Source organism: Glycine soja, chromosome 6 (genome assembly GCF_004193775.1).
Source record: "Glycine soja cultivar W05 chromosome 6, ASM419377v2, whole genome shotgun sequence".
In the NCBI taxonomy this organism is placed as follows: Eukaryota; Viridiplantae; Streptophyta; class Magnoliopsida; order Fabales; family Fabaceae; genus Glycine; species Glycine soja.
The window spans coordinates 40,579,226-40,651,314 of record NC_041007.1 but is presented as its reverse complement, the minus strand read 5'-3'; the positions used below and the strand labels follow the sequence as shown (position 1 = coordinate 40,651,314).

The 72,089-nt window shown below is 35.3% G+C and overlaps 2 protein-coding genes and 1 pseudogene across 4 annotated transcripts; 2 read left to right on the top strand and 1 right to left on the bottom strand.

The window, feature by feature from the left end:
- Nucleotides 1–115: 115 nt before the first annotated feature.
- LOC114416949 (G-type lectin S-receptor-like serine/threonine-protein kinase At4g27290) lies at nt 116–4,096 on the bottom strand. Its single transcript, XM_028381999.1, has 7 exons — nt 2,424–4,096; nt 1,957–2,067; nt 1,685–1,845; nt 1,389–1,599; nt 1,036–1,273; nt 802–952; nt 116–719 (listed from the first exon to the last, which is right to left on the bottom strand). The coding sequence occupies exons 1-7, from the start codon at nt 3,688–3,690 to the stop codon at nt 411–413; spliced, it is 2,448 nt and encodes an 815-aa protein (XP_028237800.1). The 5' UTR covers nt 3,691–4,096; the 3' UTR covers nt 116–410.
- A 16,699-nt stretch (nt 4,097–20,795) lies between these two features.
- On the top strand, nt 20,796–26,229 carry LOC114416944 (probable disease resistance protein At4g27220). Of its 3 annotated transcripts, none has more exons than XM_028381990.1 (6): nt 20,796–20,937; nt 21,047–23,853; nt 24,217–24,489; nt 24,587–25,367; nt 25,483–25,609; nt 25,751–26,229. In XM_028381990.1, exons 2-5 carry the CDS (start codon nt 21,076–21,078, stop codon nt 25,509–25,511), a joined length of 3,861 nt encoding a protein of 1,286 aa, XP_028237791.1. In that variant the 5' UTR covers nt 20,796–20,937; nt 21,047–21,075; the 3' UTR covers nt 25,512–25,609; nt 25,751–26,229. The 3 variants fall into 3 exon arrangements, with proteins under 3 accessions (XP_028237791.1, XP_028237790.1, XP_028237793.1); XM_028381989.1 differs by having other exon boundaries at nt 25,743–26,229; XM_028381992.1 differs by having other exon boundaries at nt 25,717–26,229.
- Nucleotides 26,230–34,113: 7,884 nt separating this feature from the next.
- LOC114416251 lies at nt 34,114–62,567 on the top strand (annotated as a pseudogene).
- The last annotated feature ends 9,522 nt before the right edge of the window (nt 62,568–72,089 follow it).

Genomic DNA, 72,089 nt, shown 5'->3' with positions numbered 1-72,089 from the left:
ACGTAGAGTCTTCACACAATTAAAGAATTTCTATGCTTTAAGAGTTTATCAATAGGTATACTTTTAATATGTCATCTGTTTATAATATAATTTAAATACAAAAATAGCTAGATCATTTTATTCTGCAATGTGTGTTTTTGAATACTTTTTTCTTACAGATTTGACAATCATGTACATAAATCACAGTCTCAATAGCATGTGACATAAAGCTTTTAACTTTTTTCTCTTTTTTGTAATGTGTGGTAGAAGTTGAGAGGGATCTAAATTGTTTCATGTCAAGGATTCTAATTTTTTTGCTTTTCTGCTTAACACAGGAGCTCAAATAGCAATTTCACTAATTATGTATGTTCAAATAACTGATATATCTCACATTGGAAGGTGACGCCTTAACATTTTCTTGCTTGCATTTTCTACCTTGCATCTAAAATTGTGATGGAAAGTTCATTAACTGAGTGCAGTTTTTGGTTTGCTGATGAAGAATTTGCATCAGATGTAACATCTATTTCAGTATAAAAGCCTGGAACCTTTGGCTTTGGCAATGATGTATCACTATTCAGCATTAAAACCACTGATGACATGTCTGGCCTATCTTCTGGTCTTTGTTGCACACACAATAGGCCTACCTGTATGCATCGTATTACTTCAAAGGGCGCACATTGTTCTCCTAACAATTCATCAAGTAGTTCCAGCACCCTCTCTTCAGTCCATAATCTCCATGCCTAATATAGTGAGAATTAAATTATTACAAGTGAAATCACTCAATTATTCTAATTAGCTACATAATCAGATCAGTGTGCTTACATGTCCAAGAAGATTATTGTAGTGCTCTGGGTCTGAAAATTCTCGGTTTTTCTTCCCACTTACAATCTCTAGTACTATCACACCATAACTAAAGACATCTGATTTCAGTGAGAAATGCCCTCGTGCAGCATACTCGGGAGGTATGTAACCACTGAAAATAAAATTTTCAAAGGAAAAAATTAAAACTTGACAGCACAATATGGAAGAATCATAATCATATAGAAACTAACTCACTATGTTCCAGCCACCCTATTTGTGTTTGCCTCAACTTGATCTCCTATAAATGATCGAGCCAAGCCAAAGTCTGATATTTTGGGATGCAAATTTGCATCTAGTAAAACATTGCTTGTTTTTAGATCTCTGTGAATAATCCTCAGCCTAGAGTCTTGATGAAGATATAGAAGTCCTCGAGCAATGCCATTAATAATGTTGAAACGCTTTGGCCAATCTAGGAACTTCCTTTTGGTTTCATCTAGTCAAATACACACACATTTAGCACAGCAGTTGCAGTCTCCATAATTTCCTAAACTATAAATAAGAAATAAAAAGATTGTAAGATGTTTAGAATAAATCATAAGGGCTCAAACCAAAAACAAAGTAGTCCAAGCTGTGGTTGGGCATGAACTCATAAATCAACATTTTTTCATCTCCGTCAATGCAGCAACCAAGAAGCTTTACAAGATTACGGTGCTGAAGTTTGGAAATCAACGCCACTTCGTTTTTGAACTCATCCAACCCTTGTTCAGACTTCTTTGAGAGCCTTTTCACAGCTAACTCTTTCCCGTCTATTAGTGTGCCCTGAAAAATAATCTTCTGCTATAGTTAGAAACTTTGAATATTCTTGAGGAAAATAGAAGTTCTAGATATAATTTTTCTTTATCACCTTGTATACTGGTCCAAATCCACCTTCTCCAAGCTTGTTTCTAGTTGAAAAGTTTTCAGTTGCATTAGCTAGGACTGACAAATCAAAAGTTGGCAAATCAATGTCTTCCTTCCTCAGTAGTCTATTTTGGTAATGTTTGTTGTAAATTTTTCTTGCAGCCCCTGATTGGTTAGAAAATAAAATTATACAAACATGGACAGGTAATATGCACTTTTTTTTGTGTGCTTAATTTCCTGGATTAGATGCTAAATTCTATCTTAAATTATACTTACCTTGATTTTTAATTATAAATATGCATACACATGAGATGATTAATCCGAAAATAGTCACACCAACAGTGATTCCTACTATCTTTCTCTTGACATTTCCATGGCCAGCATGATCTAAAAGAAACACAGTATGATCAGTCACCAACTCTAAAATAAACATCTCTATTGACTGAAGATGATAGGGAGAAAAATAAATAACCCACATTAATAACAACTTTCCATGCAGTTAGAAAAATCTTGCAAACCACATATATATCTTCGATTCAATAATTGTCTCCACTTGAGTATGCATTTCAATCATCAATAATAGAATGTTTGTTTAACACATCTTTGAATGTTCTCATGGCCTTACCCCAATCCACCCTTTTCTCTTGGAATAATGCAACATAGAACAAGAAATCAAACGAGAAAAGAGAGAAAAGAAACCAAAGGCAAAAATTAAAATCAAAATAAAAAAACTGATCGAGTACCTAATTCTGAAGCAGACACTCTGATATAAAAGTCTTGTCCCCATTCAGAGAAGCTCCTCAAGTCAACTAGATTATTAAGCCAAAGAAGACATCCGCTTCCTCCATCACGAACATCTAAATTTGCATATGCTGTACAAGAACAGTTTTTAAGACATGACTTGCGACATTCATCAAGGTTCATGGTTGCATTAAACCATGACGAAGAAGTATCTGGCAATTTCATGTGTGTGTACTTGAAGAAGCCATCTGTATCACTGTTTTCGCAATTAGATTTATTCATTGGAACACAGCCATTGACCCAAATTGATATATTCCACTGATCAGGAGACTTAGGAACATAACCTCTCAGGCATTCACAAGTTGGATGGTTACCATCATAATTGCATAAAGAATTTGCACCACAAAATGCATAAGTCTCGCATTGATCTTGGTCGCCAATTGAGGCCACTTGCCGGGTTCTCAGTTGACTTGTCCAAAACAAACTCTGCCCTGTGCCTGAAGGACTCAGTTTATACAGAAAGAAGGCTGATTTATCGAGAAGCTCAAACTCATAATACACCTCTTTTTCATTGAACACAAATTTTGGTAATGTATCATGACTTGGAACCGGATTTGCAACTAGAGAGAAGCCATTAAATGGCCCTGCTCTAGATTTTATATCAGGTCCCTTAAACACAATTAGTTGAGGATAGCCTCTAAGATCCATTTTCAAAGCATATTCTCCCTCAGCAGGATCATCGTCGCTTGTCCAAGATGATACATATCTTTCTACACCAGTCTCTAAGTTCCATCCAATTTTCATTTCTGGCATGGATATATCACACGGATGATCAAAACTCTGCCACAATACACCGTTCTCGTTAGTTTGCTCCCCATTTTTCACTACAAAATTTCCCGAATCCAAGAGACGAGCAATTGGATCATTCTCTGTTTTGCTTGATATGTTGGATGATGACCAAATGGTGCTGTTTGTAGCATTGAGAAGCACAAGAATCCCATTTTCATTGAGTTTGAGAACTCCTGATTTATTGTCAAGAGGTGTATTTCGGTTAGCCACCCACACCACTGTGAAAGGGGATACATTTCTGAACCATATACCCAAGTATCGTCTTGCTGAATTTCCAGGGATGAAGAAACCAAGTTCAGTAATTCCACCTGCTGAAACCAAAGTCTCGCCGTCTCGAATGGATTGACTCACTGCTAAACTGTCTAGTGAAGTGGAAGTTGAGGTCATGTAGGAGAATAAGCAGAACCAAATAAATAACATTGTGATCAGCTAAATTTTTAGCCTTTCCCACTACTAGTACAAAGTTAAGGAAGATTAGTTTCTTCAGCGAGAGTAAGCGCTTATGCAGAGGAAGAGGATGATCATCACTTAAAATGAAAGGAACTCAACATGTTGATGTGAAAGTGGGGTGTCACAGGAAGCAGCAATGGAATGTTACAATGGTAGATGGTTCCTACGTGGATTAATACCAAGAAAACGCTCATTGGTGTCAGAGGAAGACCATTGACAGAGTTCATCGTAGAATTCCGGCATAAAATAAGAAAAATAGATGGAGTCAACGTGTGTATTCCAATCTACTGAATTCAATGTGTGGATGAGTGATTCACTATGGAATTTTAAGTAATTGATGATATCCCCAAGTAAGCCTCAACTCCAAATATTTAATGGCTTTTGAACTTTGCACCTTAGAAAATATCTTAAATTTTGGTATGAAAGAAATTTTAATGTTTGAATTTCATGAATAATACTCAGAATGCTGATGAAGGCAGTGAAGTTCTCAAGTAATACTCACAATAATGTTGAATTGTTCAACAACTTGCGTACTTCCATCCGGTTGTACAAGCTCAAAATTAAATATAAAAGCCAAATTCAAACATTCAATATGACTACATTCATAAATTATTTCTTTTTTTGTGAAATGAACAAGATTATGTTGAATCAGATTTCCTTTTACGTCAGTGGTGAGCCAACCTCGGTGAGTCAAAGGCTGACCGATTAGTAAGTAAGACCTGGCAAATTCTACAAGATTTTTAACTTTGAATGAGAGTGATATGTTAAGCCTTTTTTACTAATATATGTGGTCTTTTTGGAAAAATATGTGATATTTTTTCATTTAGCAATATTTTTTTATTAATGGACCTAATGTTCAAGTCTTGGTTGTTTTATCATTGGTTTAGTCCTGGGTGAGTCGCCTATTTTATAAATAATCTACGCTTGTTTTAGTTTTTTGTTTTCGTGCATGAATTTTTTTTTCATTTTTTGTCCTTTTTTTTCATTTTCTATCATTTCAATTTTATTTTTGTTCATTTATTATTCTTCTAATGTCATAATGAGTAGCATGATTGTTGGTGTGGCATGCAATGATCTCATCTTTCACTGATGTGGCATCGTGATAATGTCATCCTTGGCGTTTTATAACGGACCTTGACGATTGAGACCAAAATTAAAATGTTGGAAAAGGTTAAGGACTAAAATTAAAAAATAAATAATTAGAGATAAAAATGAAAAGGCCCTAAACTAAGGTCTAAATCATATTTAATTTTATATAAAATCTATATAAAGAATATATATATATATATATATATATATTTGGATTATGCTAGATAGAATAAATGTTAGATTATTACTATAAATATTGTTTGAACGTAAAGACAAAAAAAATGCATATTTAATTACATTACATAGTTTAAAGTAGGGGTGTTCAAAATCAAATAAAATTGAGAGTACGTAAAACTGAAAATCAACCTAAAAAATAAAAAATTAAAAAAAAACCCAATAGTTATTTATTTGGTTTGATTTTTGTATTTTTCAAACCACGTAGTTCGGTTCGGTTCGCGGTTTGACAAGTGTGACACCTTCTACTTGGATATATATATTTATATAATAAAATACATAAAAATGTGAAATTATATAAAATAGATTTTGTTTTCTAAGAATAAAAGAGTTCACGTGAATAAAAGATTCACATTCACGATAATCATCAAATTAAAAACTTATCAAATAAGGATATAAAAACTTCTCCGGCCCAAAACAAGGCTGTTCATTTTTTTTTTACAAAAGAAAAATAAATTAAGCAGCGGAGCAACATAAAGTAACATGTTCAAAATATTATGCAAATAATATAGAAACTTATGTCCCAATGTCACATCTGATCAGAGCGTTATGTCTCAGTGTCCTCTAGCACAAACTTCTTTAAAGTCATCCACCTAACCATCTGCTCCCATGAAGACAAGGTTCGAGATCATCACAGAATCCAAACACAAACAACACATAGGGAGTGAGTTATCACATTCATAAATAGGAAGAGATAAACGAAAGCACATATACATAATATAAGTATAACAAGCTCAACTTAACAAAATTCACATCATTTTACCACTCATTGTGTAACATCACTTATCCCAAGAATTTAATCACAAAATCACATTCCACACCTTCACATTAATCACATGTTCAGAACAACACATCTCAAGTACAACACAACATCTCACACTCACACAACTCATCACCCATCATCACGTAACAAGTCACAATGATCATTACACAGGCGTTATGTTATAGATACACTAAGACTCAATTTTATATGCAATGTGGTACCATGTCAGTGAAAAACTTCATCGGACGCCTAGGAGTACATGACAAGATAGACTACACACCGGTAAGTCTAGTCACTCTCACTAGGTAAAATCATAGGGAGACCAGTTGGGGTCACGCTGTTTGCGAGAATGCTCAAACCATGTGGGATCGACACTGACTTAAAGGAGTACTCAAACCGGTTGTATTTACCCCCAAGGCCAAGACTCCGAAGAGTCTATCAAGGCCTCTCCATCTTGATTCAGGTTCAACCCAGAAAACATTTTAGCATGTGACTCCTCAATTGTTCTCAAAATACTCATCGCGTCTCAAAGAGATTGAACTTGTTGGGTTCCCACAGTGGATTTCATTACAATACTTGTGCATTAACTCGTCGCCCTTAAAGGGTCTTACAGTCGTGTGATTGTATGGTTCACAGCTCAAAACTCAATGCACACAACATCTCAATACATGTGCGATCTCACAATTTGACACATACTCAACTTGTCACTTACACACAATTCATCACACTTTCATAATCCCAAGACATCATGTTATCACGTTTTATGCATCATATAGATATCACATAGTAAGAATATTAATATGTTATATCCATATGACTAATCATCTCATTAAAATAGACATTTAAAATCATATATGTGCCATTGGAGTTTGAACTATGCAATACACACAACTACTCAATTATTTTCAAAAATCATTTTAATTAACTCGTTGAGTTCCCTCGGCATATCCCATCATAATACTCATCGCGCATTAACTCGTTGCCCTTAAAGGGTCTTACAGTTATGTAATTATACAACTCATAGCTCACTGTTACAATGTGGGACATGATGGGACGACAAAATAAAATTAGATAAATTGTTTCCCAAAAAAAGGAAAACTTAGGGAGTCACCACCAACGTTTATTTAAGGAAAACATCGGGAAAACCAAAAAGATAAGGAATGGTCTACGATTTGAGAAAAAAAAGATTTGGGAGTCGTTTACGTACAAGGAAGGTGTTAGCACATCATGCGCTCGTCATAAAGATAGTAGCCTTTAATCGACTAAGCTAAAAATAAAGTGACTTTTTAATTATTATCTTCCCTTGAAAACTTCAATTATGTTTGTTATATTTTTGTTTATTTATGAAAAAACAATTTTTTTTTAGAAAAAAGAAGAATTTTTTTGGTTTTTTAAGTAGACAAGGGGTGTGCCCTTGCTCTTAGGTATCCCCAGGTACAATGAGAAAATTAGACTTACATAGTTCTTTGTAGAAAAAGAGTTTGTGTGTTGGGTTGATTTTACTTTATTTTATTTTTTATTTGTGAAAGATTTTTGTTTTAGGGTAAACTTTGTGAAGTCAAGCAAGTCGGAGACCTAGCATGACATTTTTAACACCTTATTTTTTGTAAAATAAATTAAAAAATATTTTATTTAAAAATAAATAGAGTTTTAGGAAAACAATTAGGTTTTTGTAATTACATAAATAAGAAGAAATATTTTATTAATTAAAATAAAATAATGTTTTTAAGGTAAATAAAATAAATATATATTCTTACAAAATAAAAATGATATTTCATTTATTCATTTGATATAGAGTAAAATAGAGTTCCTTTTTATAAAATAATAAAATAAAATAAAAATGGAGTAGATAATAGGCTGGGAGTATTCTAGCTATAAATAGAGACATTTTACATTTATGACACGTCTTTACCCTCTCTTACTCTCAACCTCGTTTTTCCTTCTTCTTCTCTCAAAACCCTCTTTTTTTCCTGGATCTATCCTAGTAAAACTATGATTCTGAACTCATTATTTGTTTGATCATCGTGAAATTATAACAACAGGTTTGGGACTAATGTTTTCACATTTCCACCGTTGGAATTTGTGAAATAATGTCTATGGAGGGAGAAATGTCCCTCACACGCAAACGGTAAAATTGAGGTTTCAATCCCTTCTCCTTTCCCCTAACACTTGAAAACCCTAGCAGAACAACTAGAGGAAAAACTTAAGGAATCTTAGGGAACCTCTAGAGGTGTCGTTATCGCTGTCGAACTACACACGTGAGTCCACTTAGATGTAATGGATGAATTTATCGCAATTGGGGTTAAAATGAACATGTGTAGGGATCCTTAGAGAATCAAATGGGGTTTATTTTGGGATGTTTACTATATTTTATTTCTTCCTTTACAATTATAATTATGAGATTGTTGTGTTTGAAAGACTATTTGATGCCCTGGTGCGAATTAGTTGATAAAATTGAGTGTTGTTGATTTTTTTTTGTGTTTTTGAGCCTACGATTTTGGTTCCTTTGATTTTGATATGATTATGTGAAATTATTTGAAGGGTTTTACTCTCCATGTTGTGAGAAGCATTTTTGTATAATTTATTTGTGTTTTGGACAAGATTTACTAGATTAGCTTGATAAATTGTTATATTGGGATCATGAAACTGTGCTTGAGATTGTGTGTAAGTGATAAATTGAATATGTGATGAATAGTGAGATACATGTGTATTGAGATATTGTATGTATTGAGTTGTGAGCTATAAACAGTGCAATCACACAACTGTAAGATCCTTTAAGGGCGACGAGTATTATGATAGGATGCACAGTGGGAACCCAACGAGTTGAATCACTTTGAGGCGTGACGAGTTAAGATGATTTTGAAAACAACTGAGTAATTGTGTGTATTGCATAGTTCATAGGTAAAGTCTGTGTTTGTGCCATGTATATATTAATATTGTGTGCTGTGTATATGATTCATGAGTGTGATAACATGTTGTTTTGAGATTGAGATTGAGTGTATATGATAAATTGAGTATGTGTTGAATCGTAAGATACATGTGTACTGAGATATTGTGCGTATTGAGTTGTGAGCTATGAACCGTACAATCATATAACTGTAAGACTCTTTAAGGGTGATGAGTTAATGCACGACATGTATTGTAATGAGATCCACTGTGGGAACCTAATGAATTTAATCACTTTGAGGTGTGACAAGTTAAAATTATTTTAAGAACGGTTGAGGAGTCATGTGTTTTGTACAATTTATAGGTAGAGTCTGTGTGCTAAAATGTTTTCTGGGTTGGACCTGAATCAGGAAGGAGAGGCCCTGATGAACTCTTTAGAGTCTAGGCCTTGGGGGTAAATACGTCTGGTTTAAGTGCTTCTTTAAGTCTGTGTCGATCCCACATGGTTGGACCATTCTCACAAAATAGGGTGATCATGACTAGTCTCCCTATGATTTTACCTAGTGAGAGTGACCTGACTTACTAGTGTGTGGTCTATCTTGTCATGTACTCTTGGGCACTCGACGAGGTTTTTCACTAACATGGTACCACATTGCATATAGGATTGAGTCTTAGTATATTTGTTGCATAACACTTGTGTATTGATCAACATTGATTGGTTGAATGATATTATATTTTGATGCTTGAGTATGTGAATGATGTGAAAATGTGTGAGACGTGTAGTGTTTAGATGTGATGTTACATGATAAGTGATGGAATGTCGTGAGCTGTGTTTAAGTAAGTTGTATTTCATTTATATGATATGTATATCTATGTTGTCTCGTTTCTCTCTATTAGTTAGGAATGTAATAACTTACTCCTTGTGTGCTATTTCTGTTTGGACCCTATAATGATCTCAAACTTTGTGTTCGAGGGAGCAGATAGTTAGGTGAACGACTATGTAGAAACTCATGCTAAAGGATGCTAGAAGACAATGTTATGATAGAATGTGACATTGAGACATGAGTTTCTATATTAATTGCATGAAGTTCTAGGCATGTTATTTTTATCATTTTGTTTTACATGCTGAGTCTTTAGTTCATTTTTTGGAGTTTTGGACAACCTTGTTTTGAGCTAGATATTTTTTAATAAGTTTTATTTGGTAATAGTGAAGCGAATGTGACCCTTTTACCCACATGAATTTATTAACATGATTTGAATAAAATTGGTTTAATTAAATTCTACATTTTTATATGTTTTTCCTATTTATATGTATGTTGGGGTAGCAGATGTCACAACATTCACAAAATTTACTCACACTTTATTTAAACACCACCAAGCAAGTCGAAGACCCAGCATGAAGTGTGCAAAACGTGAAAAAAGAGAATTGAGTGATTATTTATTTGAGGAATTTTCTTCATACACGGCTAACTTCTCCTTTGTTGTTGTGTCTGTTTGGTTGAGATACATTGTTACAGTGGTTTGTTGGTAAATGGTAGTTGTCGTGGTGGTTGGTGTTGCGGTGTAACGACAAAGGTACATTTATTTTCTCTACAACTTCAATCTTTATTCATACAGATTTGTGACTGTATAAAACTTACGGATTTGTAATTTGTATAAAACTTATTAGCAATACGTATGTTTCTTATGGATTAGCAATCCATAAGTTTCATACGGATTGGCAATCCGTAAGAATCATACGGATTGCCAATCCGTGTAACCTAATTTTTTTTAAAAAAAAATGTTTTTATTTTTTTATAGATTTAGTTGTATTTTTTATAATATGTTTAATTACTTATAGTTTCATAATTTGTATCTTTTAGTCCTTGAAAGTAATATTTGTAGTCTCTATAATTTACATTTTAATTCTATTTTATTCGTTTTATTTTAAAAGTGGTTTTTTTAATCCTTATAATTTATATTTTAATTATCTTTTGGTTCTTATAGTTTAAAAGAAGTCTTTTTAATCCTATAATTTATATTTTGATTCCCTTTTAGTCCTATTAATGAAAATATGATTAATATTATGAATTACAATTAACTTAAAAAATATTAACAAGTAATTCGTAAGTAATTTATCATAACATAATTTGTAATAAAAAAGAGTTGATATTTTTTATAGTAAGGACTGGATGAGTAATTGAACCTTTATAATATTTATGTAAATATTATTACGTTAACTACTTTATGCAAGTAAAATAATAATACAATTGTGTCATATATTAGTTTATCCAAGTCTAAATTTTAATATATATATATATATATATATATATATGCATATCAATTTCAATGTATTATATTATTAAATATAGTAAAAAAATAATAAAATTGTGTGATAGTACATGTTAAAAAACATATTTATTGATATATCGACATATTTATGTAGTGTAGAAGACATAAAAGAAATTTAACATGGAAGTTTTTAAAAATAAATAGATTTGTTTATAAATGATTAGAATTATGTATTGTGTCATTAGGAGTCGTTAGTTTATCATTGAATTTTTTTGAATGCTTTGTTAAGATGGACGAAGATTAGTGGATATATGACAACATAATGTCTCAAGAAGTTAAAATGAATGTTGAAAATGGAGAGGAACCTGGTGTATTTCAAAATATTGATTATTCTTATGCCTTCAATGCTTCTCAGGTATTTATATAATTTTGTATTTTGTTAAAGTAAGTAAATGAATGTCCCTTGAAGACTAAACATGTATTATCCCTTTTGTAGGTGTTTGTTACCCGTCATGATGTTTTGCATTGGGCTCGTTTTGTTGCATATGATATTGGTTTTGTGGCAGTGATTATGAGGTCATACACATATACGATAAATAAAGGAAGGATCTCATGTTTTAATTGGTTGTGAATGGAGTGAAAAATATAGGGCATACAAGAAAAATTTAGTATGAATAGTTAGTGATAGTGGAAAATTTGGGTGTCCTTTTAAGCTATGAGTGAAACCAGTGGTTGGAGGTGAAGGACAGATGGTGAAATTAATATATGGGAGTCATAAGTTGGACATTGGTCGACTGACTAAGGATGAGAAGATTATTATTGGTTATATGACAAAGTCAATGGTCAAACCAAAAAATATTCTTCTAACATTGAAGAAGCACAATGCAACCAGTTCTACAACAATGAAATAAGTGTACAATGCAAGATGGTCAACATCTTATTATATCCCTCCTTCATGTGTCCCAACTATCTTCATGTGTCATGTGTCTTGTGTATTCTATGCAAGATGATCAACAACTCTACTTGTTCAATCCCAACTATCTTCATGTGTCCCGTGTATCCCTCCTTCATCTTGATCGAACATAAACATTTTGTTGCTCGGTGACACCCCTGGCTAATCTTAGGTAGTGCTTGGTCAGAGTGTATGCTTCAATTCCAGCAGTGATCATCCTCATGTTGATAATGTGTTCCAAACTTTCTGCTATCCTTTGGCAGGCGTCCTACAATATTGATGACAAAGTAAAAATAAATTTTGGAAGCTTCAAACAAAAAATCACTAATAGTGAATTGAAATAATATTATGCCATTGTATGTCGAGGCATGTCTACATCAGCAACTGTAGGTGCAGGCGGTTCTGGCATAGTTGTTGCGTTGACTGGCTGTTGAGGAGGATCAGGAACAATAAATGTATCATCATGCACCATGGGTGGATGTCTAGGAGGCTTCCTAGGCTGTGTCAGACTCATGAAGGGGTGAGATATCCTATAGAACAACTCCATATAGTTTGTTGCACACTGTCCAAGAGCACTACAAATCTATCCAATCAGTGCAAGGTATTCTAAAAACTAGGGCCGCCTATCGTCAATCTCCTCAATAGATAAGGATGAAGCGACAAGGTATGGAGGAATGGTCTGCACATAACCAAACTATCGCACTACCCTCTTTGGTTGGTGTCTGACAACACATGAACCCCATCTAATATGTCCAGAAAATAAAGAATCCAGCATACAACATATGGCGTCAATCTATCCAAGCGCTTACGATACGTCGACACTAATAATGCCTTCCCAGACTTCCATCAAGAAGCATGTGGTTTCCTCTCATGATAATCCTCATCAGCAACAATGGAAGCAATTGTAGGGAAATGCTCGTAGATCCAACACTACACATATTTAAAAAAAACAAATAAAAATTATAATCAATAGTAAATATAAATTATAAAATTAATAACTAGAGGTAAAATAAATCATAATTACTTGCAATAGAGTAATATGTCCTACAAGATGTTTTGTCGTATGCTTTGACACATCATTCAAATTGTCATACATGTGGACCAGTGCAGCCGCTCCCCATGAATAGTTTCCAGATTGGCTGAGGTCACGAAATGCATCCAAGAATACCACACTGATGTATTGTTAGCAAATAGTGTGCAACTTACTAGATGCAATAAATATGCTCGAGCTATTACGATTCACTGTCTTCAATCACATTTGCTACGACAAATGTCTCGCAGCCAGACTAGGTGAACATGTGCCCCTATGCATTGAAATGTCTCATCTTTTGCTTCTTTTGTACTCACGTCAAGCAACTCAACTAACAACTCCACGACTTGGTCTACATCAAGAGCATCAAAGGTAAGGAAGGCACCTGTAATATGTTGATGTAACAAGGATGCCACATCATCAAGGGTTATAGTCACCTCTCCTACCGATAGATAAAAACTATTAGTTTCCTTGTGCCACCTCTCCACAAGAGTAGATAAAAGTCCCCTATCACCAGTGTTAAACGAACATGTAATTAAAGAACTTAATCCTATAGTAGTAACTATGCCTTCAATCTCAGGTGCATGTCTTCCAAATTTTTCTACCTTCCTCCCATGAGAGGCCAACTTTAACTCAATGCGTTCCTGCAAAAAAAATAAAATTAATCAGTTCAAGTAAAATGATAAATAGTTATTCAAATATTATATAATTCAACAAATAATTACCTCTCCTATCCAAACTCTAGCTACCACATGATCAACATATGACATCAACATTGATGTATCATGGGGTTCGACTGGAAAAACCTTTGTATCAGCACCGGCATGATTCGTAACTCGCTCCTAAGGCTGCTCATGAACCTCGTTAGATGGATCATCACATGGTCAACATCCTCAGCAACAACTATAACTGCCTATTGTCTACATGCAGATGTTGTCGGCCTTCAATGCTGAGGGGCTTCTTCTGCATCACCACTAACCTATCTCCTTAAGGCTCTTCCTAAAACTCTTCTAAAGCCCAACATAATCTTCTAGTTCTAACAATAATCTTAAACAGGAATATTAATTAATCTCATCGTTCAAATAATAGTTGACTTTCATATATCTGGTACAAAAATTTTGTCATTATATTAATCAAAAATTAACTAACAAATTCACTAATAAATCATCTAAAACCCTATTCTATTATACAATTTAGTATATTTTAACAAAGGTAATAACAACATTTAAATTAACATTAAATGATTAATGTAACATACTAAAATATATCATGAAAATCAAACTACAATTTAATTTAAAAAAATTATAAATTACTACTTAATAATTCACAAATACATAATTTATTATTTTTAAATAACTATTTTGATACTTTTATATATTCATAAATCAATATAAAAATTATATTTTTTAATTTTTATACTTCACATCACTAATTCTAGTAAACTAAAATATATCACCAAAATCTAAGTACAATTTTCATTTTTTATTTCTAATAAATGACTACTTCATTATTTTACAAATAATTATTTTAGTAATTTTAAATATTTATAAATAAATGAATAAATTCTATACTTTTATACTTCCAAAAACTATTTATATAAATATTTAATATTATTTTTGCAATAATACTGATACGAGTATATCAATAAAAAAAACATTTGTCATATACAATATTACGTTTTTCTTGTTTAACTAAATTCTACAATATATTGTTATAAAAAATTGGAATTTTTGTAATTTCATAATTTTATAAATAACTATTTTAAATATAAAAATTAATTAAATCAGTTATTTTGAAAATAATTAAATAAAAATAAAATTTATACATTGATTTTTAAATAAATAAAATTTGTAAATAAATTATTTATTAAACAAATTAATTATTAAAAAGAACTTAAATAAAATAATATAATTAATTAAATAAATACATTTTAAAAATAAACAACAATAGTTATTTATAAAATAATACAAATAAAAAAATTATAAATTTATTTTTAAATAAATTAATTAATTCAAACAATAAAATAAAAAAATTGTACAAATTTGGAATCCGTATAATCCAAATGGATTGCGAATACGTACGGATTTTACAGATTACCAATCCTAAGGATGCTACAGATTCCCATTTTCTATCAACATTGAGAAAATAAACTCAGACAATGGGACTCATGACAACGACGATAACGGGAGGCAAGGATAGGTGGAGTGACATAAAGGGAGGGATGAACGGAGGGGATTGGTGCGCGATGCAGCCGGAGGAAAAATGAAGATTGAAACAGCAGCACATGCACGTGATGGGACACCTCCACAAAGGGTGGCACACCTCCCCAATGACGACAGCGCGACGGAGGTACTATGGCTATAGCGCGCGAGGCTTCACTGGAAAACGAAAAAAGAAGGAAAAAAATAGGAAAAGAAGAAAAGGATGATGGAATGCAAAAAAAAAAATCATGAAAAAAAAATAAAGCACCAAGAAAAAATGATGATATCAATATGTATAGATCTCACCAACGACCATGAAGCTCACCGGCAAGACAAACAACAAAGCTACAAACTTAAAAAAGAAGAAGAAGAAGGGACAAAAGAGGGAAGAACATGAAAGGGAGTGAGGGAATGATGGGATTACCTAAAGACCCCTCTCTCTTCTCTAGCAAAGCTTGCCAAATGGCGCTTCCAAATTGCTCCATTTTCCCTTCTTGGGATTTGTGTCCCCTTTGTGCCATTAATGCACAGTCTCCCTTTCCTTTATATGCACGGTTATTGTTCTTGCTTTTTGACCTAATGGGCTCTCAAATAGGTCATAATGTATTTTTTATTTTTTGCCATTTCTCCCTTTTTTTGTCTACTTTCTCTCTCTTTTTTTTTGTTTTTTATTCTTCTCCTTTTTTGTTGTTCTTTTTATTTTTTAATGTTATTTTTTTTCTTTATTTTTTATTCTTTATATATATATTATTTTTTTGGGACCTCGAACAGAATTAGAGTCTAACACTCACAACTTGATAATTACTAATTGTGAGTATATTTCGAGGTTAAATTATATACAAATTTGTAATTTTTCTCTCATAATTTTCTTTTTTGAGCAAATAATTGTTAAATTAACATCATTTAAGTTTTTGTGTAAATAATATTAAAAGTGATGAATTTATGATGCTTAGTGAGTAAAACAAAGTCTAGGAAAGCGAGCTAATTAAGGCAAGCAGAGCTAATTCAGGAAAGTATGGCTAATTAAGGAAAGAAGACTAATTGAGGAAAGTAAAGGCGAGCTTAGTGCAAGAAGCTTGTTAATCTACACCTATAAAATAAGAAGAGAGAAGAAGAAAAAGACATGAAAATTCCATGAGAATACAATTCCAACGTAACTTGTATCTTACAATTCAACATATGCTCAATTTATCACGTACACCTAATCTCAATCACAATGTTATAATCCCAACGCAACATGCTATCACACCTCATCAATCATATAAGCATCACACAATATTAATATTTACAGGAAACAAAACATGCATGTATTAAATCGAACTATATTATTTTCAATTAAAAAGAGTTGATAAATAATTAAACTAAAAATCCTTTGAAACTATTTATCGTTGAATCTTAATATATTAATTTCTTCAATTTAATTTTACTATTTGAACTATTAATTCCTATTTTATTTTAACAATTCATATGCACATATATGTGTTATTATTATCAACACGTAATAAGCTTATGAGGCCAAAACATGACAAATAGTTTTTCCAACAATCTAATTCTCACGCTAAACTAGTAAATCTTGTTCAAAAACACAAACGAATTATACAGAAATGTTTCTCACAACATGGAGGGTAAAACCCTTCAAACAATTTCACATAATCATATCAAAATCAAAGGATTCAAAATCATAGGTTCAAAAATACGAAAACACCAAAAACACTCAATTTTATCAACCAATTCACATTAGGACATCAATTGGTCAGTCAAACATAACAGTCACGTGCTCATAATCATAAAGGTAGAATTATAATACAACAAACATCCCAAAACAAATCTCAATTTGATCATCTAAGGATTCCTACAGATGTTCATTCTAACCTCAATTGCAACAAACTCATCCCTTACCTCTAAGTGGGCTCATGTGTGTAGTCCAGCAATAATATTAGCGTCTCTAGTGGTTTCCTAAGATTCATCAAACTTTTTCTCTGGTTGTTCTCTTAGGATTTCAAAGAATGAGAAGAGATTTGAGACTCAATTTCACTGTCTCCATGCAAGGGACATTCTCTCCCAAACAACATTATTTCGTAAATCCTGACGGTGGAAATGTGGAAAAATAAGTTCCAAAGGTTGTGTCCAAATTTCAGGATGATCCAATGGTTAAGGAGTTTAGTGTCATAGTTTTACTGAGAAATGTATGGGTGTATATAGGAAGAAGAGAGAATTTTGGGTGAGAAAGAAAAGAAAACGAATTTGGGAGGAAGGAGGAGTGTAGAAACATACCGTAAATGTAAAATTTAATCTAAGATATCTCTATTTATAGTTAGGACACTATGAGCCTATTATTTACTATATTTTTTTAATTTTATTATTTTATAAAAATAAACTCTATTTTACTTTCTATCAAATGAATAAATAAAACATCTTTTTTATTTTCTAAAAATGCATTTATTTTATTTACCATAAAACCATTATTTTAATTAATAAAACTATTTCTCCTTATTTATTTACAAAAACCTTATTATTTTTTTAAAACTCTATTTATTTTTAAATAAAATCTTTTTAAATTTATTTTATGAAAAATGGAGTGTTACAACACGTGAAAAATCAAATCAAACCAAATTGCATCATGAACACCCATATAAACTATTGTTACAATTGGTGTTTTGTTGTTAGATATCTACTTTCTAAATTTTCATTGTTGGAAGCAAGTATTATGAATGTTTTTTTATTGTTTTTTTTAAACTTCATTTTTAAACTTTCATTTTTTAAATTTTTAATTTGAATGATTATTATTCAACTTTAAAACAATTACTATTTTATAAGTTTAATTATTGTCCATTTATATAGTTGATTGTTGAACTAAATATTATTCAAGTTTTATCCAATTAATAACAAAATTTTTAAACATTTTTTAATACTTACTAATAAAACTTTCAAACAGTAAAAATCAAATAACAAAAGATTGATTTGATTTGGATTCGAATTTTATAAATAATTTAAACCAAATCAAATTACCCTACACTTAATTTTCTTATTTGATTGAGACTAATTTTAAATCAAAATTTCACGCACCGCGAAAACCTTAATTTAATAAAATCACATTTAAAGTTAACACATCAATTAATAAAATAATATTTGTTTATACATAACAAATAAATATTTTAACATATTTTTAAACATTCTTAATCTAAACAATTAACTTTTTCATGGACATCCTGCGGGTCCATATCTAGTTAATAACTAATTATTAAATTCTAACATATAATATTATTTTGATATTCATAACAATATATAATAACTAATAATTATTATTTAATATCATTTAATATTCATATGTTTTATTCATTTAACTCATAATTGTTAAATTCTAACATATAATATTATTTTGATATTCATAACAATATATAATAACTAATAATTATTATTTAATATCATTTAATATTCATATGTTTTATTCATTTAACTCATAATTATTTAACAACTTTTGTATTTAGTTGTAAAACAAGAATTTTTCTAATAATTTAATGATGATCAAATAAAATAATTTATAATAATTAGTATTTTTGTAATATTAAAATATAGATTATGAATTAATCGTATGTTGTCAGTTAATCAGTTCTACCTGTAACTTTCTAATCGAGTGTCTCCAACCAAATTGATGACCGCATAGGTTTTTATAACAATGGTCAGAAGCCAGACTTAAAATAGAATGCAAGTGAAATGATAAAAATTACTGGAAAATTATAACACGCGGGGCTTCTATATTCTTAATTGACAATAGGAAATGATAAAAAGGGCTTATATTATATATTTAATGGTTAACAGTAATAAAAAAAGTTACCGAAAATTTATTAAAGATTTATTTTAATATATTTTTAATTTTTATAAAGTTATCATTCAAAAAATAAAGTATTTATAAATTTAAAATGAATATTTTAAAATTTTCATGTTTAAATTCTTATTGTACCATGTTTTCATTTTCTGCTCCGATATAGATTATTTTTTCATTATAATATCTAAATTAATTTAAAATTAGATAAAAAAGAATATGGTTGACAAAAATATTTTTTTTAAGAGAGAAATAATTGTTATTACTACTATTATTATTATAAATTTTTAAAACAACATATAAATAAAATAAAAAATTTCTGAAAATCCTCACAAAAACAAAGGGAAGGAATAGTTAAGGAACAGGTTGTCAATGATAAAAGAAATCACTATATGGTTGAACAAGTTTCACGTGGAGAATTGAATAATGGAACGACTTGACAAAGCACCTGTTATCTTTTCAGGCAATCTCTGCAACCTGACGCTTTTGTCGTAGAATCCATTATTAAAATATAAAGCGTTTTGCAGGCATTAATTAAAGAATTAAAAAATATACTTATTATAAAAATAATAAGAAAGCGTAAAAAGTCATTATAACATAATTTTATATATTTTAATAATTTTTTAATTCATTAATTAATACTAAATGTAAATATCAAAATTACATATATTACCAAAATACTGTATTTATACTTTAACATTTTAATTTTCGTTTGTACATTTTACATATCCTTGGTGGCTTGATGCCACATCATGAGAAGTTGAGAACGATGGGTCAATAAACGTGCTTCTGTCGAATACATTGTTACATTATTACTGTCATGGCCCATTCCTTGGCTCCACCTTTAGTCCGTCGTCTCTATTCCTCTTTTCTCCAGCAAGTCATAGAACAACAATGACTGGTAAATAAAAAACAAAAATAGAAGAACCACAAGATAGTTAATTAAACAAATGAACACATGGTGCATTGATGTGAATACTACTGACATGGGAATATCTTTATTTACAAACAGTGTTAAGACTCGTTATTTTTTTTTCTATCTCCACCTATTTTCCCTTTTTTTTTTTTCTCTACAGGTATTAAATAGCATCGAATGTTCTGTGCAACATTATGTAGGTAGCTGAAAAAATAATGAAAGAGAAGGGTAGGTGAGAAAATGAAGAGAAAGAAAGTGACATGTATTAAAAATTGAAATTATAATAAGTAGAGAGAGATGAAAAGACAAATAAAGTGTGAGAGAGAAGAGCAGAGAAAATGAGTGTATAAACATAAATTACTAATACAGGCGGTTTAACTTTTTTAGGTCTTCGGTAAAAAAAAAACATACTTTTCGATTTAATGCATACTTTAAAGTGAGACTTTTCTAAAACTAATACCAATATTTTTTTACAACAAAATACAGTAATAACAATATTTTATTAAAATAAATAATTTTTATTAAAAAGTTTTTTTTGGGGGGGGGGGGGTGTTGGATATGTGTAAACAATGAATTGAGAGTGTGACTGACCAATTCAAGAATATTTTATAAGTTAAATTTTGTAAGAATTGTTATACTAAGACAAAAAGTATTTAATTAAAATCAATGATCAATTTTTAAGCAAAATACTAACTAAAACTAAGAGTCTTACAAAAAAAAAAGAACATAATTTCTCCTCTAGCAAAATTTGAATTTATCCACCTAAAAGTCCTCCTTAATTATCATTGTACTGGCCTTTAGGCCATCCCAACTACCAAAAAAAAAAAAAGTTATCAGGGTACTAAATAAACCAATGATAAATGTATATAAATATTAATAATAAATAATATTTTTTGAAACTCTAAACCAAATCCACAGATAGATAAATTAACAAAATCTCTTTTCCTGCAGATTACTTGCTTGCTTCAGTTGAGTCTCAAGATTAGTAAACGCATGCTGTATTGAGAACAGAGCATCAATAAGCCATTGTTATCAAGCATATACTGAAACAGGTAAAAGATCCTAACTCAAATTCAGTTTTTCGTTGCACTCTTTGACTTCACAATCAGATCAATTGTGAGTGAGAAGTCTTAGTCTTAGTTTTGTTTCATGGTTTGGCAGATAAAGTAACAGAATCTAGTGAATCAACCATGGATGCTATTGCAAGCGTGGCATCAAACGTGGCTGCACCTTTGCTGAAGCATCTCACTTATGTGTTGATGTACAGTACTTACCTGAATCAGCTAGAAACCGAGATTCAGAGGCTGCAGCATGAGGAGAAAGAAGTGAGGCACACTGTTGAGGCTGCAAAGAGGAGTGGTGAGGAGATTGAGGACACTGTGCTTGACTGGTTTGGGAGAGTGCGTGCAACAGTTGAGGAGGGGCAATCATTTCTTCGCGGCGAGGATCGTGAAAGAATTGGATGCTTGGACGTGTACTCGAGGTACACGAAGAGCCAGAGGGCAAAAGACTTGGTGGATCTTGTGAGGGAGATGAGAAAGGAGACTTTCGACCGGGTTTCGTACCGATGTGCCTTGAGATGCAATGTTAGCCCTTCTGCAAGGGAGTATGTGGAGTTGGAATCTAGAAAAATGATGTTGAATGAAATTATGAAGGTGCTGAAGGATGGTGATGTTGACATTGTTGGACTTTATGGGATGGCTGGTGTGGGGAAGACAGCATTGGTGAAGGAATTGGCGTGGCAGGCTGAGATGGATGGCTTGTTTGATGCTGTGGTGATGGCGACCGTGACTAATTCTCCGGACGTTGGAATGATTCGGGCCGAGATTGCTGATGGATTGGGATTGAAGTTCGATGAGCTGACGGAGCTGGGGCGGGCAAGTAGGCTTCGCCAGAGGATTAGGCAGGAGCAGAGGATTCTTGTGATATTGGATGATGTGTGGGGGAAGCTTGAGTTGACTCAAGTTGGTGTTCCTTTTGGTGAGAACAAGAGAGGCTGCAAATGCCAGTTGTTGGTCACATCTAGAGATCTTAATGTGTTGAATACTAACTTTGAGGTGGATAAGGCTTATAGGCTTGAGGTTCTGTCTGAGGATGAGAGTTGGGAGTTGTTTGAAAAGAGGGGAGGGGATTCGGTTAAGGAAACCAGCGTTCAACCGATGGCAGAAAAAGTAGCAAAAAGCTGTGATGGTTTGCCACTTTTGATAGTGACAGTGGTGGAGGCGATGAAGAACCAGGATTTGTATGCTTGGAAGGATGCACTAGAGCAGGTAACAAGTTTTGAACTTGAAGGGTGTTTTTATTCTCCGGTGCGTTCTGCTATTGAGCTGAGTTATGAGCATTTGGAAAGTCATGAACTCAAAACATTCTTCCTCCTTTTGGGATCCATGGGAAATGGTTGTACCACAAGAGATTTGTTGGTGTTTGGCTGGTGCCTGGGATTGCACAAGCATGTTGATACATTGGCAGATGGGAGAAACAGGCTTTACAAATTGATAGACAACATGAGAGCCGCCTCTTTGTTACTTGATGAAGGGAAAAGAGATTCGGTTGTGGCACTTGACGTGGTTCGACATATAGCTGCTTCCATTTCATCCAGGGATAAACCTTTCTTTACTGTGCCGAGAAACAAGGAATTGAAAGAATGGCCCAGAATGGATCTACTTAAAACTTGTCATCATATTTTCTTGGACTGGTGTTTTATCCGCGAACTTCCTGAGATGTTGGAGTGTCCCAAGTTGAAGATACTCCAACTAAATTGTCAAGGTAACTATTTGAAAATACCTGACAATTTCTTTGTTCAGATGCAAGAACTGAAGGTGCTGAATTTAGGAGGTCTAAATTGTACTCCTTCCCTTCCTGCATCTCTCAGTCTCTTGACAAACCTCCAAGCATTGAATCTGTGTAAATGTATGTTGGAAGACATAGCTATTGTGGGGGAAATCACAAGTTTAGAGATTCTCAACCTTGAAAAATCTGAGCTTAGAGAACTCCCAGCAGAAATAGAAGGATTAAGTAATCTACGGTTGCTAGATTTGACCGATTGCTCAACACTAGGAGTGATTCCTCGCAACTTGATATCAAGCTTGACAAGCTTGGAAGAGCTCTACATGGGAAACTGTAATGTTCAAGAGGAGGTCAAGGGAAGCAAAAGCCAAAGCATTGATTCATGTATAAGTGAGTTAAGGCATTTGAATAAACTAACAACTTTGAATGTGCAGATAGAAGATACTTCAGATTTTCCAAGAGACTATCTTGGCTTTGGGAGACTAGAAAGCTACAAGATTTTGATTGGGGAAGGATGGGAATGGTCTGGGGTGGAGTCTGGGAATTACGAAACTTCAAAACTTCTTAAGCTCAATTTAGGTGCTGATACAAGCATTCTAATGGATTACGGTATAAAGATGTTGATGGCAAAAGCTGAAGATTTGTATTTGGCTGAACTGAAGGGTGTCAGGGAAGTACTTTACGAATTGAATGATGAAGGGTTTTCGCGATTGAAGCATCTTAACATCCTAAACTGTGCTGAAATGGAGAGCATTATTGGTTCAACAGAGTGGGCTTATGGTGATCATGCCTTCCCAAAGTTGGAATCATTGATCCTTCACAATCTGATTAACATGGAGAGAATATGCAGTGACCCCCTTCCAGCACAGGCCTTTACCAAACTACAAGTTATCAAAGTAAAGGGTTGTGATAGGATGGAGTTTCTTTTCTCACATTCCATGGTTAAACACCTTTCTGAACTTGTTGAGATTGAGATTTCTGAATGCAAATTCATGACCAATATCATAGCCGCACAAAGACAAAAGGATGCTGATGCTGGACAAACTGACAAAATTAGGCTCATCAACTTGCGTTCCCTTACTCTAGAATGCTTACCTTCCCTTGTCACTCTCTCTCCTGAGTCAAGCATTCAAGCTACTGAAAGTGGCAATGGTTTCTCCAGTCAACTTTTTAATGACAAGGTACAAATATGACTTATTGTTCTTCAATCTTCATTTAACTCCGGACTTGAACATCTTGTTTATAGCAGTTTCAGTGCACCTGAAAAGTTTATTTTTCTGTTATTTTGTGCTGATATGAATACCATTAATTTTGAAGAGAAGAACAAAGACTATAAAAAAACACAATTGAATTGATTAGGAAAATAAAAATTGTCTCTTAGACATGGTGATCATGTAACAGGAGAGTTTACTTACCAGTTACCAACAAGGCAATTAAATCATTTGCCTTTAATGGGCATTTTTTACTTGAGTTAGTTAGAAAAGTAATGAAAGGCCTTCTTTAGTTACTTGTTAGTGATAATCTAACCAGGATAATGTTGACAGGTTGAATTTCCAAACTTGGAGACCTTGAAGCTGTACTCAATCAATATCCATAAGATATGGAATCACCAACTTTCTTACTTTCAAAATTTGACCTCTTTGACCGTAGATGGATGTGAACGGTTGACACATATTTTCTCATACTCTGTGGCTAGAAAACTTGTCAAGCTTGAACATCTCTTAATTAGTTCGTGCAAATCCGTGGAGCAGATATTTGTGGCGGATGAAAACTCGGGTCACCATCATCATTTCAGAATATCTGCTCCAACTGAACTGGTGAGCATTTCAAATTGCTTTAATTTGTTCTTTCTTATGTTAGACTTATTAGCATTCTATTGTGAACCTCAAGCATATTATCAACTGTGTGATATAGGTTCCGATTTTCCCCAACTTGGAGACATTTGTGATTTCTCACATGGACAACTTGAAGTCAATATGGCCCGACCAACTCACTGAAAATTCCTTCTATAAATTGAAAAAGATGGAAATCACATCCTGTAACAATCTCTTGAATGTGTTCCCATGTCATGTGCTAGACAAATTACAAAGCCTGGAATCACTGAATTTATGGAACTGTATGGCACTAAAAGTTGTATATGAAATTGATGGCATAAACACAGGGCAAGAGGGTAGCAGTCAAGGAGGGCTGAACATTCCACTGAGAACTATGTCTTTGGGAAATTTACCAAAGCTAACGCATTTGTGGAATAAGGATCCTCAAGGAAATATCCAATTCCGAAACCTGTTTACGGTTAAGGCTGCTAAATGTCAAAGTTTAAAACATGTCTTTCCACTGTCTGTGGCCAAAGACCTTGTGCATCTCCAATTCCTTGAGATAAGTGATTGTGGGGTAGAGGAAATTATTGTAAATGACCAAGTAGGGGTAGAGGCAGCTCTTGGTTTTGTTTTCCCAAAACTAGTGTCCATAAAATTTTTAAATTTGGCAGAACTTCGATACTTTTGTACTGGAAATCACAACCTCAGATTTCCATTGTTGAATAAATTATATACTGTTGAGTGCCCTGCAATGGAGACTTTTTCTCAGGGAATCTTAAGGGCATCAATCCTTAGAAAGATATATTTGACTCAGGAAGGAGATCAGGTGTACTGGGAAGGTGATCTTAATACTACTATAAGAAAGCTTTTCGATAGAGGTATGGAAATTATCAGAATACAACATCTTTGATTTCAAGTCCTATATTTATGATTTTAATTTGTTACACCATAAGATCTTCAATGTAGTATATCATGTTTTTGTTGAACATCCAGATCTCCAAGCAAGATTAAGCATTTCATAGAAATTGAAAGGCTGGCGTAGGATATTTGTTGCTTGCACTTGCAGCTGCTGTTTGATGATGTGAGAAGTCTTCGGATTCCACTTGACAAAGATCAATTGGTAATCGACTCCTTTTGACTTGTGATGAGAAACATGAATCTGTTCTTTAGATTTGTTTGTTTGAGATTGAAGAGAAAATGACTTCTGATGTTGATTATCTTTTCCAGTCTACTTAATGAACTATAAAATTTAGTTCTGTAGGATTGTCAGGAAGCTGTGCTTTGAAGAAGCACCCAATCAAGAAGGCCATGCAGAAGGAAGAGAAACTGAACATGAGGACTCAAGTTCAAGTCCAAGAACTGGGATCTGTATTCTCATTGGTAGAAGGTTTTTTCAGCAAGGCTGTATTAGTGGGATAGTTGTCTTAAGTGTCAAACAGAAAATAGTATCACACTGATAAATGGTACAGAAATTAGATACCCTTGATTTCAATAGAACAGGATCATGTAAGTAATAGATCTACTGAAAAATCAGACGTTGCTGTTGAAAAGTAAAAAATAATGTTGCCCAAAGAAGCCTTGCTTGTTTAGCCAGCACTTTAGTTGCACAAAAGTAAAAAATTTCAAAAGTAAATTTACGCAGTTGTATTTTAGCCATTAAATCATTAACTCTTTTTTTAGGGCATTAAATTATTTACTCTAATTAAGATATTTGATATTGGAATTCATACATGTTACACAGATAATATTTCATCCGTAATTATTAATTTATATATTTTACTCTTTGCTTTTATATATAAGACTCAATTATATATCTAATTCATCTGGATTAAAATAGTTGATAGCAACAATAAATATGTTTTAAATCTATATCTTTTTCCAAAATCATCCTTGTTATTAATATTTTTTTCTTTTTTAATGCTCTGTCAATATATTATCTTTCTTCTTCTAATTAGAGATATTTTTAGTTTAAAAATAATTAATGTTAGAAATATTATAGATTGGATCTTATAAAAAGGAATGAGTACCATTTTAAATTTGGATCTTATATATAAGAATGGAGGAAGTATATTTTATGCATACTACATTTACATTAAATGATGTTTCTTTTAAAAAAAACATAATGTTTTTTTAATATCTATTTTTTTTTTACAGAATTATTGTTTCATTTCTTTTTGCTAGCTATTATGTGTGCAAGACATGTGAGGTTGACCACCAAGTCACCAACCCCTCATCTACTAGTGAACCTTTTAATTGGAGTGGTGTTTTTTGAAGAGGCCTCTTTATGATTGTTGGGTAGCTTTTTGGTTGGATTTTTCAATTTTTTTTTGTTAGGGGATTAGTATGATACCCATAGTTACTATACTACTCATACTGTAGTTTTGTCAAGATTGTTTTATATTTCTGCTCTGGACTTTGGTTAATTGTACGTACATGTTTCAGGCTTGCAGCTTAGGCTGGATAACCGTTAATGGAGTGTAAAAAATAGGGTTTGAATATTTTTTATAGATAAAATGGTAATATAAATTAAAAATAGCAATTAGGAGATTATAAACTTCCATTTTTGTCATTAGTATTTTGGTTGAACTCATATGATGATGAGTGCTAGCAATATACTCTATAACACACTCTTACTAACACACTCTTCATTATTACTTAAAATTCATTGAAAAATAAAAAATCATAAGAGATGATCATTAAATAGGATGCATGATTCATAAATTTTTATGATTTCAAATAGATTTCAGCCAATAAGAGGGAGTGTGTTAGTAGGAGTGTGATAGAGAAAATGTTCCTAGCATTTCTCCAGATTGATATATGAAATAGAATGAAGAAAAAATAATTTCAAGTTTGTAAATATTTTATTTTATATGGTCCAAGATGATCAACAATAAAGTAGACAAATAGTTATAATTGAAAAAAAATAACAAAGTAAATGTAATAAAACAAATTATTAAGATGACAAAGAGATTAATTGGATGTTACATATTTTTGTCCTTTTGAAACTTTGAGAATGCAAGTTGTGAATAATCCAGCCGATTCAAATTATACCCTGATTACTTTCAATCATTGTCAACAATATTTAATCATAGTAATCCTTATATGATAAAATTATCTTAGGAAATTATTAATGATAATGATCAAATTCTAATAAAATCTTAAACAAGAAAATATCACACATCTCTCATAGGGGAGGTGAAAATGCAAATGGTGGATCAACAATGAATATGGCATATCCAAATAATGCATCATAAATGGGAGTTTAATTATATTTTTTTAGTTTTGTTCATTCTTAATTGTTTCTTAATTATGTTGCATAGGAATTGTTCTTAATTTAATAAAGTTGTTAGGAGGTTTGTGTAACTTACTCTCAAAATTATTAAGGAAACTATATACATGTGTGGGGGAATATTTTTATAGTCTATCTTTATACACGCACACATGTGCACGTAAATGCAACACATTTATAACTTTCTTAATTGTCTATTCATTTTAAATTAAACATAACCATTTATCACAATTTAAATTTTTTTCAAGCATAAAAATTATAAACTAGAAAATCCTAGTTAAAAAAACTAAGTTTTTTTATTCAAACTTAATTCAAATGAAAAGTATAAACTAGAAAATCCTAGTATAAGAAATATTATATAATTGTCCCTAAACTACTACAAAATATAGGTAAAATGGATAATTATCAAATATCATATATTATTTACTAATAATTTTTAATTTTCAGGCTAAGAAAATAAGAGCTTCAAGAAAAAATAATCCGTGTAGAGGAATCACTAAAGGATGCTAATGAAAAGCTAAAGGAAGCACGGAGAAAGTGAGTATCATTATGACTTATTTACATAATTACATTACAATTTAATATCATATATTATTAACTAATCTAATTATAATATATAAATCTTGAGGCACACAAACATATGTTGCCACATGTTATACAAAGGTGAGCACAACTGCCGAAAACAACAAATTTCAACGGCACTCTGACTTTTTCCAATATGCAGATCCAAAACCATTTTATTTTTCATTTGTTAAACTTGTTACGTAATAACAAAAAATTATGCATTACTAAATTTTATTTTATGCAATCTCAAACCATAATTTAATTTATCATTTTTTCATTCTTCAAAATAAAAACAAATTCGTGTTTCTTGTTTTAGTATTTAGCATCAGAACAAAAGTGTTTTCTAAAAAATTGTAAGTTGTAACCACTGCACAAACTCCGTATAAAACAAGGTCTTCTATTTCTTCAACATGAACCAAATTCTACTCCACCAAAGAGCATACATGTTTGGATGTATGCTTAGGACTCAAAATTTGCGTTTAAGACAAGTCAAACATGATTTTTATATTGACCAAGATGTTTTGATGTATGTTTGAAACATAGTTTTGAATTGTGAACTCAAGTCTGATAGAAGCAGTAATTGAAAATCATTTTTACAATAATGTCCAAATACGTGTATACATCACGATTATTTTTATACTCCACCATGTCCATGCCAAGGTCCTCCTCTTTTTCAACTCTTAATCTATCATTTATTTTAGGGTAAATAGACAACTTAGTTGTTGAAATTGTAATGCACTGACATTTTAGTCCTTGAAAGATGAAAAAAAATAAAAATTTATCCCTGAATTTGTGAAAAGTGCGACAATTAGTCCAAACGTTAAATATCTTTGTCAAAATAAAAAAAATGTCCTATGTAACATTTGTGGATGGACTTGTTAGCGAAAATTTTCCTACTATGTTGCTAACTCTAGTGATGAGTAGGATGAATTAATTTGTTTGTCAAATTTCAATGGACTAATTTGTCAGTGGGGATAAATTTCACAAGAAAGATTGAATTTTCACTACTTTTTTTTTGCCTATTTCCACATTTACCCTTTCTTTTATCTCTTTGCTTCCTTGCACTCGTCTACATTAAAACTCTCAAGAGACCCTCAGCTTCTACACTGGCGACGATGACTTTAGCCTCGCTGATGACATGAAATCCTTCAAGTCCAGCAACACTTCCGGCCCATCAACCACGTCATATTTTTTTATCGTATTTTAAATCCTTAAACACCAGATGCATGCCTCTGCTGTGACACCCTCTACCCCGACATATATATATATATATATATATATATATATATATATAATATAATATAAAAATATTGGTAAACAAATACACATGAGTGAAAGGTTCACGTTCACATTCACTTCACGGTTACGAAGTAAAACTTATTAAAAATATATTCGGCTCAAAACAAGGTTGTCAAAATTTACAAAATGTTTTGTTAAATCAATGAGGTAAAATAAAATAGACTAACATCATGCAATTAATATAGAAACTTATGTCCCAATGTCACATCCTATCAGAGCATTGTATCTCGACGTCATTCAGCACAAGGTTCCTTAAAGCAATTCACCTAGTCATCTGCTCCCCTAAACACAAAGTTCAAGATCATCACATGATCCAAACACAAATAACACACAAGGAGTGAGTTATCACATTCCTAACTAATGGAGAGAAACAAGATAACATGTAGGTATATATATCATATAAACAAAATAAAATTGACTTAAATATAGCTCACATCATTTCACCATTTTGTCGCCCAACATCACATCACAACACAACACATCTCATTCATTTTCACAATATTCACGTACTCAAGGATCAAAGCACAATATCACCAAGTCAATCAATCCATATCGATCAATACACAAGCGTTAAGCAACAAATACACTAAGACTCAATCCTATATGCAATGTGATACCATGTCAGTGAAAAATCATGTCGGGCGCCTAGGAGTACATGACAAGACAAACCACACACTGGTAAGTCAGGTCATTCTCACTAGGTAAAATCATAAGGAGACCAGTCAGGGTCACGCTGTTTTGAGAGAATGCTCCAACCATGTGGGATCGACACAAGCTTAAAGGAGCACTCAAACAGGGTGACCCCCAAGGCCTACACTCTGAAGAGTCCGTCAAGGTCTCTCCCTCTTGATTCATATTCAACCCAAAAAACATTTTAGCACACAAACTCTATCTATGAACTGTACAAAACACATGATTCCTCAATTGTTCTCAAAATAGTTTTAACTCGTCGCCCTTTAAGGGTTATAGCATTAACTTGTCGCCCTTAAAGAGTCTTAGCATTAACTCGTCGCCCTAAAAGGGACTTAGCATTAACTCGTCGCCCTTAAAGGGACTTAGCATTAACTCGTTGCCCTTAAAAGGTCTTATAGTCGTGTGATTGTATAATTCATATTTCATAACTCAATGCACACAACATCTCAATCACGTGCATACTCAGTTTATCACATACACTCGATCTCAATCACAATGGTATAATATCAATTTAACACGTTATCACACTTCACGAATCATATAACTTTACCTATGAACTATGCAATATAAACAAGCGCTCAATTGTTTTCAAAATCATTTTAACTCGTCGGGTTCCCACAGTGGATCCCATCACAATACTCGTCGCCCTTAAAGGGTCTTACAATTGTGTGATTGCACAATTCATAGCTCACAACTCAATACACACATCTCATCTCAATACACATGTATTTCATCATTCATCACATGTTCAATTTATCACATACTCACAATTTGAATCATCATCTCATAATCTCAACATAATAATTTATACAAAAGATTTATCACAACATGGGGAGTAAAACCCATCAAATAGTTTCTCACAATTATATCAAAATCATGGGTCAAAACACAAAAACATCAAGAGCACTCAAGTTTATCAATCAATTCTCATCAGAACATCAATTGGTATGTAGAACACAACAATATTGTATTTATAATCATAAAGGAAAAATTGTAATTCAATAAACATCCCAAAATAAACCCCAATTTAGTCCTCTAAGGATCCCTACACATGTTCATTCTAACCCCAATTGCGATAAACTCATCCCTTACCTCGATGTAGCCGCTCAAGCGTTCTCTGTTATCAATTGTGATGTTTCTGTTGCTCTCTAGAGCTCCTCCTCCGGTTTCTCTGTTAGGATTCCCAAACGTTAGGGAGAAGGAGAAGGGATTGAAGCCTCTGTTTGTACTGTCTTCGTGCGATTGAAGCCTCTGTTTGTACTAGTTTCTCTGTTAGGATTCCCAAACGTTAGGGAGAAGGAGAAGGGATTGAAGCCTCTGTTTATATTGTCTTCGTGTGATTTCATTTTCTCTCTCCAAAAATATTATATCACAAATCCTAACGTAAAAAGTGTGTGTAATTAAATTGCCAACCACATATCAAAATTTCACAGTAATCCAACGGTTAACGAAATCGGGATTATAGTTTTACTAGGACAGTTTTGGGTTTCTACGGGAAAAGAAAATGCTATGATGCAAAGTATATTTCTCTCAGCTCCGACATTTTTTCAAAATTTCCAACGGTACGAATGCTCAGAATTGAGTTCCGAACTTGGTGATTAAATTTCACAATGATCTAACGGTAAATGAGTCCAAGATCATCATTTTTCTGAGACATGTTTGGTGGTATGCAGGAAAAGAGAGAGTTTTGGGAGGAAGGACGGGAAAAATGAAATTGAGAGGAAGAGGAGGCATTGCCAGTGTCAAAACTGACTTAACACGTCTCTATTTATAGCTAGGATACTCGCAACCTATTATTTACTCTATTTTTTATTTTATAAAAATAAACTATATTTTATTCCGTATTAAATGAATAAATAAAATATCCTTTTTATTTTCTCTCAAACCATTACTTTAATTAATAAAATTATTTCTCCTTATTTATTTAATTATAAAAACCTCATCATTTTTTTTTCTAAAACTTTATTTATTTATAAATACAATCCTTTTTAAATTAGTCTACGAAAAATGGGATGTTACACCTGTCCCCCAACTTGAATTACTTAATTTCTAAATCTTTTGCCCTGTTTTTATGTGATACATATAGTAGTTAATCATTGATATAAACATACTCTAAGCATACAATATAACTAACATTAGATGAACTAAACTGCATTGTAGCTTGACTATGTATTCCACACATGATTTGGTTTTGGCACACTAGCTCGTAGAAGCACACAACAACCATATCAGTGACTCTCAAATTTAAAAATTAAACGAAACCTCATTCTTCCCTACAGAAAATGAAGCTGAATGAGAATGTTGTTGTTTTAGTCGTTCAGTGAGTTGTTGCTGCTACTGTTGTGGCTTATTGACAATGGTCAATTTGTAAATTCAATACACCTGAAGTAGAGAGAAAGAGTAGGTTAAGTTTGTTGAGGTGAGAGAAAAAAATTAAAGAAATTGGGGTTAGGGGTACAAAGGCAAAGACCTGAAGTGCTATTAGAAGAACCACTAACAAAGAAAATGCATTCGAGATCCATAGATGCTCTTGCGATTTAGGCTTTGCCATTATTGCAACTTTGATATGTGTAACAGCACACCGTCATTTAACTCAATCACATATCTGAATGATGGTGAAACTTTTCTTTTCCATTTGTTTCCTCGTTAGTTACCATTCGGACAAAGCCACTCTCGTGCTGGAACATGGATTGGAGCCCTCCTCCCCCCTCTCACTCAATTCAATATGCTCAAATTAGAAAAATAGATTTTTAATTTTACTCAAATTTTTTAAAAAAAACTTGTGCCACCTAATCGTCGTCAAGGGCCTTGCAGACAACAAAGAAGGTGGGAGAAGGAGGGACTATGTGTTTTCTTTTGTTTATTATTTTTCTATTATGAGAACATGCTAGAAATGAAGGATGTGTGTTGACTTGGTTGGAAGAGAGGTTGTTACGGTGGTGTGACCGATAGGACATGGTTGATGTGCTGGAAGTGTTGTTGGATTTGACATCGTCGGAGAGGCTAAAGTCGTTGCCATTGGTGTAAAAGTTGAGGGTCTCTCAAGAGTTTCATTGCAGATGAGTGCAAGGAAGGAGAGAGATAAAAGAAAGGATAATTGTGGAAAGAGAGGCAGGAAAGAAAAAAAGAAAAAATAGTAAAAATTCAATCTTAGCTCTGACATTTCTCCCCACTAACAAATTAGTCCATCAAAATTTTATTGATAAATCAGTTCATCCTACTCATGAGAGTCAACAATGCACTAGAAAAGTTTTAGCTAACAAATTTATTCATAAATGTCATGTACCACATTTAGTTTGCTTTGACGAATATATTTAACATTTGGACCAAATTGTCGCACTTTTCATAAATCCCAAGATAAAATTTTATTTTTTCATTTTGCAAGGACTAAAGTGTTAGCACATCACTAATTTAGGGATTGAATTAATTCTTTATCCTTTATTTTATCAAATAAAGTTGGACTTTTTTTTCCTAGATTAGACAACATTAATATGAGGGGTTCCTTTTTATTGTGTCATATAGCCAAATATCACTTTACTTTTAGAAATTAGTATCATGGGTAAATTTATTATTTGATATCATAAGAAACTAATAGCAATAATAAAAATTGTATGGTGAGAGATTAAACTGATCATAGTTTCAAAGGAAGCATTGACGAAATGAAGCAGCAACATCTTGGAAGTTTTCCACGAACCTCCCTTCGTCACTGTTAGATATATCACATGAGCCTACTCACATCATCTGAACCTTCCATTCAATAGCAAGTGGGTTCAGTAGCTGACTCTTTCACATGAATGTCCCCAAAACCATTTTCCTACAATTTTCCCTTCATCACAACAACCACTCGCAGCATGCCAAGAAATTTCTAAACTCAGCATATTTATATTTCTTGATTCATTATTTGTATCCACAAACACCTGTTCTTCCTTTGCAGTACCTTCCTTCACACTTTTGCAATTGTAATGGCTTCCACTTTTAATGCCATCATCCAATGCACCTATTCTTCGTTTGAATATGATGTGTTTGTGAGCTTCCGCGGTGAAGACACATGCAACAGCTTCACCGGTTTTCTTTTTCAAGCTCTGAAAAAAACAAGGCATCGATGCCTTCAAAGATGATAAAGATATTAGGAAAGACGAATCCATAGCACCAGAGCTAATATGAGCCATTGAAGGGTCTCATGTTTTCGTTGTTGTCTTTCCAAGGACTATGCTTCCTCAACTTGGTGCCTGTGTCAACTAGCACATATCTGGAATTGCACTGAAACATCACCGAGACATGTTCTGCTTATTTTTTATGATGTTGATCCATCACAAGTGCGAAAACAGAATGGAGCTATGAGAAACCCTTTGCCCAACATGAAGAAGTTTCAGGTTTGGAAAGAAGGAAGTGAAAAGATGGAGAAAAGTTCTGGAACGAGTAGCCTATCTCTCTGGTTGGGATATCAGAAATAAGTAATCTTCTATTGGTTTGTTACGTGCATATACAATATGTTTTATCTATTCTTACTAATGCTGTTATCTTGAATGTATTACTTATTACTACTTTTAAACTGGAGATAATTAGAGAGATTGGGTCAACATTTATTTTACAAGTTTAATTAATGCAAATAATGTTTGAAAACTGAAAAAAGTATTATGTTAGTATGTTCTTCTATGCATGTACTCTGTGTTTTGACTCCCTTGGGTGATGATTTGCCATTCTTTGTTTTCTTAAAAATTTTAGGCAACAATATGCAGAGATTGAAGAAATTGTTCAGAAAATAAAAAAAAAATATGTTGGGTTCCAAATTTTCAACTCTTTCCTAAGATAATCTAGTTGGGATGGAATCTAATCCTGATAAATTATCATAACAAATATGTCTGGGGTTGGTTAATGATGTTTAAGTTGTTTGAATTACTGGGATGAGTGAAATAGGAAAGTCAACTCTTGGCCAAACTTTATATGAAAGAATCTCTAATCAATGTAATTCTGATTGTTATATTGATGATGTAAGCAATGTTTATCGACTTTATGGTACATTAGGTGTATAAAAACAATTACTTTCTCGGTCTCTATATGAAAGAAATCCGGAGATTTACAATTTATCCAATGGAACACTTCTAACATGGAAGAGACTATCCAATGCAAAGACACTAATAGTTCTTGACAATGTTGATCAAGATAAACAACTTGATATGTGTTAGCCCATATTTTCGACGAGCTAAAATATGCTCTAAGTATGTATTAGATGTCGTCTCGAGTTTCGAAGCGTATTACAGAGCAAGAGTCTGGTCAGGACCTGCTCGAATCGAAAAGAGAGGAGAGTCTTTAAGAAGGAATTCCCAGGTTCAAGGAAGTATTTACGAAGTACAAAGCTAAGACAAGGAAGAGGACTTCGAGCTATTGGGCAATTCGAACTGGTGTATGGACGAGTCGAAGTCGAGGCAGCAAGAGTTCTGGACTTAGCGTAATTTCTGAACAAATTCACAAAATCAGCTTCGACTTCGAGCAATGTGGATAACCGTTCTAAGGAGCAGTTATGTGCATGTAAGATGTACGTGGCAGGACACTTGGCATTCGGATAGTGTTCGACCGTTAGGGCAGTTTATTTTCGAATGTCTATATATAGCAGTTTTTAGTTAGATTTCAGGGTCGCAAATCATTTATACAAATCCTTATATGCTCAAAGTACCCAGCGCAGAGAGAAACGAGTACACAAGGAGAATGTATGTTTGTGAACCATTTTAAGTTTCTGTAAACTTTACATTTTGAATGCAGTGCAATTTACGTTTCATTTTATAATTCCCGCCTTTTAAATGGTTCATTCGATCGAATGAACTCACTGATCCTTTAAATTCTGCAATTTTCCTTTCCTTGTCAAGTTACTTCCAGCATTTCGATTTCTGTTAAACAATTTTCCTTTCTGCAAATTTCGAACCAGTAAATGTTTATTGCAATGATGAACATTAAAGGTTTTACATTTAAAGCAAACACACAAATGACATGCTCCTGAGATTCACTAGTTGATCTCGCAAGCAATTAACTTAGACTAGCGGTTGTTTACCAAATTCCAGCGTAAACAAATTGGCACGCCCGGTGGGACCGGTCAATTGTGTGTTTTGGTTTTAAATTATTGAAGTTTTGTTTTGTGTAGTTGGTTTATTGCATTCTTAATTGTTTTGATTTTGTATGCATTTAAGAAGTGGGAAGTCTGTTCCACACTTAACAGAATTCAAAACTCGTACAAGGATGGCTAGACCACCCCCAAGTAATCGAAATAATGACCTTCCAAATATGGAGGGGCAACCAACGCAGACATCTGTTAGTAATGCCAATATAAATTCTGGCATAGGAGCAATTCCTGACCAAATTGTTGGCACGATAAGTTCGACCGCTTCGACGGTTATGAATCAGACAGGGGTAACTTCTCCCATGACCAACATGACGTTGGCAAGTTCGACCACGTCAGCGTCTGCTTTTGCCCCATGGAATAACCCTAGTTTAGGGAATCCCAGTGGAAGTCCCTTTCGACCGCCTCAAAACCCTCTATATGGCATGCCTACATCTTTGATGGCAGGGTTGCAAAACTCTCAACCAAATATAGAGAATCTTAATATGTCCTCTCCATCAGGATCTGTAGCGGGCAATCAAGGTAGGGTGATTCCTCAACATTTAACCAATACATCCGTTTTGTCACTCAGACAACAAATGGATGAAAGTAACCATGATATGGTTAATATGTTAACACAACAAATAGGAACTGTTATTAACCCCTTAATTCAAAATACAAATGACAGTTACCAAATGTTAACAAATCAAATAAGTCGAATTGCTGACTTTTTTGGGGCACCACCCATACAGCAACCACCAATTCGACAGATCCAAATACAGGCGCCTGTCCAAGAGATACAGATGCCTAATAACCCAGGGATACAAATGGCTCAAGCACCACAACCAGCGGCACGCATAGAGCCACTAGTCCAACAGGTCGAACCAAACCCTGGTATAGTATTGGTAAATAGGAACCAAAATGCTGATGAAGTAATAGGGAATATTCAACAAAACCGTTTCGATAGGCAGAATAACCTGGCCCAAATGGTCGAAACGATTTTGGTGCAGAATGGTTTGAACTTAGGCTTACATAGGCCTAATTTTGTGTCTCCATTGTCTGAATATGTGTTACAGACAGAATTACCAAGGGGTGTGAAAATCCCTAAGTTTACTAAGTTCGCAGGAGAGACAAATGAGTCCACTGTCGAACACATTGCTAGATATTTGGTCGAGGCAGGGGATTTGGCTAATAATGAAAATTTAAGAATGAAAATTTTTCCTAGTTCCTTGACTAAAAATGCTTTTACATGGTTTACAACCCTTCCTCCTCATTCCATACATAATTGGAACCAATTGGAAAGGATTTTCCATGAGCAATTTTATATGGGACAGTCTAAGATCAGCCTTAAAGAGTTAGCTAGCGTTCGACGCAAGGCACTTGAATCAATTGATGATTATTTGAACAGATTCAGACTCTTAAAGGCAAGATGTTTCACCCAAGTCCCTGAACATGAATTAGTCGAAATGGCTGCTGGTGGCCTAGACTATTCGATCAGAAAGAAATTAGATACCCAGTATTTAAGGGATATGGCTCAATTGGCTGATAGAGTTCGGCAACTCGAACGATTGAAGGCTGAAAAGGCTAGAAATTCTAAATTCCACAAGAAGGAAAAGGTTGCATATGTCGAAACCAATGACAATGACCAGGAGTTCGATATTATTTATGAAGATATCGAAGACAATGAGGTTGATTTAGCAGAATTAAAACCTGGACCTCCTTATGTTTGTAAACTCCTTAGACCTTCCAATGGGAAAAACCCTGTTGAACCTAAAAATGATAAATTTGTGTCTAAAACTTATACATTTGACATAACTAGATGTGATGAAATATTTGATTTATTAGTCACAGATGGCCAGATTGTTGTTCCTAAGGGCTTGAAAGTACCCCCAATCGAACAACAGAAGAAAAGGGGTTATTGTAAATTTCATAATTTCCTTGGCCATAAAACCTCACGTTGTGTTCTTTTCAGGGATTTGGTTCAAAAGGCTCTCGACGAAGGGAGGCTCAAATTTGGTGAGAAACCAAAGGTTGCTCAGGCAAATGCGGAAATATCCAAAGCTGCTGAAACTCTTTATGCAGAACCTCAAGAAATAATGATGGTCGAAACAATGGAGGTGTCCCATGTGCAAGTTCAGGACATATCTGAAGAGGATTACAACGAACAAATGAAGGTTGTGTATCCTCAGGCTGAGGAGGAGTTAATTGATTTCTTGAACAGATGCAAACTCGAAAACAAGATTGTGATGCTCTGCCCTCGCTGCAGTGCAATATGTGATAAGGAGGCTACTGAGGGCCTCAAGAAATACCAAGTTGTTAACAAGGGGGCAAAGCAGAACCAACGTTTCGATAAAGGTAAAAGAGTTATGGTGCAGTCGAATACTAATCAGAAATCTGGTCGAAGGAATACTTTCGCTCCTCCTGGTTCAGTTCCGGTCGAAAAATGGATGCACCAGGGACTTATAAGGTTCAACAAAGGGATTATGGAAGTAGGTGGTTCGAGTGGAACGAAGCAAATTGGCCCACAGGAGGCCAATAGGTACTCTTATAGGAACAATTACAAAGGAAAGAATCCTATGACGAGGACCCAATGGCGCAGGTTCCAGCGTCAGAAGAAATTGGCCCAGCAGAATCTACAAACGGGCCAGTATAAAGAAGTATCTAGGAGGCCGGTAAAGGAGAGACTCCTGCCTCCAGTGGATGAAGACAAGATGGAGGATGAGGATCTACTGGATTCTGAGCCAGATTTCGATGTCATCTGTGTGGTATCTATCTTGCCATCTGAATATGATGTCCAATCTGAAGTTACTGAGATCGAAAGTGAGTTCGATCATTTTGATATGGCTGACCCAAAGCCAGTATGTTACTATGTTATGAATAATGGCTGTGTGGAAGAGCAATTAGCTTATTTCGAAAAGCCAGATTTTCAGATGAAAAGTCATCTCAAACCTCTTTTCATCAGAGCAAAAGTTGAGAATGTTGGAATCAACAAAGTGCTCATTGATGGAGGAGCGGCTGTCAACTTAATGCCTCGATCTATGCTCTACAAGATCGGGAAACATGACACTGATCTATCTGCCCACAACATTGTGCTTTCGAATTATGAGGGTAAAACTGGCTATTCTTTGGGAGCCATTCAAGTAGATGTTGCTGTAGGCAGTATAGTTCGACCAACTCTTTTCCTGGTGATACAGTCTAAGGCTAATTTTAACTTGCTATTAGGAAGGGAGTGGATTCATGGAGTTGGGGCTGTGCCATCTACCCTTCACCAGAAGCTCATTATCTGGAGGGAGGATGGGATTGTGGAAAATATAGAGGCGGATCAAAGCTTCTATAAGTCAGAGGTCGATAATGTTACTGCACAAACCTTTGACAAAAAGTTGGCTAACATAGCACCTTGTGGTGACAAGGAGGCTGTTGTCGAATCGAGTGACAATGTTGTCCACTCTGTCAAACTCCATCCTACCTATGGGTTTATATGGGAGAGGGAGGAAATTGATGCTGTTCCCTCTGAAGATGGAGTCATTCCACCAACTGGGTGGAATATATATGAAGATTAATATGACTGAGGCCACTGCATGGGCCAGAATTACGGCTTATATGGCCGAAAATAGACTAAATACGGCCTTTGAGGCTGAATCTCAACAAAATATGGCAGTTGAAGCCAAGATCGAAGATCATGAAAACAAAGAAACAAAGGATCGAAGACTGGATTGTATTTATGATGATGAGCCGCTGGGTTTTGAGAAAAATCCCATAAGTGAGGCGCCAAAGATGCAGGCTCAAGATCCTTTGGAAGAGGTCGATATTGGAGATGGCTCGATTAAAAGGCCAACTTATATCAGTGCCAATATCACCTCAAGTTTAAAAGAAAAGCTGGTGCCTCTTCTTAGAGAGTTTAAAGACTGTTTTGCTTGGGATTACCACGAAATGCCTGGGTTAAGCAGAGAAATGGTCGAAATGAAGTTACCTATTAAGGAGGGAAAAAGACCAGTAAAACAACTACCAAGAAGATTCGCACCAGAAATCATGTCCAAGATTAAGGAAGAGATCGAAAGGCTGCTGAGGTGTAAATTCATCAGGGCTGCCAGGTATGTCGAATGGTTAGCAAATATAGTCCCTGTCATTAAAAAGAATGGAACTCTTAGAGTATGCATAGATTTTAGGGATTTAAATAATGCTACACCTAAAGATGAATATGCTATGCCAGTAGCGGAAATGTTGGTAGATTCGGCAGCTGGTTTCGAATTTTTGAGCATGTTAGATGGTTATTCTGGTTATAACCAAATATTTATTGCTGAAAATGATGTGTCGAAAACAGCATTTCGATGCCCTGGTGCTTTAGGCACTTATGAATGGGTGGTTATGCCCTTTGGGTTGAAAAATGCTGGGGCCACTTATCAAAGGGCCATGAATTCCATGTTTCATGATTTTATTGACACATTTATGCAAATTTATATTGATGATATAATCATCAAATCCTCCTCAGAAGATAGCCATTTGGATTATCTTAGGCAATCTTTCGAACGAATGAGGAAACATGGATTAAAAATGAATCCATTAAAGTGTGCTTTTTGTGTGCGTGCAGGAGATTTCCTTGGTTTTGTGGTGCATAAAAAAGGCATTGAGATAAATCAAAATAAGACAAAGGCTATTCTTGAGACGAAGCCTCCTTCGACCAAAAAACAGCTTCAGTCTTTGCTAGGAAAAATCAACTTCTTGAGGCGATTCATTTCGAATCTAAGTGGCAAAGCTCAGATTTTTTCGCCATTACTTCGACTCAAGAAAGATGAACCATTCAAATGGAATGAAGAGCATCAAAAGGCTTTCGATGAAATTAAAGAATATCTGATCAAGCCTCCTGTGTTAATGCCTCCTAGTCGAAACAAGTCTATGAAGTTGTATATTGTTGCGTCTGACAAGACCATTGGTAGCATGTTGGCTCAGGAAGATGATGATGGCATAGAACATGCAATTTATTATCTTAGTCGTGTACTAAATGATGCAGAAACTAGATATACTGCCATAGAAAAACTTTGTCTTTGTCTGTATTTCTCTTGTGCAAAACTTAAGCAATATATAAAGCCTGTTGATGTTTATGTGTATTCTCATTATGATATTATTAAGCACATGTTGTCAAAACCTATTTTACACAGTAGAATTGGAAAATGGGCTTTAGCATTAACAGAATATTCTTTAACGTACAAGCCTTTGAAATCTGTTAAGGGTCAAATTGTGGCTGATTTTATTGTAGATCACTCAGTGGTCGAAATGCCGCAAGACTATGTCGATACAGAGCCTTGGATTTTGTATTTCGATGGTTCGAAACACAAACATGGAACTGGAATTGGAGTTTTAATAATATCCCCCAATAAAGTTCCAACTAAATTCAAATATAAAATCAAAGGGCTTTGTTCTAATAATGAGGCTGAGTATGAGGCTCTAATTACAGGCCTTGAAATTTTAATTAGCCTGGGGGCAAGAAATGTTAACATAAGGGGTGATTCAGAATTAGTATTGAAGCAATTAACACAAGAATACAAATGTGTTAATGAACACTTAGCAAAATATTTTGTTATGGCCAGTTCTCTTCTGAATCATTTCGATTACATTAACATTGAGCATATACCTCGACAAGAAAACCAAGAAGCAAATGATTTAGCCCAAATAGCTTCAGGGTACAAAATGTCGAAGGAAAAGTTAACTCAGTTGATCGAAATAAAAGATAAACTGGTGTTACCAGAGCCATTAAGCACTAAATTGCCAATGCCAAAACTTGTGGGGGCAAGTATACCACAAAATAATGAAGAGGAAAGTATGAATGATCTTCAGGAAAAAATTCAAATTTTGGCCATTGACAATATGTTAGATAATGATTGGAGAAAGTCCATTATCGAATATTTGGAAAATCCAGTAGGCAATGTGGCTCGAAAGATCAAATATAGGGCTTTAAATTACGTGATTGTGGGAAATGATTTGTTTAAAAAGACTGCAGAAGGAGTGTTGCTAAAATGTCTAAGTGAATCAGAAGCATACTTGGCAGTTTCCCATGTTCACAGTGGGGCTTGTGGATCACATCAAGCAGGCCATAAAATGAAATGGCTTTTATTTCGACAAGGTTTGTATTGGCCTTCGATGTTAAAAGACTGTATAGAATTTGCTAAAGGCTGTCAGGAATGCCAAAAGCATGCAGGGATACAGCATTTACCTGCTAGTGAGTTACACTCCATAATCAAACCTTGGCCTTTCAGAGGATGGGCTTTGGACTTAATTGGTGAAATCAAGCCTGCCTCTTCTAAGAACCAGCGTTATATTATAGTTGGTATCGATTACTTTACAAAATGGATCGAAGCAGTCCCTTTGCCAAATGTTGATCAGGAAGCAGTAATTAGTTTTATTCAAAATCATATTATTTATAGGTATGGTATTCCTGAAACAATTACCACTGATCAAGGTTCAGTTTTTACTGGACGAAAAATGAAAGAATTTGCCCAAAAAACTGGCTTTCGATTATTAACCTCAACACCATATTACGCGCAAGCAAATGGTCAGGTCGAAGCAGCCAATAAGATTATAATTAACTTGATTAAAAAACACATTGCCCAAAAGCCAAGAAATTGGAATAAAACGTTAGATCAAGTTCTATGGGCATGTAGAAATTCTCCTAAGGAATCAACTAATACTACCCCATTTCGACTGACTTATGGGCATGATGCTGTACTTCCGGTCGAAATACATTTGCAATCAGCCAGGGTACAAAAACAAATGGACATTCCAATCGACCATTATTGGAAAATGATGTCAGATGAGTTGGTTGATTTAGATGAGGAGAGATTAAGAGCATTAGAAGTTTTGACTAAACAAAAAGAAAGAGTTGCTAAAGCTTATAATAAGAAAGTGAAGTCAAAAACTTTTAATATTGGAGATTTAGTTTGGAAGGTTATCCTGCCCATGGATAGTAAGGATCGAGCCTTGGGCAAATGGTCCCCAAATTGGGAAGGACCGTTTAAAATAATTCAGATCTATTCGAATGGTGCTTATGAATTAGAGGAATTAACCCCTCAAAAACGTACTTTGAGTATAAATGGTAAATATTTGAAAAAATATAAACCAACATTGCTCGAAGTTAAAATAAGCATAGAATAGACAGAAGTAATGGAAACATAAAAATGGCGATAACAGTAAAATTGCCACGAAAGGGCATGTGTCAATATTACATCAAGAGTAGAATCGAAATACAGAATTCGAAATAAAAAAAAAATCATAAGTTCTACTAAGTCATGATCAAATCCTCATATAGCTTCTTCAAGGTGGCCATTTCTTTAGTTAAGACCTGGTCAGCACCCTCCATAACTCTTGCCTCATCTGCTACAGCTTGAGATGCGCTAAAGGCCTTCAGGCCTTCCCTCCCTTTTTCAGCAATCAGCTTCTGAATCGAGTTAGAGGCCTTCTCCTGGAGTTCCTTGCGTTTGGCCTGCTCTGTCACAATTTTTTGCCTTAGATCATCGACCTGAGATAGCAAGTCCGTAATAGTGGCCTCCCAGGAGGAGATGTTATCATCACAGGCTTTGATCTCAGAAGATCCTTCTTTCGCCTCTTTGGTGAGACGCTCGACTTCATGTTGAGCAGCTTGGGCTTTCTCGAGCAGAAGGATATGCGCCTGTTTCTGGGCATCTAGTCTGGCGTCATTTTCGCGTTTTTTCTGCACAGTACTTGCAAATTGATTGATAATGGACTCGATTTGGATAACTTTGCCTAGAATCTCATCAGAGGTAAGGGGGTTGTGCAATTTCTTCAAAAAGTTCAGGTGCCCAAAAGCAGCAGAGGGGTTCTCTTCAATGGATTTAAGTACGTCTGCCCGTGCGTATTCCATTGATAACTTCAAGAGCAGGCAATCTTGGCGTACTGAAGAGTTTATTTCAGCATCAGAGGAGGACGAAGCACCAGGAATCTTTTCACTTGAGGTGTGGGCTTGACTAGTGTTCAGCAGGAGTCGAAGGGCTGCAGCTGGGTCTTCGTCTTGCATTTTAATGAACGTTTCTTCTGCGATCCCTACGCTGGCGGAAAGCTTAGAGGTTGAAGACGCCGGGTAAATGTCCGAACCTCCAGCTTCAGCCTCTTGTATGGCCTCTTCATCGGAGAAGTTTTCTTCAGATGAACTTTTCTGACTCGATCCATGAGGACTGCTGGATCGAATACCTTGACCTTCACCCTGTTCCTCAACATTCACTGCATCCGTCTCAGGAGCAGGAGATGTTCGAGCATGTGAGGGTATTTCTTCTTCTACAGAAACATTTTGTTGTACCTGATTCGAATTATCATGGAAAAAGGTTAACAAATAGTTTCGTATAAGCTATGATTTAAAACACATTAAGAGGATGATACCTCGACGGCAGGTTGTGCTGGTGGTGAGTCCGGTTGATTGACAGGATTGCCCATTTCAGCAACAGAAGGAGTAGCCTCTACTTCAGTGCCGTCAATATCGGTCGAAGGTGGTTGGACATCAGAAGTTTGATTGTCACCTTGGTCTTTTGAAGGCTTGGTCTTTTTCTTTTTCTTCTTGATTGGCTCACCACCCTCAACAGCCACAGAAGGTTCAGGCTCGACCTGTTTCACTTTCTTTTTCTTCTTGGGCATTTGGGTCTGGGAATTGCCTGCCTCTGTTTGTTCAGTGGACTTGGTCGAAGTCGAAGGTAACTTTCTCTTTCTTATAAGTGGTCTTTCCTCTTCTTCCTGCATTACGAGGGTAAAGAAATGTCAGAATATAGACTCGAAAAGAGTTATAATATTGACATTAGAAATAAAACTTGCATCTTTCTCTTCGTCTAATTCGATGACCACACGCTTCGAGCGTTTTGAGGTCGTGGTAGTCTCAGTGCTATCATCTTTCTTGTGACTCTGAAAAATAAAGAAATATGAGGCAAAGACGTTAAGAGTAAAAGATAAATTCAGAAGAGTTACCTTCTCTTCTTGTTTCCATTCTTGGATCTTCACCCCAGTGGGTTTCTTGGGTCTCACATCAGCTCGAGACGTTTCAGTGCTTTTCTTCGTCATGATTGTTTTGCCTAAAAGTAAGAATATTAGAAAAGGCAAAAATACATATCAATTTAGAAAGTCAAAAGTAATTTAATACCTCGAGCTTGAAGGTTTGAGCGGATATTCTCGACCGTTGGTTGTATAAAACCACTCTCAAGTCTAGAGATCATGATGATAGTGTCTCCAAGTGAACGGGACGAATAATATTTCTCCCACCAGGTAACAAACCCCAGGGTGCAGAAATGGGAATGGTTGAACTCAAAAGGATGCAGGTCATAGTTTTCATCAAGTGAAATCTTCAAAAACTTCTTGAAAGTCTTTTCTGAAAGAGTGGCCCCTCGTATAACGTCTCGAGGATCTTCGAACAAGCTTTTAGGACGGATTTGCGAGAGGCCAAATTGTCTTGAAACCAATTAGGCTGGTATCCAACCAGGCCTAAATAGTTCGATTGAATGCCTGTACGACAAGACAGGATCTGTGGATTCAGGTAAAATGACCATATTTCGTTCACTTCTTCTTCTTGTCCGGATCGACAGCAGGAAAATAGTCAGTAAACCAGGCCGGGCCAACTCTCGACTAATGAATGGAGCATGTTGGGGAAGAAACTTGTCAAAGCTCAGAAAATCCTCATGTACTTTAGGAACAGTTTTTGTGGGTTTTGATCGAAGGTCTTGGGTGTTAATCGAAGTGCTCTCTGGCCTTCGATCGAGCGATTGGCAACTTCTTCAGCATAATCTTGTGGGATTATTAATCCCATTTCTTGTTCGAAAGTGGCATTAAGCCACAACTGGAGAAGCCACATAGGCCCAGATACTAAGAAGGAAGACCCATCCTTCGATTTCTTCAGGTCATCACATGCCTCTCCAAGCGATTCATATAGCACTGCTAACAAGAGGCGTCCAAATCCAAAGTTCTGACCTTCATGAATTTGTATTGCCATTGGAATAAATCTTTTGGCTACTTGCAAGGATTTTTGGCAAAAGACATAGTGAGATAGCCATAGGGTCAAGAAGGCTACTGCTCTTCATCAGAGACTTCCTCTTCGACCGATCCTTTGTGTTCAGCTATATATTTGGAAAAGGTGTTCTCCTTATATATTAGCTTGATATTATCACTAGAATTAGTGGGGTCATACGTTTCTCCGCTAGGCCTAAGGCCTGTGAGGGCAGCTACATCTAAGAGAGTAGGGGTCATCATACCACATTTAAATTGAAAGGTGTTGGTAGAAGACTCGAAAAATGCATAGCTGCTATCAGCATTTCTGGTCGATATTCAGGACCAAATCAAGGAATTGTATCAAGTCAAATATGCCATATGTCTTCCAGAAATCTTCATACGCTTGTTCGACTCGATCAAGCCAAGGTAGGTAATCCTTATGGGCTATTGACGGGGCGGATCGAAAGAGTTTATGGGGTTTGCTTAAACAATTGAAGTGTAAGGCTCACTATCAAAATCCTAGGTTCGCAAGTTGGGTAGCAGGAAATACCTTCAGTTTTAAAGAAAAGCTGGTGCCCTCTTCTTAGAGAGTTTAAAGACTGTTTTGCTTGGGATTACCACGAAATGCCTGGGTTAAGCAAGAAATGGTCGAAATGAAGTTACCTATTAAGGAGGGAAAAAGACAGTAAAACAACTACCAAAAGATTCGCACGAAATCATGTCCAAAGATTAAGGAAGAGATCGAAAGGCTGCTGAGGTGTAAAATCATCAGGCTGCCAGGTATGTCGAATGGTTAGCAAATATAGTCCCTGTCATTAAAAAGAATGAACTGAAACCTTAGAGTATGCATAGATTTTAGGGATTTAAATAAATGCTACACCTAAAGATGAATATGCTATGCAAGTAGCGGAAATGTTGGTAGATTCGGCAGCTGGTTTCGAATTTTTGAGCATGTTAGATGGTTATTCTGGTTATAACCAAATATTTATTGCTGAAAATGAATGTGTCGAAAACAGCATTTCGATGCCCTGGTGCTTTAGGCACTTATGAATGGGTGGTTATGCCCTTTGGGTTGAAAAATGCTGGGCCACTTATCAAAGGGCCATGAATTCCATGTTTCATGATTTTATTGACACATTTATGCAAATTTATATTGATGATATAATCATCAAATCCTCCTCAGAAGATAGCCATTTGGATTATCTTAGGCAATCTTCGAACGAATGAGGAAACATGGATTAAAAATGAATCCATTAAAGTGTGCTTTTTGTGTGCGTGCAGGAGATTTCTTGGTTTTTGTGGTGCATAAAAAAGGCATTGAGATAAATCAAAAATAAACAAAGGCTATTCTTGAGACGAAGCCCTCCTTCGACCAAAAAACAGCTTCAGTCTTTGCTAGAAAATCAACTTCTTGAGGCGATTCATTTCGATCTAAGTGGCAAAGCTCAGATTTTTTTCGCCATTACTTCGACTCAAGAAAGATGAACCATTCAAATGGAATGAAGAGCATCAAAAGGCTTTCGATGAAATTAAAGAATATCTGATCAAGCCTCCTGTGTTAATGCTCCTAGTCGAAACAGTCTATGAAGTTGTATATTGTTGCGGTCTGACAAGACCATTGGTAGCATGTTGGCTCAGGAAGATGATGATGGCATAGAACATGCAATTTATTATCTTAGTCGTGTTACTAAATGATGCAGAAACTAGATATACTGCCATAGAAAAACTTTGTCTTTGTCTGTATTTCTGCTTGTGCAAAAACTTAAGCAATATATAAAGCCTGTCGGATGTATGTTATGTGTATTTCATTATGATATTATTAAGCACATGTTGTCAAAACCTATTTTACACAGTAGAATTGGGAAAATGGGCTTTAGCATTAACAGAATATTCTTTAACGTACAAGCCTTTGAAATCTGTTAAGGGTCAAATTGTGGCTGATTTTATTGTAGATCACTCAGTGGTCGAAATGCCGCAAGACTATGTCGATACGAGCTTGGATTTTGTATTTTCGATGGGTTCGAACACCAACATGGAATTGGATTGGATTTTAATAATATCCCCCAATAAAGTTCCAACAAAATTCAAATATAAAATCAAAAGGGCTTTGTTCTAATAATGAGGCTGAGTAGAGGCTCTAATTACAGGCCTTGAAATTTTAATTAGCCTGGGGGCAAGAAATGTAACATAAGGGGTGATTCAGAATTAGTATTGAAGCAATTAAACACAGAATACAAATGTGTTAATGAACACTTAGCAAAATATTTTGTATGGCCAGTTTCTCTTCTGAATCATTTCGATTACATTAACATTGAGGCTATCATACCTCGACAAGAAAACCAAGAAGCAAATGATTTAGCCCAAATAGCTTCAGGGTACAAAATGTCGAAGGAAAAGTTAACTCAGTTGATCGAAATAAAAGATAAACTGGTGTTACCGGAGCCATTAAAGCACAATTGCCAATGCCAAAACTGTGTGGCAAGTATACACAAATAAATGAAGAGGAAGTATATGAATGATCTTCGGAAAAATTCAAAATTTTTGGCCATTGACAATATGTTAGATAATGATTGGAGAAAGTCCATTATCGAATATTGGAAAATCCAGTAGGCAATGTGGCTCGAAAGATCAAATATAGGGCTTAAATTACGTGATTGTGGGAAATGATTTGTTTAAAAAGACTGCAGAAGAGTGTTGCTAAAATGTCTAAGTGAATCAGAACATACTTGGCAGTTTCCCATGTTCACAGTGGGGCTTGTGGATCACATCAAGCAGGCCATAAAATGAAATGGCTTTTATTTCGACAAGGTTTGTATTGGCCTTCGATGTTAAAAGACTGTATAGAATTTGCTAAAGGCTGTCAGGAATGCCAAAAGCATGCAGGGATACAGCATTTACCTGCTAGTGAGTTACACTCCATAATCAAACCTTGCCTTTCAGAGGATGGGCTTTGGACTTAATGTGGAAATCAAGCCTGCCTCTTCTAAGAACCAGCGTTATATTATATGGGTATCGATTACTTTACAAAATGGATCGAAGCAGTCCCTTTGCCAAATTGTGATCAGGAAGCAGTAATTAGTTTTTATCAAAATCATATTATTTATAGGTATGGTATTCCTGAAACAATTACCACTGATCAAGGTTCAGTTTTTACTGGACGAAAAATGAAAGAATTTGCCAAAAAACTGGCTTTCGATTATTAACCTCAACACCATATTACGCGCAAGCAAATGGTCGGTCGAAGCAGCCAATAAGATTATAATTAACTTGATTAAAAAACACATTGCCAAAAGCCAAGAAATTGGAATAAAACGTTAGATCAAGTTCTATGGGCATGTAGAAATTCTCCTAAGGAATCAACTAATACTACCCATTTCGACTGACTTATGGGCATGATGCTGTACTTCCGGTCGAAATACATTTGCAATCAGCCAGGGTACAAAAACAAATGGACATTCCAATCGACCATTATTGGAAATGATGTCAGATGAGTTGGTTGATTTAGATGAGGAGAGATTAAGAGCATTAGAAGTTTTTGACTAAACAAAAGAAAAGAGTTGCTAAAGCTTATATAAGAAAGTGAAGTCAAAAACTTTTAATTGGAGATTTAGTTTGGAGGTTATCCTGCCCATGGATAGTAAGGATCGAGCCTTGGGCAAATGGTCCCCAAATTGGGAAGGACCGTTTAAAATAATTCAGATTATTCGAATGGTGTTATGAATTAGAGGAATTTAACCCCTCAAAAACGTACTTTGAGTATAAATGGTAAATATTTTGAAAAAATATAAACAACATTGCTCGAAGTTAAAATAAGCATAGAATAGACAGAAGTAATGGAAACATAAAAATGGCGATAACAGTAAAATTGCCACGAAAGGGCATGTGTCAATATTACATCAAGAGTAGAATCGAATACAGAATTCGAAATAAAAAAAAAATCATATAGTTCTACTAAGTCATGATCAAATCCTCATATAGCTTCTTCAAGGTGGCCATTTCTTTAGTTTAAGACTGGTCAGCACCTCCATAACTCTTGCCTCATCTGCTACAGCTTGAGATGCGCTAAAAGGCCTTCAGGCCTTCCCTCCCTTTTTCAGCAATCAGCTTCTGAATCGAGTTAGAGGCCTTCTCCTGGAGTTCCTTGCGTTTGGCCTGCTCTGTCACAATTTTTGCCTTAGATCATCGACCTGAGATAGCAAGTCCGTAATAGGCCTCCCAGGAGGAGATGTATCATCACAGGCTTTGATCTCAGAAGATCCTTCTTTCGCCCTCTTTGGTGATACGCTCGACTTCATGTTGAGCAGCTTGGGCTTTCTCGAGCGAGAAGGATATGCGCCTGGTTTCTGGGCATCTGTCTGGCGTCATTTTCGCGTTTTTTCTGCACAGTACTTGCAAATTGATTGATAATGACTCGATTTGGATAACTTTGCGTAGAATCTCATCAGAGGTAGGGGGTTGTGCAATTTCTTCAAAAAGTTCAGGTGCCCAAAAGCAGCAGAGGGTTCTCTTCAATGGATTTAAGTACGTCTGCCCGTGCGTATTCATTGATAACTTCAAGAGCAGGCAATTTTGGCGTACTGAAGAGTTTATTTCAGCATCAGAGGAGGACGAAGCACCAGGAATCTTTTCACTTGAGGTGTGGGCTTGACTAGTGTTCAGCAGGAGTCGAAGGGCTGCAGCTGGGTCTTCGTCTTGCATTTAATGAACCGTTTCTTCTGCGATCCCTACGAGGCACTTGAATCAATTGATGATTATTTGAACAGATTCAGACTCTTAAAGGCAAGATGTTTCACCCAAGTCCCTGAACATGAATTAGTCGAAATGGCTGCTGGTGGCCTAGACTATTCGATCAGAAAGAAATTAGATTACCCAGTATTTAAGGGATATGGCTCAATTGGCTGATAGAGTTCGGCAACTCGAACGATTGAAGGCTGAAAAGGCTAGAAATTCTAAATTCCACAAGAAGGAAAAGGTTGCATATGTCGAAACCAATGACAATGACCAGGAGTTCGATATTATTTATGAAAGATATCGAAGACAATGAGGTTGATTTAGCAGAATTAAAACCTGGACCTCCTTATGTTTGTAAATCCTTAGACCTTCCAATGGGAAAAAACCCTGTGAACCTAAAAATGATAAATTTGTGTCTAAAACTTATATACATTTGACATAACTAGATGTGATGAAATATTTGATTTATTAGTCACAGATGGCAGATTGTTGTTCCTAAGGGCTTGAAAGTACCCCCAATCGAACAACAGAAGAAAAGGGTTATTGTAAATTTCATAATTTCCTTGGCCATAAAACCTCACGTTGTGTTCTTTTCAGGGATTTGGTTCAAAAGGCTCTCGACGAAGGGAGGCTCAAATTTGGTGAGAAACCAAAGGTTGCTCAGGCAAATGCGGAAATATCCAAAGCTGCTGAAACTCTTTATGCAGAACCTCAAGAAATAATGATGGTCGAAACAATGGAGGTGTCCCATGTGCAAGTTCAGGACATATCTGAAGAGGATTACAACGAACAAATGAAGGTTGTGTATCCTCAGGCTGAGGAGGAGTTAATTGATTTCTTGAACAGATGCAAACTCGAAACAAGATTGTGATGCTCTGCCCTCGCTGCAGTGCATATGTGATAAGGAGGCTACTGAGGGCCTCAAGAAATACCAAGTTGTTAACAAGGGGGCAAAGCAGAACCAACGTTTCGATAAAGGTAAAAGAGTTATGGTGCAGTCGAATATAATCAGAAATCTGGTCGAAGGAATACTTTCGCTCCTCCTGGTTCAGTTCCGGTCGAAAAAATGGATGCACCAGGGACTTATAAGGTTCAACAAAGGGATTATGGAAGTAGGTGGTTCGAGTGGAACGAAGCAAATTGGCCCACAGGAGGCCAATAGGTACTCTTATAGGAACAATTACAAAGGAAAGAATCCTATGACGAGGACCCAATGGCGCAGGTTTCCAGGCGTCAGAAGAAATTGGCCCAGCAGAATCTAAAACGGGCCAGTATAAAGAAGTATCTAGGAGGCCGGTAAAGGAGAGACTCCTGCCTCCAGTGGATGAAGACAAGATGGAGGATGAGGATCTACTGGATTCTGAGCCAGATTTCGATGTCATCTGTGTTGGTATCTATCTTGCATCTGAATATGATGTCCAATCTGAAGTTACTGAGATCGGAAAGTGAGTTCGATCATTTTGATATGGCTGACCCAAAGCCAGTAATGTTACTATGTTATGAAATAATGGCTGTGTGGAAGAGCAATTAGCTTATTTCGAAAAGCCAGATTTTCAGATGAAAAGTCATCTCAAACCTCTTTTCATCAGAGCAAAAGTTGAGAATGTTGGAATCAACAAAGTGCTCATTGATGGAGGAGCGGCTGTCAACTTAATGCCTCGATCTATGCTCTACAAGATCGGGAAACATGACACTGATCTATCTGCCCACAACATTGTGCTTTCGAATTATGAGGGTAAAACTGGCTATTCTTTGGGAGCCATTCAAGTAGATGTTGCTGTAGGCAGTATAGTTCGACCAACTCTTTTCCTGGTGATACAGTCTAAGGCTAATTTTAACTTGCTATTAGGAAGGGAGTGGATTCATGGAGTTGGGGCTGTGCCATCTACCCTTCACCAGAAGCTCATTATCTGGAGGGAGGATGGGATTGTGGAAATATAGAGGCGGATCAAAGCTTCTATAAGTCAGAGGTCGATAATGTTACTGCACAAACCTTTGACAAAAAGTTGGCTAACATAGCACCTTGTGGTGACAAGGAGGCTGTTGTCGAATCGGAGTGACAATGTTGTCCACTCTGTCAAACTCCATCCTACCTATGGGTTTATATGGGAGAGGGAGGAAATTGATGCTGTTCCCTCTGAAGATGGAGTCATTCCACCAACTGGGTGGAATATATATGAAGATTAATATGACTGAGGCACTGCATGGGCCAGAATTACGGCTTATATGGCCGAAAATAGACTAAATACGGCCTTTGAGGCTGAATCTCAACAAAATATGGCAGTTGAAGCCAAGATCGAAGATCATGAAAACAAAGAAACAAAGGATCGAAGACTGGATTGTATTTATGATGATGAGCCGCTGGGTTTTGAGAAAAATCCCATAAGTGAGGCGCCAAGATGCAGGCTCAAGATCCTTTGGAAGAGGTCGATATTGGAGATGGCTCGATTAAAAGGCCAACTTATATCAGTGCCAATATCACCTCAAGTTTAAAAGAAAAGCTGGTGCCTCTTCTTAGAGAGTTTAAAGACTGTTTTGCTTGGGATTACCACGAAATGCCTGGGTTAAGCAGAGAATGGTCGAATGAAGTTACCTATTAAGGAGGGAAAAAGACCAGTAAAACAACTACCAAGAAGATTCGCACCAGAAATCATGTCCAAGATTAAGGAAGAGATCGAAAGGCTGCTGAGGTGTAAATTCATCAGGGCTGCCAGGTATGTCGAATGGTTAGCAAATATAGTCCCTGTCATTAAAAAGAATGGAACTCTTAGAGTATGCATAGATTTTAGGGATTTAAATAATGCTACACCTAAAGATGAATATGCTATGCCAGTAGCGGAAATGTTGGTAGATTCGGCAGCTGGTTTCGAATTTTTGAGCATGTTAGATGGTTATTCTGGTTATAACCAAATATTTATTGCTGAAAATGATGTGTCGAAAACAGCATTTCGATGCCCTGGTGCTTTAGGCACTTATGAATGGGTGGTTATGCCCTTTGGGTTGAAAAATGCTGGGGCCACTTATCAAAGGGCCATGAATTCCATGTTTCATGATTTTATTGACACATTTATGCAAATTTATATTGATGATATAATCATCAAATCCTCCTCAGAAGATAGCCATTTGGATTATCTTAGGCAATCTTTCGAACGAATGAGGAAACATGGATTAAAAATGAATCCATTAAAGTGTGCTTTTTGTGTGCGTGCAGGAGATTTCCTTGGTTTTGTGGTGCATAAAAAAGGCATTGAGATAAATCAAAATAAGACAAAGGCTATTCTTGAGACGAAGCCTCCTTCGACCAAAAAACAGCTTCAGTCTTTGCTAGGAAAAATCAACTTCTTGAGGCGATTCATTTCGAATCTAAGTGGCAAAGCTCAGATTTTTTCGCCATTACTTCGACTCAAGAAAGATGAACCATTCAAATGGAATGAAGAGCATCAAAAGGCTTTCGATGAAATTAAAGAATATCTGATCAAGCCTCCTGTGTTAATGCCTCCTAGTCGAAACAAGTCTATGAAGTTGTATATTGTTGCGTCTGACAAGACCATTGGTAGCATGTTGGCTCAGGAAGATGATGATGGCATAGAACATGCAATTTATTATCTTAGTCGTGTACTAAATGATGCAGAAACTAGATATACTGCCATAGAAAAACTTTGTCTTTGTCTGTATTTCTCTTGTGCAAAACTTAAGCAATATATAAAGCCTGTTGATGTTTATGTGTATTCTCATTATGATATTATTAAGCACATGTTGTCAAAACCTATTTTACACAGTAGAATTGGAAAATGGGCTTTAGCATTAACAGAATATTCTTTAACGTACAAGCCTTTGAAATCTGTTAAGGGTCAAATTGTGGCTGATTTTATTGTAGATCACTCAGTGGTCGAAATGCCGCAAGACTATGTCGATACAGAGCCTTGGATTTTGTATTTCGATGGTTCGAAACACAAACATGGAACTGGAATTGGAGTTTTAATAATATCCCCCAATAAAGTTCCAACTAAATTCAAATATAAAATCAAAGGGCTTTGTTCTAATAATGAGGCTGAGTATGAGGCTCTAATTACAGGCCTTGAAATTTTAATTAGCCTGGGGGCAAGAAATGTTAACATAAGGGGTGATTCAGAATTAGTATTGAAGCAATTAACACAAGAATACAAATGTGTTAATGAACACTTAGCAAAATATTTTGTTATGGCCAGTTCTCTTCTGAATCATTTCGATTACATTAACATTGAGCATATACCTCGACAAGAAAACCAAGAAGCAAATGATTTAGCCCAAATAGCTTCAGGGTACAAAATGTCGAAGGAAAAGTTAACTCAGTTGATCGAAATAAAAGATAAACTGGTGTTACCAGAGCCATTAAGCACTAAATTGCCAATGCCAAAACTTGTGGGGGCAAGTATACCACAAAATAATGAAGAGGAAAGTATGAATGATCTTCAGGAAAAAATTCAAATTTTGGCCATTGACAATATGTTAGATAATGATTGGAGAAAGTCCATTATCGAATATTTGGAAAATCCAGTAGGCAATGTGGCTCGAAAGATCAAATATAGGGCTTTAAATTACGTGATTGTGGGAAATGATTTGTTTAAAAAGACTGCAGAAGGAGTGTTGCTAAAATGTCTAAGTGAATCAGAAGCATACTTGGCAGTTTCCCATGTTCACAGTGGGGCTTGTGGATCACATCAAGCAGGCCATAAAATGAAATGGCTTTTATTTCGACAAGGTTTGTATTGGCCTTCGATGTTAAAAGACTGTATAGAATTTGCTAAAGGCTGTCAGGAATGCCAAAAGCATGCAGGGATACAGCATTTACCTGCTAGTGAGTTACACTCCATAATCAAACCTTGGCCTTTCAGAGGATGGGCTTTGGACTTAATTGGTGAAATCAAGCCTGCCTCTTCTAAGAACCAGCGTTATATTATAGTTGGTATCGATTACTTTACAAAATGGATCGAAGCAGTCCCTTTGCCAAATGTTGATCAGGAAGCAGTAATTAGTTTTATTCAAAATCATATTATTTATAGGTATGGTATTCCTGAAACAATTACCACTGATCAAGGTTCAGTTTTTACTGGACGAAAAATGAAAGAATTTGCCCAAAAAACTGGCTTTCGATTATTAACCTCAACACCATATTACGCGCAAGCAAATGGTCAGGTCGAAGCAGCCAATAAGATTATAATTAACTTGATTAAAAAACACATTGCCCAAAAGCCAAGAAATTGGAATAAAACGTTAGATCAAGTTCTATGGGCATGTAGAAATTCTCCTAAGGAATCAACTAATACTACCCCATTTCGACTGACTTATGGGCATGATGCTGTACTTCCGGTCGAAATACATTTGCAATCAGCCAGGGTACAAAAACAAATGGACATTCCAATCGACCATTATTGGAAAATGATGTCAGATGAGTTGGTTGATTTAGATGAGGAGAGATTAAGAGCATTAGAAGTTTTGACTAAACAAAAAGAAAGAGTTGCTAAAGCTTATAATAAGAAAGTGAAGTCAAAAACTTTTAATATTGGAGATTTAGTTTGGAAGGTTATCCTGCCCATGGATAGTAAGGATCGAGCCTTGGGCAAATGGTCCCCAAATTGGGAAGGACCGTTTAAAATAATTCAGATCTATTCGAATGGTGCTTATGAATTAGAGGAATTAACCCCTCAAAAACGTACTTTGAGTATAAATGGTAAATATTTGAAAAAATATAAACCAACATTGCTCGAAGTTAAAATAAGCATAGAATAGACAGAAGTAATGGAAACATAAAAATGGCGATAACAGTAAAATTGCCACGAAAGGGCATGTGTCAATATTACATCAAGAGTAGAATCGAAATACAGAATTCGAAATAAAAAAAAAATCATAAGTTCTACTAAGTCATGATCAAATCCTCATATAGCTTCTTCAAGGTGGCCATTTCTTTAGTTAAGACCTGGTCAGCACCCTCCATAACTCTTGCCTCATCTGCTACAGCTTGAGATGCGCTAAAGGCCTTCAGGCCTTCCCTCCCTTTTTCAGCAATCAGCTTCTGAATCGAGTTAGAGGCCTTCTCCTGGAGTTCCTTGCGTTTGGCCTGCTCTGTCACAATTTTTTGCCTTAGATCATCGACCTGAGATAGCAAGTCCGTAATAGTGGCCTCCCAGGAGGAGATGTTATCATCACAGGCTTTGATCTCAGAAGATCCTTCTTTCGCCTCTTTGGTGAGACGCTCGACTTCATGTTGAGCAGCTTGGGCTTTCTCGAGCAGAAGGATATGCGCCTGTTTCTGGGCATCTAGTCTGGCGTCATTTTCGCGTTTTTTCTGCACAGTACTTGCAAATTGATTGATAATGGACTCGATTTGGATAACTTTGCCTAGAATCTCATCAGAGGTAAGGGGGTTGTGCAATTTCTTCAAAAAGTTCAGGTGCCCAAAAGCAGCAGAGGGGTTCTCTTCAATGGATTTAAGTACGTCTGCCCGTGCGTATTCCATTGATAACTTCAAGAGCAGGCAATCTTGGCGTACTGAAGAGTTTATTTCAGCATCAGAGGAGGACGAAGCACCAGGAATCTTTTCACTTGAGGTGTGGGCTTGACTAGTGTTCAGCAGGAGTCGAAGGGCTGCAGCTGGGTCTTCGTCTTGCATTTTAATGAACGTTTCTTCTGCGATCCCTACGCTGGCGGAAAGCTTAGAGGTTGAAGACGCCGGGTAAATGTCCGAACCTCCAGCTTCAGCCTCTTGTATGGCCTCTTCATCGGAGAAGTTTTCTTCAGATGAACTTTTCTGACTCGATCCATGAGGACTGCTGGATCGAATACCTTGACCTTCACCCTGTTCCTCAACATTCACTGCATCCGTCTCAGGAGCAGGAGATGTTCGAGCATGTGAGGGTATTTCTTCTTCTACAGAAACATTTTGTTGTACCTGATTCGAATTATCATGGAAAAAGGTTAACAAATAGTTTCGTATAAGCTATGATTTAAAACACATTAAGAGGATGATACCTCGACGGCAGGTTGTGCTGGTGGTGAGTCCGGTTGATTGACAGGATTGCCCATTTCAGCAACAGAAGGAGTAGCCTCTACTTCAGTGCCGTCAATATCGGTCGAAGGTGGTTGGACATCAGAAGTTTGATTGTCACCTTGGTCTTTTGAAGGCTTGGTCTTTTTCTTTTTCTTCTTGATTGGCTCACCACCCTCAACAGCCACAGAAGGTTCAGGCTCGACCTGTTTCACTTTCTTTTTCTTCTTGGGCATTTGGGTCTGGGAATTGCCTGCCTCTGTTTGTTCAGTGGACTTGGTCGAAGTCGAAGGTAACTTTCTCTTTCTTATAAGTGGTCTTTCCTCTTCTTCCTGCATTACGAGGGTAAAGAAATGTCAGAATATAGACTCGAAAAGAGTTATAATATTGACATTAGAAATAAAACTTGCATCTTTCTCTTCGTCTAATTCGATGACCACACGCTTCGAGCGTTTTGAGGTCGTGGTAGTCTCAGTGCTATCATCTTTCTTGTGACTCTGAAAAATAAAGAAATATGAGGCAAAGACGTTAAGAGTAAAAGATAAATTCAGAAGAGTTACCTTCTCTTCTTGTTTCCATTCTTGGATCTTCACCCCAGTGGGTTTCTTGGGTCTCACATCAGCTCGAGACGTTTCAGTGCTTTTCTTCGTCATGATTGTTTTGCCTAAAAGTAAGAATATTAGAAAAGGCAAAAATACATATCAATTTAGAAAGTCAAAAGTAATTTAATACCTCGAGCTTGAAGGTTTGAGCGGATATTCTCGACCGTTGGTTGTATAAAACCACTCTCAAGTCTAGAGATCATGATGATAGTGTCTCCAAGTGAACGGGACGAATAATATTTCTCCCACCAGGTAACAAACCCCAGGGTGCAGAAATGGGAATGGTTGAACTCAAAAGGATGCAGGTCATAGTTTTCATCAAGTGAAATCTTCAAAAACTTCTTGAAAGTCTTTTCTGAAAGAGTGGCCCCTCGTATAACGTCTCGAGGATCTTCGAACAAGCTTTTAGGACGGATTTGCGAGAGGCCAAATTGTCTTGAAACCAAATTAGGCTGGTATCCAACCAGGCCTAAATAGTTCGATTGAATGCCTGTACGACAAGACAGGATCTGTGGATTCAGGTAAAATGACCATATTTCGTTCACTTCTTCTTCATTGTCCGGATCGACAGCAGGAAAATAGTCAGTAAACCAGGCCGGGCCAACCTCTCGACTAATGAATGGAGCATGTTGGGGAAGAAACTTGTCAAAGCTCAGAAAAATCCTCATGTACTTTAGGAACAGTTTTTGTGGGTTTTGATCGAAGGTCTTGGGTGTTAATCGAAGTGCTCTCTGGCCTTCGATCGAGCGATTGGCAACTTCTTCAGCATAATCTTGTGGGATTATTAATCCCATTTCTTGTTCGAAAGTGGCATTAAGCCACAACTGGAGAAGCCACATAGGCCCAGATACTAAGAAGGAAGACCCATCCTTCGATTTCTTCAGGTCATCACATGCCTCTCCAAGCGATTCATATAGCACTGCTAACAAGAGGCGTCCAAATCCAAAGTTCTGACCTTCATGAATTTGTATTGCCATTGGAATAAATCTTTTGGCTACTTGCAAGGATTTTGTGCAAAAGACATAGTGAGATAGCCATAGGGTCAAGAAGGCTACATGCTCTTCATCAGAGACTTCCTCTTCGACCGATCCTTTGTGTTCAGCTATATATTTGGAAAAGGTGTTCTCCTTATATATTAGCTTGATATTATCACTAGAATTAGTGGGGTCATACGTTTCTCCGCTAGGCCTAAGGCCTGTGAGGGCAGCTACATCTAAGAGAGTAGGGGTCATCATACCACATTTAAATTGAAAGGTGTTGGTAGAAGACTCGAAAAAATGCATAGCTGCTATCAGCATTTCTGGTCGATATTCAGGACCAAATCAAGAGAATTGTATCAAGTCAAATATGCCATATGTCTTCCAGAAATCTTCATACGCTTGTTCGACTCGATCAAGCCAAGGTAGGTAATCCTTATGGGCTATTGACGGGGCGGATCGAAAGAGTTTATGGGGTTTGCTTAAACAATTGAAGTTGTAAGGCTCACTATCAAAAATCCTAGGTTCGCAAGTTGGGTAGCAGGGAAATACCTTGTTCATTGAACTCGAAAGTGACTCTTGGTCTGGCAGAGGTCCACCGAAAGCGTAAACTGTCCTTTCCACTGCAAAAGGGATCATCACCTCTGATTCCCAGGTTTCTGTTTGTTCGGCGTCACCATGTGGTTCTGGGACCACCTTCTCTCCGTCGTTCCTGACTGTAAAACGGTGCCATTTCCCAGCAAACGGAACTGCTTGACCTTGCGACATTGTGAGAAATCTGAAAAGGGGATGATTTTCTCGTGAAGGGTTTGATAACTAATGGAATCAGTGAGTAAAAGCTTGGACTCACGGAGAACAATGGCAAAGCTCAGAGATTCGGTGAGTTTGATGATGAAAGGAGTAGCAAGTTGTTATCTGAAAACAAGGAAGCTTCGCCGGAGATAATGGATACGAATCAGAAGAAGAAAGGTTTCAGAAGCAAGGAAGAAGAAGGGTTTTGGAAGAAGCTGAAGGGGTTTTTTGTTTGGAGTTCTGGCGCTATTTATGGAGTTACGCTTTTAAAAGGGGAAAAATAATATAATAAGAATCAAGGGTCAGAAATCAATCACATCAGATTTCCCTTTTAACTCCCCAGCGTGACACGTGTCCCACTTTGCCTAGAAAGGTGGAATTAATGATGGGTAGTGGGAGATCGAGGCGACGGTTACCAGTAAACGTGCCATCGTGTCGCCGTTTCAGGAAAGCTGGTAGAAGAAGAGAAAAAATGTCAACTTCTCATCTTCCTTCGATCTCGAATCGAAGCGGACATTTTTTGGGGGCAATTTGTTAGCCCATATTTTCGACGAGCTAAAATATGCTCTAAGTATGTATTAGATGTCGTCTCGAGTTTCGAAGCGTATTACAGAGCAAGAGTCTGGTCAGGACCTGCTCGAATCGAAAAGAGAGGAGAGTCTTTAAGAAGGAATTCCCAGGTTCAAGGAAGTATTTACGAAGTACAAAGCTAAGACAAGGAAGAGGACTTCGAGCTATTGGGCAATTCGAACTGGTGTATGGACGAGTCGAAGTCGAGGCAGCAAGAGTTCTGGACTTAGCGTAATTTCTGAACAAATTCACAAAATCAGCTTCGACTTCGAGCAATGTGGATAACCGTTCTAAGGAGCAGTTATGTGCATGTAAGATGTACGTGGCAGGACACTTGGCATTCGGATAGTGTTCGACCGTTAGGGCAGTTTATTTTCGAATGTCTATATATAGCAGTTTTTAGTTAGATTTCAGGGTCGCAAATCATTTATACAAATCCTTATATGCTCAAAGTACCCAGCGCAGAGAGAAACGAGTACACAAGGAGAATGTATGTTTGTGAACCATTTTAAGTTTCTGTAAACTTTACATTTTGAATGCAGTGCAATTTACGTTTCATTTTATAATTCCCGCCTTTTAAATGGTTCATTCGATCGAATGAACTCACTGATCCTTTAAATTCTGCAATTTTCCTTTCCTTGTCAAGTTACTTCCAGCATTTCGATTTCTGTTAAACAATTTTCCTTTCTGCAAATTTCGAACCAGTAAATGTTTATTGCAATGATGAACATTAAAGGTTTTACATTTAAAGCAAACACACAAATGACATGCTCCTGAGATTCACTAGTTGATCTCGCAAGCAATTAACTTAGACTAGCGGTTGTTTACCAAATTCCAGCGTAAACAATATGTTTACAGGAGGTATAGTTTATCTGTTCCCTAAATGCACACGGCAGAGGAAGCATAATCATTATAATTTCTAGTGATCCATAAAATATTGAAGGCACACGGAGTAGATGCTATTTATCAAGTGAAGTCATTGAATGACAAAGATGTTGTTCGATTATTTTGTAGAAAAGCTTTCAAAAGTAATTATATTGTGAGTGATTTTGAAAAGATGACTTGTGTTGTACTATCACAATGTCAATGTCATCCCTTAGCAATTGAAGTATTGGACTCATCTTTGTTTGATAAAGATGCCTTACATTGGAGACTGCATTGGCTTCACTAAGAGAAATTAAAAGTAATTTTTTTTGAATGTGTTGCATATAAGTTTTGATCAATTAGAGGATACACACGAGGAAATATTTTTAGGTATTGCATGTTTTTCAACGATGATGGTGTGAATGATATGAAGGAAGTTCTAGATTTTAGTGAATTTAATCCCGAAAATGGCCTACAAGTTCTCATTGATAAATCACTCGTAACCATGGAATGAGAAATTAACATGCATGACTTGTTGCACTATTTGGGCAAGTGCATTGTTAGAGAAAAATCACCAAAGAAGCAATGGAAATGGAGTAGGTTGTTGTGAGACCCTCTACCCCGACATATAAATTAATAAAATATATAAAAAATATCGGTAACCAAATTCACACGGGTAAAAGGTTCACATTCACTTCACTATTATCAATTAAAACTTATTAAAAATATATTCGGCACGAAACAAGATCGTCAAAATTTACAAAAATATTTTGTTAAATCAGTGAGATAAAATAAAATAGACTAACATTATGCAATTAATATAAAACTTATGTCCCACTGTCACATCCTATCACAGCATTGTGTCCCAACGTCCTTCAACACAAGGTTTCTTTAAGCACTTCACCTAGCCATCTGCTCCCCCGAACACAAGGTTCAAGATCATCACAGGATCCAAAAACAAACAGCAAACCGGGAGTGAGTTATCACATTTCTAACTACTAGAGAGAAATAAAACAACATATAGTAGCCAAATACAATTTAATTAGCATATCTCACATTATTTCATCACTTTGTCATTCAAAATTCACTTTTCATCCATCAATCACACTTTTCATCCATCAATCACCTTACACAAGAATCACACGTTCTAATCAAGACATAATAACACCTCAATTTCATAATAAACAATTAGCAAGCGCATGAGACAATTATGCTAAGACTCAAGCCTACATGCAATGTGGTACCATGTCAGTGAAAAACCACCCTGGGGCGCTTAGGAGTACATAACAAGACACACCACACAATGGGTTTGTCAGGTCACTCTCACTAAGTAAGATCATAGGGAGACTAGTCAGGGTCACGATGTTTTGCGAGAATGCTCCAACCGTATGGGATCAGCATAGGCTTAAAGGAGCACTCAAACCTGGTGACCCCCAAGGCCTACACTCCGAAGAGTCTGTCAGGGCCTCTCCCTCCTGATTCAGGTCCAACCCCTAAAATCATTTTAGCACACAGACACTGCTAGTGAATTATATAATACCCACGACCTCACACTCGTGTCTTAAGCACGTACAACATATTGCGCTACAATTTAACACTGGTTCCTAAATAGGAACCTACACTTTCTCTTTAAGATTGCGCATTTACACTTTTCTCAAGATAACACTGGTCGGGTTATTGTATAATTCACAGCTTACAACACAAATAATGTCACATCAAGAGTTAATCACACATTTATTCACAACCAAAACTCATTCACAATTTCACATCTCATAATGTCACAATCCACCATCACATGTTTTCACATATCTCACAATTCAACACATGTTCTACTTTACACTTTTACTCAATCTCAATAACAATATTATAATCTCAAGGCAACATATTATTCCATAATTCATCACATATTTCATTTATAAACACTGCTCATGAATTATACAATACCACGACCTCACACTCATGTTTCAAACATGTTTAACACGATTGCGCTACAATTTAACACTGGTTCCTAACTAGGAAACCTACATTTTCTCTTAAACACTGTGCGTCAACGCTTTTTTCAAGATAACACTGGTCAGGTTATTGTATAATTCATAGCTCACAATATAATTATTGTCACATCAAGTGTCAAACACACACTTATTCACAATCAAATATCATGCCCACAATTTAACATCTCATAACATCACATCAATCATCTCATTTTTACATGTATCTCGCAAATTGACAAATTCAACTTTGTACTACTCAATTTTCACTATAATATCATAATATCATTATAATAACTTATTACACCTTATAACTCATACACATCACACAATAATAATATTTGCATGATACAAAACATATATATGTATATGTATATAGTAAATTAAACTACATTGTTTTTTTATCAAAGGATTTCTATAACAATTAATTTAATATTACGTCAAAAGAAATTACCACTAGACATTAACCTTACAATTTTCTTTAATTTATTATTCTAGTATTACAATAATTATATACACATAACATGTTGATCATCATCGTAGAAAAATTAGAACAAGATAATAATTTATATAAAATAAGTCATTCAATAATATTATTTAAAATATAATTTATGTTAATAAAAAGAGCTTAATTTTTTTAAGGGGTTCACACTCAACACAAAAACACATCAATTTCATAGCAATTTCTCATTGGGACATCAACTAATTCATCAAACATATATAATTCATTGTAATAATTAAAAGGATAAAATGAAAATTGCAAATATACCCCAAAACTCATTCCAATTGATATCTCTAAGGATTCCTACACATGTTCTCACTAATCCCCAATTGTGAATAACTCATCCCTTACCTCTAAAGCAGCATCTCTAGCGGTTCCCTGATATTCCTCCAATTTTTTTTCCTCTAACTGCTCCGATAGAGTTCCCAAACGTCAAAGGGGATAGAGAAGGGATTGAAGCCTCCACTTGTACTGTTATCATGCGATTTATTTTTCTCCCTCCACAAATATTATCTCGCAAATCCCAACGGTCAAAGCGTGCGAAATTGAATTTCAAACAAAATATCCAAATTTCATGAAAATCCAATGGTTAACAAAACCAGGATCGTAGTTTTTCCGAGACAGCTCTGGGTTTCTGCGGAAAAGGAAAATGCTACCATGTGAGGGGTATTTCTCTTAGCTCAGACATAATATCAAAATTCCCAACGGTGAGAATTCTCGGAATTGGGTTGCGAACGTGGTGCTCCAATTTCACGACGATCCAACGGTGAATGAGTCCGAGATCGTCATTTTTCTGAGATAGGTTAGGTGGCCTGCGGAAAAAAGAGAGGGTTTTGGGAGAAGAGAGAAAAAACGAAATTATGAGGCTGAGGAGTCGGTTTGAAATTGACCTATCATGTTGCTATTTATAGCTAGGGGCATTTTTGACCTATTATTTACTCTATTTATTTATTTATTATTTATTATTTTATAAAAACAAACTTTATTTTATTCTCTATCAAACAAATAAATAAAATACCTTTTTTATTTTCTCTCAAATCATTATTTTAATTAATAATTATATCTCCTTATTTATTTATTTATAAAATCTCATCATTATTTTTAAAATTCTATTTATTTATAAATAACAATTCTTTTTAATCTAGTTTATGAAAATTGGGATGTTACAGTTGTGGGATTTGAAACAAAGTTATGTCAAATAATAAGGTAAAATAATTTTTAAATATAAATTCCTACTATTAGTTTATAATTTGTAAATACTTCCAAAAATATTGAGGCCATAGTAATTCTAATGGGCGAATCTCATCGGAAAACAATGAGGATCGATGGTTTATCAACAATGAGTCACCTTAAGTTAATTCAACTTGGAAGTTTTTTTTTTTATCAATGATTTGGAAATGAATTTATCACAAACACTTGATAATCTTTCCAATGAATTAGGATTATCTTAATTGGACTTATTATCCCTTTGAGTGTTTATCATCAAGTTTTGAGTCGGATAAACTTGTTGAGTTGAATATGAGCCACAGCAACATCAAACAACTTTGGGAAGACACAAAGGTAAATTATTATTAATTTTTTTAATATTTTTTTCATTTAAATAAACAAATAAAAAGATAAACTTTCTTATGTTATTTCCTTTTTTTTCTTTTTAATTAAAGAAACAAAAGAAAGCCTGCATGTCATTATTAACTTTGTTTCTTACTATAGCCTCTACCCAATTTGAGGCGTTTGAATCTCTCATCCAAAATTCTAATTAAACTGCCATATATTGGAGATGCCCTATATCTTGAGAGTCTTGATCTCGAAGGATGTATTCAACTCGAAGAGATCGGTCTGTCCATTGTTCTTTTACGAATGCTTACTTTTCTGAATTTGAAAGATTGCAAAAGTCTTATTAAGTTGCCACAATTTGGAGAGGACTTAATTCTTGGACTTCTAGTTCTCAAAAGATGTAAACAACTCAGGCAGATTGATCCATCCATTGGTCTTCTAAAAGAGCTTACTTATTTGAATTTGAAATACTGCAAAAATCTAGTATGCTAGCCTCAATTCTCTTGAATATCTTGTTTTCTCTGGCTGTTCAAAACTGTACAACACCCAGTTATTATATGAACAAAGGGACCCAGAGCATTTAAAGAAGATTGATATAGATGCCACTCCTACTCATTTCCAACCAACATCTTCCTACTCCAGAGAATATAAAAAATCAGTTAATGGCTTAATGCCTTCCTCGCCAATTTTTCCATGTATGGGCAAACTTGATCTAAGTTTCTGTAATTTAGTTGAAATCCCTGATGCTATTGGAATTATATGTTGCTTAGAAAGGCTAGATTTAAGTGGTGACAATTTAGTTACACTGCCCAACCTCAAGAAGCTTTCCAAACTGTTCTGTTTAAAGTTACAACATTGCAAGCAGTTGAAGTCTTTGCCTGAGCTGCCTTCACGAATTGACTTCTCAGGGGTGTGGTATGTTGGAAGAGATACAGGATTATACATGTTTAACTGCCCAGAATTAGTTGATAGGGAAGGCTGCACTAACATTGGTTTTTCATGGATGATACAAATTTCTCAGGTTTTGCAAGTTCCAGTCAATTGTATTGGAAGTGTTACTCCTGAAAGTGAAATACCAAGGTGGTTCAATAATCAGCATGAGGGAAACTGTGTAAGTTTAGATGCATCTACTGTTATGCATGACGATAGTTGGATTGGCGTTGCGTTTTGAGCATTATTCGTGGTACCTCATGAAACAGTCTCAGCGATGGGTTTTTCAAAAGCAGAAAGGTGGTGTCCTGATTTTGGTGATATTCCAGTGAATTTTTATGGAGATCCAGAACTTGTTTTAGACAAATCAGATCACATGTGGGTATTCTTTGTTGATCGATAAGAGTTCATTGAAGAATGCCATTACAAGTACAACTATCTTGGCAGATTATTATGGGAAGAGTGGAAAGAGTCATGCTGAGGTGAAGAAATTCGGATATCGCTGGGTATATACCAAGGATCAAGAACTATCAAATCCGTTGGCTAGGAAGCGCAAATCTGGGGCAATTGAACAAAATGAAGGAAGAAATAAAGGAAAAAGAAGCAAAGGAATAATCTCACCAGAACGGAGAAAAGATGCAGCAAACTCATCTCAGGAAAACACAATCAACTTGTTGCAAAATGAATTTGCAAATGTTGGCCTGTAGAATGATCCTTTCTTCTGCCATTTATTTCGACCCACAAACTGCCAATATATCATCAGAAATTCTGCAACCTACAAGCAAAGGAACGGTGGCAAGATTTTCATTTGAGTCGTCATTTACTCATCTCAAGAATTCAGAAGTGGCATAAAGGGAACTGATGCAAATTTTGAATAAGCTTGGTGGCGTAAAATCAGATTTTTGGTGGTCATGTTGGAAGAAGAAGAAGATTTTATTTCATTTGCCACACCAAAATACAAGAGTATGATCCCCTATTTATACTAGAATAGAGTGACTACTCACATAATTGCTTATTCAAGAATACTGAATGCTCACATAATTGCTTATTCAAGACTTTGTAACTTATAACTTTACAACTTTCATCTTTCACAATTTAAGGCTCATAAAACTTATTATTATTTTTCTAATTAATATCTAACATCCTCCCTTAATAGGAAAAATTCTTCTGCACACCAAGTCTTGCTCTGTGTCTCTCAACCTCTCCTTTTGCATTCTTCTTGATTTTGAACACCCATTTGACTCCAATTGCTTCATGACCTTTGGGAAGGCTTGATAACTCCCAAGTGTTGTTCTTCTCAATGGCTTTGATTTCTTCTTCCATGGCTTGTCTCCACCTTTTGTCTTTCATTGCTTCAACAAAGTTTAAGGGTTCACTGTCAACAAAAAGACAAAACAAATCATTTATAACTTCAGTTTCATCATATAATTCTTGAATATTTCTCATTCTTCTTGGCCTTTCACTTGAACTCCCTTCAGAAGATGATGAAGCTTCATTGGTTGAAGGAGTTGGTGAAAGTGCTGGAGTTGAATCATTTGGAGTCAAGGCTTCTTCATCTATTTCTTCAAAGTACGAGAAAAATCATAAGTGTCTTCTTTCTCCTCCCAATTCCATGTGCCTTCTTCATAGAACTCGGCATCTCGGCTCACAATTGTCTTTCCATTGTTTGGATTATACAATTTGTAGCCTTTTGAACTTGCATCATAGCCAATGAACGCATGTTTCTCACTCCGATCATCAAGCTTGAATCTTCCTTGGTCGGGTACATGAGCATATGCAATGCTCCCAAATACTCTCAAGTGATCAACTCTTGGCTTCACTCCACTCCATGCTTCTTGTGGTGTTTGATCTTTGACATTCTTTGTTGGGGAGCGATTGGACAAATAAACGGCACACGCAACAGCTTCGGCCCAAAATTCCTTTGGCATATTTTTAGCCTTCAACATACATCTAGTTATATTAAGAATAGTTCTATTTTTTCTCTCTGCTACCCCATTTTGTTGTGGAGATCTAGGAACCGTTAGAGGGCGACGAATCCCATATTTTTCACAAAATTCATTAAATTCTTTTTATGTGAATTCGCCACCTCTATTGGATCTTAGAGCTTTGATTACATAACCACTCTCATTTTCCACAAGAGCTTTAAAATTTTTAAAAACTACAAATGCTTCAGATTTTTGTTTTAGAAAATAAACCCAAGTCTTTCTTATCATCATCAATAAAAAGAAAGAAATATTTATTGTTACCACATGAAGGAGGATTGATTGGGCCACACACATCGGTGTAAACAAGTTGGAGAGACTCCTTTGATCTTGAATTAGCTTCTTTTGGAAAACTCCTTCTTGCATGCTTTCCAAGGAGACATGCTTCACACAATTGATTAGGATGGTTGATGTGAGGCATCCCTTTCACCATCTTCTCCTCTCCTAAGGATTTTAGTGCTCCAAAATTCAAGTGCCCAAATCTCATATGCCAACACCATGATTCAGCTTTTATGCTAGCCTTCAAACATTTTGCTTCATTGGTTTTAATGTTCAAAGTGAACATTCTATTTCTTGACATAAACACCTTGGCAATCAAATTAGAATTTTGATCTCGAAGCCATAAACAACAATCTTTCATATGAATTCCATTCCCCTTTTCAACAAGTTGTCCCAAACTCAAAATATTGCTTTTTAGTTTAGGAACATAGTAAACATCCGTGATTAATTTGTGAGCACCATCTTTTAAAGAAATTAAAATAGTACATTTTTCTTGGATTTGCACCTTGGAAGAATCTCCAAAAGAAACATTTCCTTTCACCTTCTCATCAAGTTCCACAAATTTCTCTTTGCATCCACACATGTGATTGCTTGCTCCATTGTCAAGATACCATAAGCATTTGTCTTCCTTCTCACCATTATTAAGTGATAGCAGTAGTGTTGGCTCTTCAACTTCTTTATCATCAACAAGATTGACCTTCTCTTCAACCTTCCATGCATCTTGAGAACCTAACAAGGCTTTCATGCGACGACACCAATTATCATAATTCTCTTTGGTAAGACGAGGGAATTGAAACATACTCAAGCCATTGCTTGCCATCTCTCAACTCACAAAGTGTTTCTCTCTCAACACTCTAGAACTCAAGCTCTGATGCCACTTTGTTGGAAGAAGAAGAAGATTTTATTTCATTTGCCACACCAAAATATAAGAGTATGATCCCCCAATTTATACTAGAATAGAGTGACTACTCACATAATTGCTTATTCAAGAATACTGAATGCTCACATAATTGCTTATTCAAGACTTTGTAACTTATAATTTTACAACTTTCATCTTCCACAATTTAAGGCTCATAAAACTTGTTATTATTATTTTTCTAATTAATATCTAACATGTCATTAGATACTTGTGTTGTTTTGTTTGTTGGTTAAGAATATTGGTTTTTCCTTTTTTGGTTTGAGTAATGTTTATCAGATGATGATGCAATTTCTGTTTGAGTAGCTGCTATGCTTTTAGGGTATCCAAATCCATGTTTATCAGAGAATATTGTCAGTGCATGACAGCTAAAAAAAAGTATAAAAACAAAATTAAATTATTCCTCGTGTCAGTCAATCTAGGAATCGGGAAGTCAAACTAAGGAATAAGATTTCTGCATCCCTAAAAAGAAAAGGAGTAAAAATATTTTGATGCTGAGTCACTATATAGTTGTTTTTTTCTTTTGTCTTAGGCACTTATGGCCAATTGAAAAAAAGTGACTTGCCCGGTACTCTTCCTTATGCAATATTTTAAAGACTAAATAAAAAATTGAACGGAGATATGAGGATATTAGTTGGATTTGTTCAATCAGTTAAATTTATGATTAAACTGTGATTAGAATTTGATAAAATTAGATACTATTTTGCTGGAAGTTGTTAATATCTTTAATTAACTTTTTCATAACGATATTTTAAATAAATTTTATATTATTATCTTAATTTCTATTATTTCTCACTTGTGACTGCAATACTAATACACATAAAAATTAACTATAATCCTTTTTAATTTTTAATATTAATTACCTCTAATATTAGTGTTGTTATTGATAACAGTTATCTTCATACTCCCTCCATTCCTTTTTATATGTTTCTTTTAAGGTCTTTATGTTTTACTAAAAAATACAATAAAATTTGTTAAATCTAATAAAATGGTTGTAAAATTTCTTATTTTATTTATTTTTCTTTTCATTTCATAAATAAATACATGTAAATTAATTAAAAATTAAAAGATAAATAAAAATATAATTGATAAAAGAATAATTAATGTGATTTTGAATTTACATATGACAAATAAATAAAAATATTTATTATTAAAAAATCCAACAATTAAGAATCAGAAAGATTAAGGAACAAGATTTCTGACTAAGGAGAAAGGATGTGATTATGATGCAGAGTCGCTATATATTTGTTTTCTTCTTTTATGTCTTATGCATGTAACACATACAATATATTTTAGATTTGGATCTAGACCACTATTTTCCTGTCCTCTAAACATAGCTTGTTCATGATGATGATTTGATTGGTTCAGTCAGTTAAATTTATGGTTAAATTGATAGTAGATTTTGTTGAATTGGATACATACCTTTTTCATGGTCAAACCAGTTCATTGCATATTTAACTATGGTTGAATTGGGTTTTCATGTTGAGGTGAAGAAATACGGGTATTGTTGGCTATATAAATAGGATCTAGAACTATCAAACTTCACTATACTATGATGCAAGGTGAAAATTTGTCGGCTCAAAAGCGCAAGTTTTTGGTAATTGAACAAAATGAAGGAAGAAATCAAGGAAAAAAGAAGCAAAGCAGGAATCTCAGCAAAACGGAGATAGGAAGCTGCCAACAACTCCATCGAAATCAAAATCTAGTCGCAAAATCAATTTGCAAATCTGGGCTTATAGAATGACCCTTGCTTCTTCCATTTATTTTAAGCCAGCCAGAAACTTCCAATATGCCATCAGAAATCATGCAAGCTGCAAGCAAAGGGACAATGGCAAGACTTTCATTTTGAGTTATCTGCCACACAACTCAAGAATCAGGAAGTGGCATAAAGGGCTGGAACTGATGTGAATTCTGAATAAGCTTGCCAGCATATAGGATGCTGTTGGTTGGCAAAGGATTATTTTTTCTTCTGGTTGTGGTA

Bases quoted from the DNA above. Each gene is read 5' to 3' on its own strand.
- LOC114416949 (XM_028381999.1), bottom strand. From the start codon at position 3,690: ATGTTATTTATTTGGTTCTGCTTATTCTCCTACATGACCTCAACTTCC. The intron at 2,068-2,423 runs GTACTCGATCAG...TGTTTCTTTTAG, and splicing joins AGTGTCTGCTTCAGAATTAG to ATCATGCTGGCCATGGAAAT. The intron at 1,846-1,956 runs GTAAGTATAATT...CTAACCAATCAG, and splicing joins ATTTATAATTAAAAATCAAG to GGGCTGCAAGAAAAATTTAC.
- LOC114416944 (XM_028381990.1), top strand. From the start codon at position 21,076: ATGGATGCTATTGCAAGCGTGGCATCAAACGTGGCTGCACCTTTGCTG. The intron at 24,490-24,586 runs GTGAGCATTTCA...TGTGTGATATAG, and splicing joins TATCTGCTCCAACTGAACTG to GTTCCGATTTTCCCCAACTT. The intron at 25,368-25,482 runs GTATGGAAATTA...TTGAACATCCAG, and splicing joins AAGAAAGCTTTTCGATAGAG to ATCTCCAAGCAAGATTAAGC.